Source organism: Lissotriton helveticus, chromosome 4_2, assembly GCF_964261635.1.
Source record: "Lissotriton helveticus chromosome 4_2, aLisHel1.1, whole genome shotgun sequence".
NCBI classification, from domain to species: Eukaryota; Metazoa; Chordata; class Amphibia; order Caudata; family Salamandridae; genus Lissotriton; species Lissotriton helveticus.
In genome coordinates, this window is record NC_136064.1 from 118,597,348 (window position 1) to 118,669,436 (window position 72,089).

The 72,089-nt window shown below is 44.4% G+C and overlaps 1 protein-coding gene across 1 annotated transcript; it reads left to right on the forward strand.

Moving 5' to 3' along the window:
• Window positions 1-12,390: 12,390 nt before the first annotated feature.
• LOC144752075 (nicotinamide N-methyltransferase-like) lies at window positions 12,391-54,014 on the forward strand. Its single transcript, XM_078640025.1, has 3 exons — window positions 12,391-12,587; window positions 25,118-25,325; window positions 52,816-54,014. The coding sequence occupies exons 1-3, from the start codon at window positions 12,440-12,442 to the stop codon at window positions 53,282-53,284; spliced, it is 825 nt and encodes a 274-aa protein (XP_078496151.1). The 5' UTR covers window positions 12,391-12,439; the 3' UTR covers window positions 53,285-54,014.
• The last annotated feature ends 18,075 nt before the right edge of the window (window positions 54,015-72,089 follow it).

The window sequence follows — 72,089 nt, forward strand, 5'->3', positions numbered from 1 at the left end:
CCCTCCCCCAGCATGTTGCTCCAGCCTCCCAGTTGATCGCCCTCCCCAATAATAATAATAATAATAAGTCCATTTGTAAAGCGCAAGGGTTACACTTATACCAGTGTGTCCCCACGTTGCGGTAAGGTCAGCCCGAAATCAAAAGCCCAGAGCCTTCACCCACCTACACTTGGGGAAAAAGGAGCGTTTTTACTTTTTTTCTGAAACAACTCTCCTGAGTCTCCATCCAGAGCTCCGTCGGGAGGGCATTCCATTGTTTGTCCGGCAGTAGTCGGAAGGACCGACCCCCCATCCTAGCTTTTTTAATAGTAGCAACGCACAGCAAGCCTACCCCACCTGACCTCAGCTGATTTGTGGGAGCATACGGGGACAGGAGTTCCGACATATACAAAGGGGACTTTCCCTGCAAGATCCGGTGGCAAACACAAAGAGCCTTAAATGTGATTCTTTCTTTTATTGGGAGCCAGTGTAGTGCAGCCCGAGCAGCCCTAGCCGATGACCTTCTCGGGCGCCTTAAGATGAGGAGGGCTGCAGCATTCTGTACTCCCTGCAGATGGAGCAATCATTTCGTTGATGCGCCTAGATACAGAATGTTAGCATAGTCTAGGCGCGACGTCACCAACGCATGGACCAGAGTCTTCCTGTCCGCCAAGGGCAAAAGGTCCAAGGTTTTTCGCAGGACCTTCAGAATCCCGAAGCAGGCACCTGCCACTCGCCTGGTTTGATAGTCGAAAGAGAGGCTGGGATCCAACCAGACTCCCAGGTTTTTAGCCTGCACACAGGGCGTAGGTGTCACCCCCAAGTCCTAGGGCCACCATGCCGACGACCATACCGTCGGGGCCCGACTCACCACCAGCACCTCCGTTTTGTTGCCATTCAGCTCAGGCAGTTCTTCGCCATCCATGCCGCCAATTCATACATGCATGCCCTGAAGCTGGAGGCAGCCGACTCCGGTGCCTGGGTCAGGGAGACCACCAGCTGCGTGTCGTCAGCATAGGATACGGCCCTGATCCCAAACCCTTCAGCAATCTCCGCCACGGGAGCTACATATATATTAAACAGGGTTGGGCTCAGGGTCGATCCATGCGCCACTCCCTGGTTCAGCCTGATGACCCTGGAGTAGTGTTGGCCATGTCTCACCTGGAAGCACCGCCCGACAGGAAAGATTTTATCCAGTCCAAGGCCCTACCAGACACTCCACCCTTCTTCAGACATTGCACTAGCGTGTGGTGAGCTACAGTGTCAAAGGTGGCACTTAGATCCAACAGGATCAAGGCCGCCCAACCCCTACTTAATACTGAAGGCATGCCAAAGGCAACCCGTATGTGCCCGCAAGTGACCTAACCGCGACCAGCGCCAGGGACTCTGGTCCCCCAACCCCTTGAAGCAGCAATAGCTGCCAGCTCGCAATGCTGAGCCACACCCAAGGCCCGATCTCCTATCAACACTGCTGCGCACCGTCATCCAGCTCTGGACCCCAGCAGCAGCCACCAGCCCACTGGACGCCACCATACTCAAACCACTTAGTTGCATCCTCCTCAATGTAATTACCTGCATAGACATGCCATTGAAATATGGTACCTCCTCATCACTCATATGCCCGGTTTTGCCTTCCTCACAGCGACCTGGACAAATGCCAGCTCTGCGCCTGACATTACAACCGACATCACCGATGGATACAAGATCCTGAGAAACGACCGCCCCAACCACCCAGGAGGAGGCCTCACCATCATCCACAAAAGCTCACTTTGATTGACAACCACCACTCTGACGACGCCTTGCCTCCCATGGAACACATCCAATCCACTTCCAGATCCAGCCAAGCCCCAGAACGATGCTCCTCAGAACATTCGCCTACAGACCATCTGGACCCTGCATGTCTTACAATGCATGTAGAAGTTCAGACATTCCTAACTCATTGTAGCAGTCAGACATTCAAACTTGAGATAATACTTCTCCAGTTCCAAGCACAGACATCGCTATCTATGGCCTACTTACATTCTAACTTTGCAGAGTTGCCAGTATGGTAGGATAGTGGTTAATATAGTTGGGAACATGTATTCAACCTTAAAGTCTCTACTAGTTTGATTAGAGAGACAGATCTCACAGTGTCAGCATCTTTCTAGAGGAATCATTGAGTGTGTCTGTGGCTTCTAGTGGTGGGATGACACAAGTAAAACAGCCTATAGATACTAGAATATTTCTCGTTTATACTGCATGCTGTGTAAATATGTGTAGAAGAAGCTACATGATCACTTTCTGTTTATTATACAGGACTGCCAAGTATGAAGTTGTGTTTTGAAGTGCTTCCATGAGGCCTTCCCAGCTAAGCGATCTGTGCTTTTGGGACTGAAAGGTGAAGTAGGTCTGACAATGTTTGTCTAGGGGTATGATAGACCATATGGCTTTTAAGTTAGGGTCAAGATCCACACTAATACATCTCTAGCTAAGTCCTGGTAGAGTGGCTCAGCACAGTCAGGCTTTGAGGAACATGTGTTAAAAGCATTGCAGAGAACCAACATAGACAATAAGTAACTGACACAGCTCAAAATAAATCCAAACCCAATATATACGAATAAAGCAGATTTTTTAATATGATTTTAGACACCAAAATGAACACAATCAGATTAGGATAACTGAAGTATGGATTTTTAAAGGAAAAATAAACTAGTACAATTTACTATAGCAAAAGTTGAACTTTGCCTTCAATGGGAAAAAGCCCTAGTGACAAAAGGTCACGTGCATGCCGAGTCCCCTGAAACCCACTGGGGGTTCAATGAAGGAATTCCCAGGATCAGTTACCTGGCTCGCATGGCCCAGTTCAACGTTGTCCCGGTTATCTCTGGTGCTAAAGCGTGAGCTGCGGGTGAGCTGATTTTACAACTTAGATGATACTGTTGAGGAACCAGATTCAAAAAGTAAACAACGGGCCATCGAGGTAGGGAGTTGAATATGCTGTGGTGTTCTTTCGAGGCACAGCATCCAACAAAGGTAGTGGTAGCAGCGCTGACCACAAACAAGCCTTGGCAGCAGCAAGCTTAGCTTGGAGTTACTTTGATGTCCTGGAGTCCAGGAAAAAATTGTAGCCACCTGAAACTTGCTGGAGGTCAGAATTACATTTTCCACAATACACTAGATCATTTAATTGTGGGTGATCCCTTGGTGGGCCTGATAGCAATGATTCTTTGGTTTGCAAAACTACAGGGGAGGTGTGCCACTAGTTCAAGGAAGGTCTGGAGTTGCCTTTGGCTCCAAATGTGGTCCGCCTGTCTAGGGGAATTGGTCTTTGATCTGAGACAAGTCGCAGCTGTGCAGTATCAAAGTTGCCAAAGGTGCCGGTTGTCATTCCTTTTCTTTATGAAGGTCCTGAAATCACAGACTCTGGTCTCTTCTTTGTCCTAGTTACAAGTCAAATCAGATCTGATGTTTTGTTGTCAAGGTTGCCCCTAGATTTATGGGAGTTAGGGGTGTAGATGCAAGCAGCCTATGGGCTAAACACAGTGGCATATCTGCCCCTTAAACAACCACATCAGGGAGTGTGTGCCACCTTTGCTACCCAGAAACCTCTATTTTGCAACTTTTGAAAATGACAGAAACATTTCTTGGTTGTACAGTCCAGGTATCACACCCCGGGGATGTGGCTAACCTTCTGACGGTGTACACCTACTGACTCCCTAATGTTTCCACCTGCACTGGTGCAAATGTGCCTGGGTGCAGGGGGATGGCTGTTTCCTCCTTTAGGAGACACCTGGATGCATATCAGAGGCAGTGGAAACACACATAGAAAAAGGAAGTAACAAAGAGAAATAAAGATATTTCCCATTGTTTTGCCTCTCCTGGAAAGGCATAACACACATGGAATGCCACTGTACTGCAGAGTAAGGCAACACAGCGATTTGCCCTACATTGCCTTTCTCAAGATTTATGAAGCCACTCATTACCACGCAAAGTGTCTTTGCATGGCTGGAGTTATCTCCCTTTTCAGTTGTACTATGTATCATGATGCAAACTTAACAAAACTACTAGGGTCATAAAAAGGGTCCTAGTTGTGCTAAAAAGTCAAAACATAATGTATGCCAAAAGCTGTTCCAGAAGGGCCTGCTCAGAAAGGGTATGGTAAAACTGCAAGATGTGCTGAAACACAATTTTTAAGACTGAAACAGATGTGAGAACAGTTTGAACAAATAGATTCTGCAGAAGATGTATCTTGGTATTGATTTAAAACCCAACACAGAAGAGCTCCCATTTTTAGGTTTTGAAATTCTGTTCACGTAAAACTAAACATCTTCAGTGTGACTTGCAGGAATTGACCAGGATGGCTGATCATTTGATTTACTTACAGACAATTTCATGACCCCTGAGTCTTTTACAAGTCTTCAGATCTGCACACTGAGGTCATCCTAAAGACCATCACTTAAAACTCAGCATATAGAAAATCTTGAGTACACCAAGAAGGAACTAACAGGGCGAAAAAGGTTTAGTCATACATCAAAGAGTCATACACTGTTATAACATATTTGTTGTTTAATGAGCACAGGGCTTCACCTTTGAAGTTAAAGATGTTGTACATTTCCCAGGGCCCAATGTATGCTTTTGAGTGTCTAGACTTGCTGTATTTCAATGATGTTTACGAAGTAGGTGATGTAAAACAAACTCACTGTTATTTGAATATTTGTATCACTGCGGTACAATACACGCAGGGATGTGAGGAGCCGCAGTGGATTGTGTTGTTGCCTCAAGCTGCTCTACTCACAAGCCTGCTCGCCCATGTAGTGCCCATTGATATGAAGCTTGCATGCAGTGTGCTCTCATCCTCAGCTGCCAACCCAAATGTCTCAGGTTGTCCTAAGCACACAAGTGAGAGTTCCCAGAAGTTTTTAAAGTAAAAAAGGGACCAGTTAAGTCATCGTTTTCTCAGGCCCCGGTCCTATGGGACTCCCTGCCTAGGGAAATGTGGACACTAACTGGTGAACTGGCATTCAGAAAAAAATCGCAAAACCTGCTTCTTCCCTCATCTTTTATACATCTCTCAGCCCCAGGAAGCCCTTGGGCAGCTATGCGCTCTATAAATCCATAAACATAAACAATATGGAGCATATGTCCATGGAGCCCTTTGGAGGCCAGCCACATTCATTGCGGCCGAGCTCCATCCCCCTTGGTGCCTTATTCTTATTGTCTGGTAAAGTGCTAGCCCTGAGTGAATGTATATATATTCTTCCTTTTGGGACAAAAACACATTCATGTTAGAATTCATCTCAACATTACGTCTTTATGTGGGATTGTCATTGCACAGAGGGTTGTTCACCTGCACCCAGGGCTGGACTGGGAACCACAACCATCCCTGGCAACATGCTCGGCCGCCCCCCCCCACTGAGGGGTGGGGGGGGTGGGGGGTCAGAGGTGCCGCCAAGCAGTTTCCCAGGGCTGGTTTTCGGCAGATTTTGGTACAGGGCCGATTTTGCAGCCAAAACCGTCCCCACCCGTGCGGCGCACCGGGGGATTGCCCGGGGCCCGCTATGGCCACTCTGGCCCTGCCTGCACCTTAGTCACTACTTGTAATGATCTTCCCAAACATACATATACTTTTTATCATTTACATTTGAATTGTGTATCCCTTGTTTTTGGCTTTTTGAAAATTGAAATATTTTTCTTTTTTTCTCCCACCGGACAGCATGGATTTAAGAAGGGCCCTGGATGTTATTATATCAATTTTCCTGGTTCCTCTCAGCCTTTCAGGTGCTCTGGCCTAACTAACATTTCCATATGAACCTGCAATGAAAGTGCCCCATCCCATTCTGGATGAGTTGCTCTCACTGCAGGTCGTTCTGTGAAGAATCAGTTTAAATCTCACCTTAATGGAGGTGGCTGAGGTGCTTTAGGAATTTCAGTCCCAAATATTACGAGATTATCACTTCTTTCTGGTAAATCTCTCTTGAAGTTTTACCTGCCTCAATGTAACAAGTGGCAATTAATTAGGAAACTGAGGCCTTTTCCTGAATGTATGCATTTGTCAAATTCAGTAAATTACAAATATTGAAATAAAAATATCATGTGACATAAATGAACTGTCAAAAATGTAATCACTATGAAATTATCATGGATCTGAGTATCTAAGCTAATAATATTGTTCTTCATGGCATACAATATTCAAAAAAATATTGTATTATCATTTACTTTAAGCTAGTTGTCATAAATATATTTTTTTCAATATTTTAATACATATTAGTCAGAATATTAATTGTATGTGTAATTTATGTTGGTATAATTGTTATTATCTCTTTAAGAAATAGCTAGAATTTTAAATGTGTAATTTGTTTAATTTAACAAGTAATTTACTGATTAGTAGAGGCCTGTTGGGTTTGTTGAAGAATATGGGGGGACGTTGGAACACCCAGACATCCCCAGCAGACACATACAGACACATACAGCCACTCTGACACTAACTTGATCCTCTGAAGGATCCTGTATTGTGCCACTGAGGGGTTAGATATAGGAGATCTAACATCTGGAATATCCAATGAGGATCATGAATTAGACTACTGATTCACAAATTAAAAATTACATTCATGTATATCACTCTCAGCACCATACCATAAGTAGAGGAATATTACTGCTAGTCCGAACCTTCTAAAGAGGTTTACCCAGACCACAATCCTACAGACTAATATTTCTGCTAAGGCAATACAAATTAATACCATTAGCACATGATGCGCATAACTTTCCACATACTGGTCACTCACTGTCATTGATAAGTCTATTGGAAAGCACAATCAACTTATGGAGACAAGTCATGATAACAGATTCTATGGTTTAGTTAAAGGTTAATTTATCAAAGATATTACAAGGGCACTAACGCCTTAATAAACATTTAAGAACTAAAGGGTACAGGACAGTCTAATTAGTTAGGCATTTCATGAAACGGAAAAGGATTTGGAGAGTCCATCAAAGACAATTCCATGACAGCTCCACTGCAGTGTCTCATCAGGAAAGAGTTCAAGTACGGCACACACAGTGTATGCTTCAGCCAGGAGGGAGCAAATAAGATCTACAAAAGTTCCTAAGGAGCAGTGTCCGGGGTCCGTCACGAAGAACAAGACAAAGAAAAGTAGTAATCCATCTATTCATCAACTCAAAGTTTAATATATCCTCCAGTTCCACTGAAATGACATGTAATTATTAGTATTATTATTATTAGTCAGATTTGTATTGCGCGTAGCTGCCCCAGCAACAGGGCATCCCAGCGCCACCAAAGACCAAAGACGAGAGCCAAAGAGGGAAAATAAAATTTAGATAGGAAAAAGCCAGGTCTTTATAGCTTTACGGAAAGCGAGGTGGTTCAGGATCACTCTGATGGAAACAGGGAGAGAATTCCAGAGTTTCGCAGCAAGGCTGCGAAAAGAGTGACTCCCAGCTCTAGCTTTCATGACGCGAGGAATGCTGACCGATGCTTTGTCAGCGGATCTAAGGGCACCTTGGGAGGAAAGAAGCCTAACAAAGGTTTCAAACCTCTCAGGAGCCCAAAGCAGACCCCTGCCACTGCTTTCGACTGAATGTTGAATGTCAGGCCACTGTCAAAGCACACGCCCGGGTTCTTCACATCCTCCTTAGGCAGGGGGGTGGGTTTAAGACAATCCGGCCAACACTGATCGGACCACAGCTCCCGATCCATCCCAAACAGTAGGACCTCAGACTTACTGGCGTTCAACTGCAAGCAATTAGCCGCCATCCGGTCCACAACCACTAAAAGGTCCGCTTTAAACTTGTCCAAATTGGCGCTACATTTATTGGAGAAGGCGATCACCAGTTGGGTGTCGTTGGCATACGACACCAGTGGCAGTCCCCTATCTTTGGCTACGGAAGCCAGGGGTCGGACATAGATGTTTAACAGTATGGGGCTCAGGATTGAGCCCGTGCGGCTCTCCTTGTTGTAGCGCAAACTCCTGTGAGTGAAAGGGTGGCACGGAGACCTGAAACGACCTCCCCTCCAGAAAGGAGCAAAACCACTCCAAGGGCACATCCCTAATGCCGATTTCCTGAAAGCGCTTAAGCAGTATCTTGTGGGAAACGGTATTGAATGCAGAGCTTAAGACCAAAAGGTCTAAGGCCGCAGAGTCACTGACATCCAGACTCCTCCGAATTGCTCCGTCACTGCCAACAAGGCAGACTCGGTACTGTGACGCGCTTGGAAATCGTCCAGGTTGTTATTCTGCTCGAAGAACTCAGAAAGAGTGGAATTCACATGAGATTCCACCAGCTTCGCCAGAAAAGGCAGCTGGGAAATAGGGCCATAATTGCCCAACTTGGCAGGATCCAAGGAAGGTTTCTTCAGCAGTGTAGTAATTTTAGCGTGTTTCCATGTCCTGAGTACGGATGCTAAAGAAAATGAGAGGTTGACCAGATCAATGTTCAAAAGAGAAATAAGATCATGAAATTGTCGGAAAAGGGCTGGTGTCATGTTCACAAGAGGAATAGGATCATGAAATTGTCGGAAAAGGGCTGGTGTCATAGGGTCAACTGGCGAGCCCGATTTGATTTTCACACCAAGGGACTCAAATTCCATGGGGGACAGGGGAGGAAAAGATGACAATATATTCTCCCCCGAGAAACTAATAGCCCCCGGAACAGCCACCTCCGCCGGTGAGGCCATGGTGGGCAAGTCACGGTAGATCTTCTCTACTTTATTCACGAAGTGCCTAACCAGCTCGTTACACTGCTGGTTTGAGGCAATCCGGGAAACCCCAGTAGTGCCCGTGCTCTTCATGCCCTTACCCTTAAGCAAAGAGAAGATCATCTTGCAGCGTTCAAACTAACCAAAATCTTATCTGCCACAAACTCCGCTGGTGCTCTCTGAATACGTTTATGGTATTGCTTGATGGCCGCTCGATATTTACTTTTTGCAGCAACATCGTAAGAGCTTCTCCAGATGCGCTAAAGCTGTTTACAACCCTTCTTGGCTGTGGCTAGCGAGTCGTGGAAGCAGGGATTAGATGGCCCGTGATTCTTTCCCCCGAAATTTGGCTGGGATACAACTGTCCAGACCTAGCGTTAGCCATTCATGGAAGCGCGAGTTAGCCAGCTCCATGTCCAGTGGCCACTGGGACCTGTGGCTGGACAGAAAGGCAGAAAAAAGACCGGTGGCAAGTTTATGCCAGGGACATTTTAGGACTGGGGCAGGACGGCTTGGGTCTGTCTTTCCCTGTTTCTGCAGCAAGAATGAGACCAAAAAATGGTCTGTCCAGGCCTGGGGAACTGGCGGCAACACCTTTAGTGAGCTTAGATTAGAGAATAAGGGGTCCAGTAGGTGACCAGCCTCGTGCGTATGCTCACGGAACCACTGAGCCAGCTGGTAAGCTTCAAGGTCAGCCAAAAAGCTGGTGATCTCAGCCTTCGATAGCCTCAGTCTATCAAAGATGGTAAATCAAATATCAACCTATATTATCCTACATGATATGATTTAATCTATTCTACTGTACCTGCATACTTTTATGATGCAGTAACTAAGTTTGTTTACATTTGTTTCTCATATTTCTTTAACATGTGGTTAGGACACGCTTATTCGTATGTTACTCAAAATGCTTTACTATGGGTTGATGTGTCAGGCAAGGATTTTGACACCATTTCAAATGTGATATGTGTTGTAGGTGAAATGTATTTACACAACTCCAATGTTGCACACATTATTTGAGTTGCACATTAAAAAATTAAATTTGAAGGTAGAAGAGGTAATAAAGACATTAAAAAAAGGATGGTAGTTATATCACCCAAATACAAAACAAGGTACTCTATATTGTGACTCCTCTCCATCACATTACCATTAGCTAAGAAGGATGATGAAAGACAAGAACAGATGGACAAGAACAACTGCATGTCACCAATTGAAGACTTTAGTGGCTTTATAATAGGGTAGGATGATGATAAACACACACAAATAGATTGACCTGAACAAAAGACTCTCACCAATGGTCACAGGGAACATCACCTTTGTACTTTAGGAAAGTGTACTTCTTCATCCTCTGATGGGTACTCGCCATCCTTTACTCATCATCCTTTTATTGTTTTGGGGTGGAGTAGGAGCCTGAGAGGTAAAGGTTGTTGTTTCCATACCTCATTCATCATTTGATGAAGATGTACAGCCCATTTTCCCTACAACGTCAGTGAATGCCAGCAAGGCTGCATGGTTATTTTATTTCAACACAAGGTTGTTGCTGTTGAGGGAGCGAGTTACTGATATGTAGGAGTCCACCTTGTTCCATAGACTGGATTGATAAATTGATGACTCCTGGCTGCTCTTGTACACCAGTAGTGTGAGATGTATATGGATTTTGGTCTTTGTCCTCTATCATCATCACACCAGCAATGGCTGCTAAGAAGGCATCTATTCCATGTAGGAAAGATTGGGTGTCTCTTACAGCCCCTTCTAACCCTTTAATACGGCTGAGACACCTGTGGACTCCTTCAAGTGTGTTCAATATTTTTTCTGTCCCCAACTTCACAGTTTCCACCACACAGTGGTGGACCCCTACCCCTCAGTCTGAGTAGGTTTATTTGGAGACCCAGCAACATCTTCTTTCTTTGTCAAGATTATGGGATGAGTGTGTATAGTATCCTAGAGTTGAAGGTAGGTGTTTTTTATCTATCAGGACAGGGTAGAATCAAGGTCAGGTTGTTCATCATCAACAGGCTGCTGTACATGAGATGATATTTCTTATGCGAGATGATGAGATAAATGTTACCATTCTTCATTTACTGATTGTCATTTTAAAGAACAGGATATTGGGAATGGCCCTCTCTGTGTCACTCCCAAACCTTCTGCCTTCTTCCTGCTTTTTGCTGAATTTATTTTTTAGTCTTAGGACTCTGAGCTCTTTACCTCTGATAAACAGTGATAACGTGCATGTGCTATCTCTTTAAAACAGGGTAGTATTGTCTTACACCTGTTTGGCATATCGAATTAATCTGTAAGTCCCTTGTAGAATAATATACCATATACCCACGGCCTATAAATTAAATGCTACCAGTAAGCCTTCATCACGTATTGTGCCACCCACTGCCACCCGCCTACTTATCCCTCTAAAATGTACCCCAGGCATTGCCATTACTGCCTAAATGCAGTCTCACACTCCCATGTTGACATGGCATTTGAAAGCCCTTGCAATTTGTTAAACTCACCTTTTATTAACTATAAGTCACCCCCTATGTAGGCCCTGGGTAGCCCTAGTCCAAAGTGTTGTATAATTGAAAGAAAGAGCATGTACATTTTAGTTTTAAATGTCAAGGTAGAGAAAACCTCCCAAATTTGTTTTGCCCTACGGTGAGACCTACCCCTCCCATAGGAATATATTGGGGATTCCGTATTACATTTAATAAGCTGTCATTCCTAATTGAGAGGGGGTAGATATTTCATGTTTTTTAACCTATAGAATTGCAATGCTAACCCATCTTTAATGGTGAAGTTCAATTTATCATTATACCCAATCTTGCCTTTCTGGTCAATTTTATTGCACATACGCTTACTTTTATTCTCTCATCATTCTTCCACGCCAGCTCACAGCAGCAGTGATGCTCATGGACCCGTGGATCTGACGCCCCCAACTACAAGTACAAGTGTTAAAAGATACGTTTTCAAACTCGCACTGTCGAAAGCAGCGCTGCATTTGAAAGTGCAGGTACATTGACTACAGACCTCGCTGGTGTCTCTGGATATTTGCATAACTGTAGATTTAAATCAATGCACTAATAACTCAAATATACCCTTTTTGACATGTTGGTACAATAATATTTTGGAATCCTTTAGAAATTTGTGGATTTTGTGTTCATTTGTTTGCATTTGATACGTTTTGAAGAGTGTCACTTATACAGATTAAAACATTTAGGGTTAATTGGTGCAGACAAATCAATTGGTACTCCAGGAGGACTCACACCTGCTCCCCTCTTAAAAGGAGTTTAGAAGAGTGCTTGGCACCCCCATGTGATACCTGCTCCCAATGTTGGGAGAATCCTATCTTCTGATCCACATCCTCCTAGAACACTGGGATTCGATTCAGATACTCAGCAATCTGTATTTATTTTTACATCTTTAAAATTAGGAAAGTATTTTTGGGTGACTAAGCAGAGAGAGCCCAGGAAAAGGAATGGCGTTAGGTTCCACCCAGTCAACTTCGCGGCTCGCCTTCTGAACATTGAAAGGCGGCTTTGAGATATGCAGGCAGGGAAATCACTGTTTGGCTAACCCTCATCAATGTAAGGTTTAACAATCTGTCAACAGAGGCTGTAAGTCATACGACATCTGCAGTGAGTAAGCAAAGACCAGAAAGAAACAGGACGTAGGTCCTGCTCAGAAACATATAAAACACAAGCTCGTCGCGAGGAGTACTGGAGATACTTAACGACTCAACTAGAAGCAGCAGTCCCTGTAACTGCACTTCAGTTTGTGGCAGAAATGGAAGAAGATTTGTCTATTCAAAGTATGCATGAGAAATATTACGACTCAAAGTTTATTCTCGAAACATACTATAATCCCCAGGGTCCATTCCTTGAAGACTTAATCATGCTGCCTCTGAAACAGCTGGAGAAAGCGTTCACCTCCTGTGAGTATGCTGATGTACAAGTGCACTGATTGTCCTTAAGTCAGGCATTGTTATCCTTAAATGCCCTTCTTTCTGTCCCTTTAATGGAACTTTACTGCTTATCTTCCTGCAAAAGAAACATTTTGCTGCATGAAAACGTTCTATGAGGTGCACTGACGGAAAATGCAAAGCTAGCATACATTTGGGAGGATCAAGCTGAATTTCTAAACAGGGTACAAACGCTGGTATTCAGTATGGGTTTTTGATGTTAATGAATAAATTGTTTGTTGGTATTCTTTTCTGGTGGAAGACTTTGCATTATATTTAATCTGGCAAATCAAGCATTGGTGGAATTGGAGACACTTGTTCCAAGGTCAGGATGGCTGATCAAAGGGAAACAGAAGGTCTCGCTGAAGCATCAATGGGTGGCCATTCAGGAGCAAGGGTAAAAAAACCAAGAAAATAAAAAATCATAAGCTCTTATTGAGGCACAGGGTGTGTGCAAAATAAAGGCCATATTTATTACTTTTTCACGCAACACAGCAAACCATCTTGCTGTGCTGCTTCATTGCGTGAAAGGGCAGGAATGCAAAGTATTTAACAATATGCAGCACATTAGTATCCTTTCCTAGCACTGGCGCACTTGTGGCCGCCTAGCGCAGGCACCCTTGCATCATTTGCCATTTGCTTCCTGCGTGTCTGAGAAGAAACAGGTAAGTTTAGGGGCTGGGGAGTGGGGATTTAAACTACAGAGGTATCAAGGGAAAGGAAGGGGTTTTCCTTTCCCTCAATGCTTCTTTTGAAAATTCCTGCTGCACGATTGTGCGATCGTGCAGCAGGAACGGCCACTAGACACCAGGGATTTTTTTTTTTTAATTGACAGTGTTCCGGGAGTGGCCCCTTGGGCAAGGGTCGCTTCCCCTTTTGGGGGAAATTTATTTGGCTTTGTCTGCCCCCCCGGGGGGCAGAATTTTATTAATTTTTAGAAAATCGTCGCACTGGGGCAATGAGCAGGGGAGTGGCCCATTGGGCAAGGGTCAATCTCCCGTTGGGGGCCATTTTGCGTAGCCCTAATGTTTTTGTTTTTGTTTTGGGGAGCAACCCCTTGGACAAGGGTTGCTCCCCTTTTGGGGGCAAGTTGTTAGCCGTTGGCTGCCCCCCGGGGGGGCACATTTTTTTATATTAAATAGGATGTGCTGGGGATTCCCCTTGGGGGCCATTTTGCGTAGCCCTAAAGTTTTTTATTGTTTTGGGGAGTGACCCCTTGGACAAGGGTCGCTCCACTTTTGTGGGCAAGTTGTTAGCCTTTGGCTGCCCCCCGGGGGGCTATATTTTTTTATATTTATTAGGATGTACTGGGGAGTGGCCCCTTTGGCAAGGGTCACTCCCCTTGGGGCCATTTTAGGTTGCCCACAATGTTTTTTGTGTGTACGGGAGCGACCACCTAAGATAAGGGTCACACCCCTCTTGTGGGCAATCAGGAAGGCTTTGTCTTCCCCCCTTGGGGGGGAATTTATTTAAAATGTTAGGATGTGCTGGGGAGTGGCCCCTTGGGCAAGGGTCACTCCCCTTGGGGGCCATTTTAGGAAGCCCACATTTTTTGTTTTTGTTTTGGGTAGCGACTCCTTAGGTAACGGTTGCTCCATTTTGAGGGCCATTTTTCTTATTTTTTACTTGACCCCCTTGGGGGGCAGATTACAATTTTAAAAAATGTATTTGACACACTGTGCCAATTGAGTAAATGTAGTGGGGAGTGGCCCCTTGGGCAATGGGCACTACCCTTTTATGGTGCATATATTTTGCCTTGCCATTTTGGTATGCCCATGATGTTAGGTTTTAGTTGGTGTAGCTCACTCCAGCACCCCAGTTCAGACACGGCCATATGCAAATTAGTCTGACCCTATGCCTCATGGGAACAGTCCAGCCTGAACTGCCAAGACACATCTTCCCTGGCCCAGAAACAACCATAATGGGACCGGTTACTGGCTAATCAGCCGTTATCAGCCAGGTTAGCTTGAGTCCAGTGACAAAGTGAGTAGGGGACCCATGTCTGCCAACTTAGGGCAATCAAAGCGCACAGGGTCAGTCTGATTTGCATATGGCCATGTGTGAACTGGGTTGGTGAAGTGAGCTAAACAATGTTGATGGATAAAACCAAGATCAGTTGACTGGGGGTGAGTGTTAGATTTGCTCAAGTGATCCATTCTTCATCCTTTGGTATCATCTTGAAGGGCAGTTCTGCGTTTTTTTTTTGTAGGGCCACTAGGACACCAGGGTTTAATTTTATGTTGGGGATCCGCCCCTTGGACATGGGCCGTCCCCCTTCATGGGAGGATGCTTATGGCTTTTTCTGTCCTCTTTGAGTGGCAGAGTAGCAGTATGTGTTTAGTCCCATCTGTCCCCAAAGGGGGCAGAAGCCACTAGACACCAGAGTTTTTAAAATTTTTGTTTTGGTGGGGGTAGCCTTAAGGGCACGGGTTGCTCCCCTATTGATTTTATACTGTTAGGCCCACCTACCCCTTAGCTTGGCAGGTGGACTGGTGCATTTTTTGTATATGTGATTCTAATGTTTTGTTCTTCTTTCTAAATCTAGTGTAAAGCTTTTGATTCCTGTTTGAGGTTTCGACAGTGGGTGTTCCGCAGTTTTGTGTAGTTGCATTTTTTAGGTAAGAAAACATTTTTGTTGTATGTACTCCAAAGTTGTAATATTGCAATGTAAGAATTATTATTTTTTAAGTGGTGTCATAGTGGCATTTAGTTTGTGTTTTGAGCATGAAAATCGTTGTGATGTGTTTTGCATTGTCTTATGTGTATTTTTTTCTCTTTCTTTTTTAGTGGGATATTGTTGATCCATACTGTGTCTGTGTAGAGTACGTGGTGGTGAGTTTAGCTGCTTCTGGCAAGTGAGTGGTATTGTTTTGCAGTGTATTGGTATTTTTGATAAAGGTGAATTGTGTTCATTGCTTATTTTACATAGAGCTTGTTGTTGTTGACTTGTGTGACAAGTTACCTTTATTAGTAATCATTATGGCTAGCAGTAGAATGACGGCTCAGCAGGTGGTTGGTATGCTTCTTGAATCTTCCTCTGAGCTGGATTATGAAACTGACAGTGCGTTTGAGGGAGAGATGGGAGGGGAACATTCTGGCAGTGAGTTTTCTCTCCACATGGAATCATCAGATGATGAAGGTTCTCTCAGTGCAGATGAAGGGCCTATTTTAGAGGAGGATACTGCTGGGCCGATGGTGCAAGAGGCATCTGGATTGCAGTCTGAGGCTGCTAGTCTTCCTACTGGAAGTGCTGGACTCTGGGTTGATCCTAACATGGCACAGCCGGTGTTGCCTGCCTTTAGCGGTGAAGCAGGATGTAAAGTGGATTGTGAACATTTTTTGCCTATGAAGTATTTTCAGTTATTTATGGATGATGTATTTTTGGGTGAGATTGTTGAGCAGACTAATGTGTATGCTGAACAGTTTTTGAGGGACAACAGTGACAAACTTATGCCCCACTCTAGAGCTACCCGGTGGACTCCCACAAATCTGGAAGAGCTGAAGATGTTTTTGGGTTTGACTTTATTGATGGGTTTGGTAAGGAAGCCGAACCTGGCTTCATATTGGTCTTCCAGTCCCTTGACGGCAACAGCCATATTTCCAGCTATAATGTGATCTGTATTTACTTTTGCTACGCATGTTGCATTTTGTGGATAATTCTTTGGCGTTGCAACGTAGTCACTCTGACTGTGACCGTCTTTTTAAGATTTGGCCTGTTCTTGATCACTTTGTTGATCGATTTTCAGAGATACATTCCAGGAAAAGAAATATCTATTGATGAGTCTTTGGTTTTGTTCAAGGGTCGTTTGGTTTTTTGGCAGTACATCCCTAGCAAGAGGGTACGCTATGGAATTAAACTGTATATGTTGTCTGAGAGTAGGACAGGATATGTTTTTAATTCCCGTGTGTACACTGGTAGAGATTCCACTATTAACCCCCCTGGTTGTCCGTCCACTTTTTAAGTTTCAGAGAAAATTGTGTGGGATCTTGCTAGAAGACTGTTCAACAGAGGCCACCATTTGTACCTTTATAACTTCTACACTGCTGTGCAATTGTTTAAGGAATTGTTTTAAGTGGACACTTTTGCAGGTGGCACAATCCGCTCTAACCGCAAAGGTTTTCCGAAAGACCTTGTTTGCAAAAAACTTCAGAGGGGTCGGTGCAGTTCCTTGCGTAGTGAAGAACTACTAGCTGTGAAATTTGTGGACAGGAGGGATGTGTACATGCTGACAACGATTCATGATGACAGTACTTCACATGTGCCTGTTTGGCATCAGGTTGCTGATGTTACACAAACCTGTGGGTATTCTGGACTACAATAAGCACATGGGTGGTGTTGACAGAGTGGATCAGAGGTTGGAACCTTACACTGCTATTCGGAAGGCTTATGTTTGGTATAAGAAGTTGGCCATCCATTTTTTCAAATTAGCAACTTTTAATGCTTTTATTGTGTTCAAGGAGTGTTCTCCTGTGTCCAAATTGACATTTCTTCAGTTTCAGCACTCTGTGATATCTAGCCTTGTTGTTGTGGAACAAGTAAGTGTTCCTAGATTTGGAGTGGTGGAGGATGTGGCTCGATTGAAAGATCTGGAGAAAATAGGAGTCAATAACGTTTTTCTGCTTGAATTACTGTTGTTCAGCTTACAGCATAGCTATTTCCGATGGGAAGACGAGTTCTTCCTACAAATTAGCGGTACCAGTATGGGCTTTGGGGGAGCGCCCACATACACCAATATCTTTATGGCAGCATTTAAGGAACAACACATTTTGTCTGACAATGATTGTAATCAACATCTTATCTTATTCCGTCGAGTCATAGACAACATTTTTTTAATTTGGTCAGGCAGTATTCAAATTTTAGAAGACAACATCAAATCCTTGAATTTGAAAAACATGAGGATCAAATTCACGCACCAGACTAGCTTTAAAGAAATTCCGTTCTTGATGTCTTAGTGACCAAAGATCATTCCACCATTCAAACACAGACATACGTGAAACGTACTGACCGCAATAATACGCTATCATATCACAGTTTCTATTCACCACAACTCATCCGCAATTTGCCTTTTTCGCAAAAGCTCTGTGTCAAAAGAATTTCATCCAGAGAAGAAGCACTACAACAAGATATTGACCTTTGAAAAAGACGATTTTCAGACAGAGGTTATCCAGAGGAATGTATCAACAAAGCTGAATCTCGAGTAACCATGATTGAACGAGAAGATCTTCTCAAAGCTAAATTTAAACCAACTAGCACCAATAGTAATGTGTTGCTGTCTAAATTTTCTACAAGATCTTTCAACATTAAGAAAATAATATTGAATAGATGGGAGTTACTGCAAAAAGAAGAAGATTTCAACCACATTTTCAACAAACAACCTATCTTTGCATATACCCGCAGCTCCAATTTAAAAGAAAAATTGTCTAAGACTCAACCTAATTTAACAACACGGCTTGTAGGAATGAGAAAATGCAACAAATGCACTCATTGTCATAACGTCATCCAACAGAATTTCATCAACCATCCGAGAACAGGAGTAAAATCAGTATTACGATTTACAGCAGATTGTAACTCTAGCTTTGTGATTTACAGCATTAAGTGTCCTTGTGGACTCTTGTACATAGGGAAAATAGAACGCAAAGTCAAAGTAAGGATAGGTGAGCACAAAAGCATGACACGGAACAAAAACATCAATTCAAATTTAGTAGTACACTGGTTACAACATAACCACAACATTTCTCAAGCACGATTCGTGGTAATAGAAAAAATTGAAATGAAAGAAGGTAGGGACTCCAGCCAGTACTATTCGCAACGTGAGGTCATGCTCATTAAAAAATACCAAACTATGGAACCCATGGGACTTAATGATAAAATAGACTTGAGTTGTTTCCTGTAACTAGAGCAGATCAGGATCCATCCATTCCTAGAACCACTCACTATCTCATTTTTTTAATCCACATCTCTATTATGTATTGTATCAGATTGTTGTCATTGCACAGATTGTTTCGATTGTTTTGATTGTGTGGATTATTTTAATTGCCCAGTTTTTTATACAAAAATACATTAGGATATTGTTAAGTTAACTACATGCATATACAAGTTGTAAAAGTATTCTTTTTGTAATGCATTCAGTAAGTGTTTCACCAATCAGCAGTGAATTCCATTTAAGTAACAGTGTTTTTTGCATTATCAGCGATCATTGTCATTACAGCATTTATTTGTCATTTAGGAAATGTGCGTCCTATCATCTTTAGTGTCGCAGGGCACCACTTCACGTTAGTATTCTTGACGTTTCCTTTTTATGCTCCGATTTTTCACCTAGACTTCTCTACCAATATGGCAGCGAATATCAGTCCTATCTCTAGATTCATCACTTTCAAGCGATTACATGCGGGGTATTTCCAGCGGCGCGCACTTCAGTATGCGTCCATTCACCTTGCCTGTCGCGGGTACTTGGGCCTCCCACACAAGTGAGCCACCATTTTTGTCGGGAGACCTGGGGGAATGCTGGGTGGTAGGACATTTGTGTGAGCCCAGTGATGCCACGCTTTCCCACACAAAAATGGGTGAAAAAACTGATTTTTTCAGCTAAAAGGCAGGTTTGCAAGGGATTCGGGGTAAAGGAACTTTAGGGGATCCACGCAAGCCATACCTCCTTGGAAGCCCCTGGGTGTCTACTTTTCAGAAATGTGTGGGTTTGGTAGGTTTCCCTAGATGCCTGATGAGCACGGGGCCAAAAACCCAGGTGACCCCCCTTGCAAAGGCAGGTGGTTTTGATATAGGCAATTTTAAAGTCGCCTCACTACGTTTTGGGCCCTTGCCTGTCGCGGGTACTTGGGCCTCCCACACAAGTGAGGCACCATTTTTGTTGGGAGACCTGGGGGAACGCAGGCTGGTAAGACATTTGTGTGAGCCCAGTGATGCCTGCTTTTCCACACAAAAATGGGTGAAAAAACTGATTTTTTCAGCTAAAAGGCAGGTTTGCAAGGGATTTGGGGCAAGGGAACTTTGGGGGATCCACGCAAGCCATACCTCCTTGGAAGCCCCCGGGTGTCTACTTTTCAGAAATGTGTGGGTTTGGTAGGTTTCCCTAGATGGCTGTTGAGCACGGGGCCAGAAACCCAGGCAACCCCCCTTGCAAAAGCAGGTGGTTTTGACATAGGCAATTTTGAAGTCGCCTCACTACGTTTTTGGCCTTTGCCTGTCGCGGGTACTTGGGCCTCCCACTCAAGTGAGGCACCATTTTTGTCGGGAATGCTGGGTGGTAGGAAATTTGTGTGATCCCAGTGATGCCACGCTTTCCCACACAAAAATGTGTAAAAAATAGATTTTTTAAGCTACAATTGAGATTTGCAAGGGATTCTGGTTAAGGGAACGTTGGGGGATCCACGCAAGCCATACCTCCTTCGAAGCCCCCGGGTGTCTACTTTTAAGAAATGTGTGGGTCATTTTTCACTACTATATTGAGGTGTGACCACGTTGTGTTTTGCGTTGTTTCCTGCTGCAGGTACTAGGCCTTCCCACACTAGTGCGGTACCATTTCTCTCTGAAGACTTTGGGGAATGCAGGGTGGAAGGAAATTTGTGGATACACACAGATTCCAGAACATTCCACCACAGAAATGTGGAGAAGATTTTTTTTGTATGTCAATTTTTTAAGTTTGAGAGGGATTCTGGGTAACAGAACCTGGTGGGAGGCAATCAAGTCACCCCATCCTGGATTCCCCTGGGTGTCTAGTGTTCAAAAATGTATAGGTTTGCTAGATTTCCCTAGGTGCCGGCAGAGCTAGGGTTAAAAAACTACAGCTAGGCACTTTGCCAAATAAAGGTCATTTTTCACTGCGAAATTGAGGTGTGACCATATTGAGTTTTGCGCCGTTTCCTGTCGCAGGCACTAGGCCGACCCACACAAGTGGGGTACCATTTTTCTTGAAAGACTTTGGGAAACGCAGGGTGGAAAGAAATTTGTGAATACACACAGATTCCAGAACTTTCCACCACAGAAATGTGGAGAAATTGTGTTTATTTTGTCAATTATTTAGGTTTACAAGGGATTCTGGGTAACAAAACCTTGTGGGAGGCAGTCAAGTCACCACATCCTCGATTGCCCTGCATGTCTAGTTTTTAAAAATGTATAGGTTTCCCTAGGTGCCAGCAGAGCTAAGGTTAAAAAACTACAGCTAGGTACTTTGGCAAAAAATGTTCATTTTTCACTGCGAAATTGAGGTGTGACCACATTGTCTTTTGCGCTGTTTCCTGCTGCAGGTACTAGGCCTACCCACACTAGTGGGGTACCATTTTTCTTGCAAGACTTTGGGGAACGCAGGGTGGAAGGAAATTTGTGGATGCACGCAGATTCCAGAACTTTGCACCACAGAACTGTGGAGAAAATGTTTCTTTTTTGTCAATTCTTTAGGTTTGCAATGGATTATGGTAAACAGAACCTGGTGAGAGGCAGTCAAGTCACCCCATCCTGGATTCACCTGGGTGTCTAGTTTTCAAAAATGTATAGGTTTCCTCGGTTTCCTTAGGTGCCAGCAGAGCTGGGGCACGAAAACTACAGCTAGGCACTTCGGTAAAAAAAGGTCATTTTTCACTGCGAAATTGAGGTGTGACCACGTTGTGTTTTGCGCCATTTCCTGTCGCAGGTACTAGGCCGACCCACACTAGTGGGGTACCATTTCTCTCGGAAGACTTTGTGGAATGCAGGGTCAAAGGAAATTTGTGGATACACGCAGATTCCAGAACTTTCCACCACAGAACTGTGGAGAAAATGTGTTTTTTGTCAATTCTTTAGGTTTGCAAGTAATTATGGGTAACAGAACCTGGTGGGAGGCAGTCAATTCACACCATCCTGGATTCCCCTTGGAGTCTAGTTTTCAAGAATGTAAAGGTTTGCTAGGTTTCCCTAGGTGCCGGCAGAGCTAGGGTTAAAAAACTACAGCTAGGCACTTTCCCCAAAAAAGGTAATTTTTCATTGCGAAATTAAGGTGTAACCACGTTGTGTTTCGCGCCGTTTCCTGTCGCAGGCACTAGGCTGACCCACACAAGTGGGGTACCATTTTTCTTGGAAGACTTTGGGGAATGCAGGGTCAAAGAAAATGTGTGGATACACGCAGATTCCAGAACTTTCCACCACAGAAATGTGGGTAAAATGTGTTTTTTTGGTCAATTTTTTAGGTTTTCCAGGGATTCTGGGTAACATAACCTGGTGGCAGGCAGTCAAATCACCCCATCTTAGATTCCACTGGGTCTCTAGTTTTCAAAAATGTATAGGTTTGCTAGGTTTCCTTAGGTGCTGGCAGAGCTAGGGTTAAAAATCTACAGCTAGGCGCTTTGCCAAAAAAGGGTAATTTTTCACTGCGAAATTGAGATGTGACCACGTTGCGTTTTGCGCCATTTCCTGTCGCTGGCACTAGGCCGACCCACACAAGGGGGGTACTATTTTTCTCTGTTGACTTTGGGGAACACAGGGTGGAAGGAAATTTGTGGATACACGCAGATTCCAGAAATTTCCACCACAGAAATGTGGAGAAAATTAGTTTTTATTTCAATTTTTTAGGTTTGCAAGGGATTCTGGGTAACTGAACCTGGGGGAAAGCAGTCATGTTACCCCATCCTGGATTCCCCTGGGTATATAGGTTTAAAAAATGTATAGGTTTGCTAGGTTTCCCTAGGTGCCGGCAGAGCTAGGGTTCAAAAACTACAGCTATGCACTTTGCCAAAAATGGGTAATTTTTCACTGCGAAATTGAGGTGTGACCACATTGCGTTTTGTGCCGTTTCCTCTCGCAGGCACTAGGCCGACCCACACAAGCTGGGTACCATTTTTCTCAGAAGACCTTTGGGAATGTAGGGTGGAAGGACATTTGTGGATACACGGAGATTCCAAAACTTTGCACCACAGAAATGTGGAGAACATATGTTTTTTTGTCAATTTTTTAGGTTTGCAAGGGATTCTGGGTAACAGAACCTGTTGGAAGGCAGTCAAGTCACCCCATCCCGGATTCCCCTGGGAGTCTAGTTTTTAAAAATGTATAGATTTGCTAGGTTTCCCTAGGTGCCCACAGAGCTAGGGTTCAAAAACTACAGCTAGGCACTTTGCAAAAAGGGGTAATTTTTTACTGCAAATTTGAGGTGTGACTACGTTGCGTTTTGCGCCGTTTCCTGTCGCAGGCACTAGGCCGACCCAGACAAGTGGGGTACCTTTTTTCTCTAAAGACTTTCGGGAACGTGGGGTTGAAGAAATTTGTGGATCCACGCAGATTCCAGAACTTTCCACCACAGAAATGTGGAGAAAATATGTTATTTGTGACAAGTTTGTAAGTTTGCAAGGATTTCTGGGTAACAGAACCTGGTGGGAGGCAGTCAAGTCACCCCATCCTGGATTCCCCTGGGTGCTTAGTTTAAAAAAATGTATAGGTTTGCTAGGTTTCCCTAGGTGCCGGCAGAGCTACGGTTAAAAAACTACAGCTAGGCACTTTCCCAAAAAAAGGCAATTTTTTACTGCGAAATTGAGGTCCGACCATGTTGCGATTTGCTCTGTTTGAGCATGAGTATTCCCAATTTTTAAAATGTTTAAATATATACTGTTTCTAAACTCTATAATTTGTACCCAATTCAGAAATACATAGGTGTCTTTCATACCGATTTTTCCATGTATACATTTTCCCCAAAAAATTGCGCTATACCCAGTACATAATAAAATACCATTGCAAGTTGCTGCTCAGTTTTTGGCTCTGGGTTCATTGGGTTATTGGTTAACCCACAAGTCCTATATATCCCCACAACCAGGAATGTCCAGCAGATGTAACAGTATATTACTTTCATAGAGCTGCCATAAATAGAAGAAGTTACAGGTGAAAACATTGAGACAAAAGGCTGTTTTTTTTCAACTAATTTTCAATTTTTCCAAAATGTAACTGTTAGTTTCTATAAAGAAACCTTCATGGATTTAGACCAATTACCCCTTGCTGAATTCAGAATGTTGTCTACTTTTTTTAAATGTATAGATTTCCAGGATCCATTATTGCTTTCATATTCATATTTACCATTAACTGAAAGGAGGTTGAAAGCACTAAAAATAGCAAAAATAGGCTATGTCCCAGAAAAATGCAGTACCCCAAAGGCCTAGCAGCGAAGGGGTTAAAGTCCTTGATACCAAGAAGAAGAATATAAGAATAGAGCTGCTGGACGTATTAGAAACATCCATGATGTGATCTCTTCAAAGGACTTACAATTGGAGCCCATATTTATCCATCTAAACATAGTGGCACTGCTTTTGAATTACTTTGTGCTTGGGCTGTCTCAGCAATGCAAGCAGTGTTGTTTGATAGTGTATTATATGTAGGCGTCTTAGTCCTTTTGCTTTAACTGATGCCCAATCTACTAGACCTTAAGTTTGCAGGTTTAAGGGAATAACAGATTCTCTCAATGCAGAAAACCATCCATCACTTATTTTTGCCTTCGAGAAACACCCCTAAACTGCTGGCTAACTTCATCCCTCTCAATAGCATTAGGATCATCTCTCACCTCCTTGGTTAGAAGGTTAGTCTAAATTAAGGTAGAAGTGAGGTGTTGTTCCTCAGTAAAGGTTCCTCAAATGCAGGCACAAAGTAGTGAGATTGGATTTAAGAGTTTTGTACCTACCTGTATATACTTATATTCACAATAGTATGGTACTCAACTTTCTGAATATAGGTCCAGATTTACTCTTAAATCATGCAACACAGCGCAGTAAGTGAAGTAACTGTGCTGTGTTGTATGAACAAGAGAGAGCAGAACAGAGACATATGAACAAAGATGTGGCACTGTTCTACTGTTCTACAGTCTCTCTCTGCTTATGTACATTATGCAGCCATGCGACAATGCAAACACCCTTGCACCATGGTGTTTCTGTTGTGATCAGCATAGTTTTTGGTCCAGCGAGGGGTCCCTTCCCAAACAGAAACTATAATGAAAGGCAATTTCTATTTTTTTGGGAAGCATGCAAGCACAGAGGAAAACATGAGGAAAAACCTTTCTCATCCTTCTGCTAGCCTCAGGAATGCACAGGAGTTTGGTGCAAATCCATGTATCCAAGTCTATGTAGATACGGATTTGCATCACAATTCATGGACGAATGCACAAAAACATCCAAGCAATACCCATGGACAGCATCCTTGAAACAAAAAAAAATGCAAGGCAACACATTGTAGTGCTTTGTGTTGCTTTAGTCCTACCATTCAACTTAAATCGTGATTTGCATCGGATTGTACATACCAACACAACACTTTGCGTTGGGTCTGTGTTAAAAAAAAGTAAAACAAACTTAATGCAAAGTGTTTGGAAATCTAGGCCTTAATGTTTGACAAGACATATCTTAAAACTTGATATGGTAATAGAAACACCACCTATGCTGACTGTATTGTTATTTCTGGATTCATGAAATGTTAAATTGTATGTGATGCTTGAGGAACATCTATGGTTGGGGCACAATAACTATCCTCCTTAAATGTTGTAATTCAGGTGATGTGAAGGGAGATCTTCTGATTGGACTGTCCTTACCTCCCATTATTTACCAATACCTGCCAGCTTGTGAATCATTCCGCGAGGTCATTGTTGCCCAGTACACTGAAAATAGCCTTCAGGAAATCAAGAAATGGTGGAAAAAAGAACCTGGAGCATTTGATTGGGCACAACTTCTAAAGCTTACATACGAGGCCGAGGATGACAGGTATTGTACAAATACACATGTTGCATCTGTTGGTATTGCATCACTTACTCTTGGTTTTAAGTGGTCCATTTACTAGCTTTCTAAGTAACTAAATATCATATAAATGTATAGAAATTCTTCTGTTCGCTGTGATTTTTGTGATACGGTGCCCATTTGACATAATGAGGGCATTTTTTTGTGAGACCAGAATATTATTGGGCCTGGTCAAATTTTAGGTATGACGGAGTAATCTGAATACATTTGCACTACTATTATAACATGAAATTACTGAAAATTAATCAATTTTATCCACTATGGACTGCATGAACCATAGCAAAGAGAGGATTCTCACATCAGTCTTTTAATCCACCATTATACAATCTGTATGAAGGGTTGCATCATCTTGTGGCAAGTACAGTTCTAGAGGCATTTATTTCAACATCACCCTATATGAAACTTATACATCTTACACCCAAAGTTTATTTGGAATGGATTGCCAAGCCTTTACAGCCATTTAGGAATTCACCTGAGAGGGAACATTTGCTGATGCAATAAAAATGCTAGCAAAGGATTCTGAAAACTTAAAGAATACGGTGAACAAAATGCCAATTAATGTATGACTCCTTCAGTCATCATGCATTCATATTGTTGCTTGTTTTGAGAGCCATTATTGCAATACTAATGAATCTATTGGATAAAAACAGCAATGGTCTTTTATTCTTATACTAAGAGCCTAGCAAGTGCCAGGCCCATCTCTCAACCTACCTCTGAATGGCCTCCAGGCCAACTCCAGGATCTGGGTTCTCCTGCTTATCCTTCAGACCTTTTCCCTTCTGCTGCATTCTTCTTCGATTTCAATTTATGCCTCGTATTTTATTACAGTTCTCCTATTATTGTTTTTTACTTTCTCTTCTCCCACTTTGCCTCTTGTTGGTTGCCCCTCTTTCTCTCCCTTTTCCCTTTATGCTCTCCTTTCCCATCCTTTCCTACTGTTTCGTCCAATTGTACTTTCCTTTTCACACTTTCTGCCTCTTTCATCATTCTCACCTTTCCTTTTGGGTTTGGCACTCTTATGTTCAAGCTCTGCTCTCTTCAGCCTCCTTTCATCTTATCCCTCTTTCTCATTGAGATCAGTCTGATGAGGGGTGATACCCAAAACTGATCCCAGGATGCTTACTTTCTGGTCCAGGAAGTACCTGGCCACGCATTTCGGACTGGACTGTTCCCATGGGGAGTAGGGTCCAGACTGATTTGCATATGGCTGGGTCCGAAGTGGAATTGAGCTGTGAGAAAAACAAATTGGATTGAACCCAGATCTGTGACTGGGGTGAATGTTTAAATTACTCAACATTACATCCATCATCTTTTGTTTTTGCATTCTGAAAACATGCCACCGAGGACTGGGATCTAATCCATACTCTCACTCGATTTGAGTCTCTTCTCGTTCAAAGACTACAGACCATCCAGAATGCTGAAGGACGACTCGTACTTGAGCTCTCTCATCGCATCGCTATCAGCTACCACTTGAGAGAACCCCTCTGGCTCCTGTAACCAGGAGATGCCAGTTCATGCTTCTCACCTACCTGCACAAGGTCCTGCACGACTCTGTACTCGCCTACATCAACCATCACCTGAGAATTCACAAACCCTCCAGATACCACCGCTCTGCCTTCATGGTGCTTACTCACAACCCCTGCATATATATAAATTGCCCATTGATTCCCCATACAGATCGAAATCTTATAAAATAATAACCTTGTATTTTTATTGATTTATTTATTTTTCATTTTGGCGGTTTTGTATAGCGCGAACAAGACCCTTGCGGGTATCAGAGCGCTTTACAGTTGTGGGAGAGGTGTGGCGCCGCGGCCAGGGCGACTGACGCTGGAATCTGTGGACCACGGTTCGATCCCCGGCTCCGGCGGCAGGGTAGCCCAGCACCATGTGACTCTGGGCAATAGCTCGCTTAATCTTCCCGACGGCCCCCAGCGCCTAGAGACCCTTACGGGTGATTGTGCGCTTTACAAATGTGGACTTTACAAATGTGGACTTTACAGATCAAATATAGGTAATGGCATATAAAACACATGTAAATAAAAATACAGTGGCATATATGAATACAGTAAGTACTGGGAACAAATAAGGATTAGCACATAGCTGCCGTGGTGTATAGGACAAGTTCAAGTGAATTTGGCCTTGAGTATTGATTTCACTTCTTTTTTGAAATAGGCTGTACAAGGGTTAAGTTTCGTTTCTGGGGGAAGAGCGTTCCATATCCTAGGTGCCATTCCTGAGAAGGTACGATGTATGTTTTTTTCTTGGTGAAACGTTGTGGTTTCAGAAGAAGATTGTTAGAGCTCCTGGTAGACCTGTTGCCGCCTGAGAGTACTAGTTTCTCAGCTAGGTATCCCGAGGTTTTGTGATGAAGTGCCTTATGTGTCATACAGGCGATTTTTAGCTGGATTCTGGCCTCAAAGGGTAGCCAGTTGAGGGCCCGAAGGTCCGGGGAAATGTGGCTGTTTCGTTTGGTGCCTGTAACGAGTATAGCGGCTGTATTGAAAGAAGCGCTGAGAGGAGCGGTTGTTGATTTGGGTAGACCACAGAGTGCGACACTCCCATAATCAATTCAGGGAATTACTAGCGATTGAACTGCCTGTTTGAAGTCATTTGTGGAAACTGTGGTATATAAATAAATAATACCGGATCTATTTTTGAATGAATGAATGAATAACAGATAGCTCAATAAAATAAGAGTCAAGATTCGAGGTAGTGGGAGTTTCTGCAGGTTTATTACAGCATAAGGACAGGATCAGGACAACCTGCATAGGAACAGAGGTGACAGGGCCCAGCAGGACAACTGGGGCCCAGCAGCTGCCGGGGCTTGATCTGGGATGAGCGCGCTAACTTTTAATAACAATACATCAACTTATATACATAGCGCAAACACATAGCATTACATTGCAGTAGGCGTAGCAGTGGGTGGAGCAGAAGGCGTGACGCGTAGCAGTCGCGAGAGATAACAGTAAAAGTAGGTGTAACTGGGAGTATACTTAGGCATGTGATGAAAACGTAACAGAATATGTCATGAATGGGCGGAAACATAGGAGGGGGCTACCTAAGGAGCCGGGACCTCTAATCTAATGGTGCGCGTAAACTGGCAATGACGTGTTACTAGGAGAAGCTGGGGGCTACGAACTCTGTGCTAGGAGCAGAGACTTGAGTCTGGAGGGTCGGAGCGACATGTACCTAAACCCTATCTGGTATCTGATGTTTAGGGAACATGTTGATATAAACTAGAAGTCATGAGGGGAAAAGCTAACTTGACTCTTAAGACTGGACCATGCATTATTCTACATGTAGTGCGTGATGAAGAATATTAAATGACCATTAATACAGTATTTCTCTAACGTGGAGCCGAATAGGCTAGACAATGACGGAAACTATTGATGCAGTTCAGTAGCTTAGGAATGCAGAGAAGAAGGACTGAACTGATAGCTGGAATCATAACATACTCTTGGCAGACTCAGAGGCAGAGCCAGGCTGCACCGGGCACTGCGAGGCAGGAAGTAAGTGAAAGGTCGAGGATACAGGTGGGGGCTGTATCGCTCCTCAGCGAGGCTTTCAGGAGACAGGAGCTGAATCTGATGTCCGGGCCCTTTTGAGGCCTGGAAACGGGGACTTTATAATGGAATAACGTGCACACTGAGGAACGTGGCAACATAACTTTACCTAGGCCTAATATTCGTAGTATTCACGAGGACTGGAAAATAGCATACTAGAGGTGGACACAACTATAATTGCGTCTTTATCAGACATGGGGAATAACAGATGCATATTGGTCATGCACACATAACATATGATGGATGAGGCGTAGGGACACAGAACATGGCAAAATTTACTTTTCCACAAAACGGAGGGTTTCAGTTTTCTTAGTGTGTTAATTTGAAAATGTGCACCCTTTGTTGCAGCGCTGATATGTTTCCACATGTTTAGTTTATCATCTAGGGTTATTCCCAGAGATTTAGCGGAATCAATGATGAGAGGTTGACCATCTAGTGCCGTTAGGTGTTCCATCCATTCGCGGATGATCGTTGTTTGGTTGGGATGGGCGATTACGAGGAATTTGGTTTTTAGTGGGATTAGTTTTATATGGTTCTTAGCTAGCCAGATCTGTGTATCTTGGAGCGTTGAGTTAAGGGACTTGATGTCTTCAAGAGATTTGACCTTAATATAGAGTTGTGTATCGTCTGCGTACATGTGCTATTGGATATTTGCGGAGTTGAGAAGCTATGTGAGTGATTGGTTGATCTTGAATCTTTGTGTTCTGTTTTGGAGGAAAGAGGTGAACCAGTTAAATACTGTTTCAGATAGCCCCATTCTATGCTTCAGGAGGTTCAGTAGGTTGTCGTGTTTGACTGTATCGAAGGCTGAGGAGAGGTCAAGGAGGATTACCAGGCAGGCTTTGTTTTGATCCAGTATTTGTAGTGCATCATCAATTATGTGGGTCATAGCTGATTCAGTGCTGTGTCCTGAACCAAAACCTGATTGGAATTGGTCTAGAAGGTTGAAGCGGTCTATGTGGATGCTAAGCTGCATGTGGATACACTTTTCAAACAGTTTGGCAAGGGTTGAGATGTTAGATATTGGGCAATAGTTATTTAAGTCAGATGGGTCCGCTGATACTTTCTTAAGGATGGGTGATACCTAACCAGCTTTGAGGATGTCAGGGATGGTTGCTTGCATGAAGGAAGAATTTATGACCCTCGTCCATAGGGGCACTAGGAGTGGCATGAAGGACTTTAGGTGTGATGCTGGGAGGGGGTCAGTGAAATGGTTAGAAGGATTCAGAGAACTGAGTGTGTTGAGGATAGTTTCTTCATTGTAGAGGTTAAAGGTGGACCAGGAGGCATTGTTTTTGAGGTCGGGTGTTGTGACGCTGTTGTACGGGGACCCCCACTGTGGTCCGAGAGGAGATTGTGGGTGTAACGGGAAGTGATGCTAGATCGTTAAGTAGGTCTGCCTTTAGTTTTTCAGCCTTTGTTGTGAAAAAGGAGGTAAAATCCTCACATTTGGGGAGTGTATCCGGGTTGGTTTGGGAGGAATAGTGGACACCCTTAGACTGGGCTTTGATTATTTCGAAGAGTGTTTTGGGGCGATTCTTAGCTTGGTCTAGTTGAGTGCGTATGTAATCTGCTTTAGATCGTCTAATCCTTCTGTAGTAGGCATTTCTGGTGTTCTTTAGTAATTTCAGGTGGGCAGTGGATGGGGCGGCTCTCCATTGTCTTTCAATAGCTCTCAATGATCTCCTCTCTTCATTTAGTCTACCATCATACCAGGGGTTTGAGTTCTTTGTGTTCACTATTTTTAGTTGTAGGGGGGCTATGGTGTCAAGAATCTTGCTCATCTAGTGGAAGTAGTGATTTGTCAAAGCCTGAACATCGTTGGATCCATCAGGTGGAGGCGCGAGGGTGTGACTAGCTGATGAAAAAGCGACCGGATTGATGGTTTCTAGGTTCCTCTTCCAGGTTTGTGTTCTCGTGGGTTGGACAGATAGTAATTTGACTGCTACCTTGATATGAAAAGTGATAATGTGATGGTCGGACCAGTCGCACGGGAGGATCGATTCCAGTTGGGTAGAGTTTGATTTGGAAGATATTAGATCAAGGATTTATCCTTTTTCGTGCGTGGGGCTGTCACAAATTTGGATCAGATTGAGGTCGGATAGGAAAGCTTTGAGGCTATTGACCTCTGGGCCGTCAAGATCGTTCCAGTGGAGATTGAGGTCCCCCAGGAAGATCTGTGTATTTTGTTGCCCTACGTTTGTCGCTAAAATATCCATCAAATGTTCGATGAAGGTGAGGTTGTTGCCAGGAGCATTGTAGAAAGAGTGTAGTGTGCATATTGGCTTGCTATTGCTAGTAATGAATAGGCAAAGGTATTCACAGGAGGAGAACATTGGGGTGTTAGAGCGGTTCACGGAGATGTTGTTCTTGTGAATGTAGGCAAAACCACCGCCAATCTTGCCGGGTCTGTCTAGTCTTGTGATGTAGTAGTTTGGGGGAACTAATATGTCTAGAATGGGGGTGGATGACTCAGTTAGCCAGGTTTCCGTTAAAATTATAAGGTTGGGTTCATTGGTTATAATAAGGTCAGCTATGTCCGAGGTATGACGTGCAGCCGATCTACAATTTAATAAAATGCATTTTCACTGGGCTTTGGTCGAGGTAGTGTTTTGGTCATGGGAGATGGGTACTCTTGTGAGGTTGCTTTCAACAATACCTCTGGGAGTGTGTCTTGTCCGTCTAGAGGCCTTGGGAAGGATGGGTTGGATTAAGGACCTTTTCTGTGTCATCTCTAAGTGAACGCGCCCACCCGGTAGGGTTGGAGGTTCGTAGGAGTTCAGTAGGGAAATAAGGTCCTTAGGTGATAGTGTTCTCATTTCCCTTGTTGGCCTGGATGAAGCATTGGGGTTTGGCACTGTTTTCCATTTGGGGGGCTCCTGAAGCGAGGGATTAGAGAGAGGCTGCTGAGTGGGTTTCACTTTGGGCTTGGGTTGTTGCCTTATCAGATTGTGTAGAGTTTGGATGTCTTCTTTTATTTGTCGTAAGGATAGTATTATCTCTTCTAGTTTGGGATCAGGTGTTAAGGTTGTCATATTGCTGGCCTGGACTGTGGTTAAGATGGGCGGAGTTGCGGTTTGTGTGGTGTCCTGGGGTGAGACTTGTGTTGGATCGACGGGTGGTGGGTTTGCAGTGCCCCGTCCCATGGCGACAGGAGGGGAGGAGAGTGCTTTAAGAGTGTCTGAATTTTTGTGTGGTATTGTGGGAGGGGAGACACTAGGTAGGGGGAGAGTGAAGCGTGGAAGTGCAGGTGTGATGTTGTCGTGTGCTGTGGGGGGACTGATGTTGAGATTTAGATTGCAGGGGACAAGGGGGGCTGCGGCCATAACGTGATTGGCTGTGTAGGGAGAGATTGGGGTAGAAACTGGAATAGAGTTGATGGGAGGGGTGAGGGTGGGGGGTGAGGTGGAGATGAAATGGGTGAGGAGATGGGGAGTGGTAGTGAGGGGCGAGGGAGTGTGTGGGAAGGCCACGGGTGAAGTGATACTAGTGTGAGGTGAAATGGAAGTAGTAGGAATATTGGTGTTATTTGGGGGGAGCATATATACTGTGGATGAGTATTATTCATAGGGGTGACAGTTGGACTTGTGGTGGATGTATTTGTGCTATGGGATAGCGAGGGAGAGTGTCTGGAGAGGGGATTAGATAGAGAGACCCTCCGAGGATTAGGAGAGGTGGGATGGGGTCTTGTAGCCTTAGCTTTGATGATTGGGAAGATATTATCAAGTAGATTAAGGTTATGGTCTGATGCCTGCATGAGGATGATCCCATTGTGATAAATGGTAATTGTGGCCGTTGCGTCATAGAACGGGGAGGGGATGATGGATAGTGTAATGTTTCAAAGGTGTAAAGTATGTGGATGATGGAACATACTATCAGCACCCATTAGTTGAATAGTCTTTCCAGTCCATTATATGTTTAATGAAATAAGTCAAATCATTTTATAAATGCAATGCCTGAGGCCTTGCTGGGTAGACAAAAATATGGGCCACCGACACAGTAAATGTTCATCAAGTCTAAATGTGTGTTTAAATGCTTGTAAACCAGTAGTATGATTTTTTCAAATACCTTCGCCATATAAGAGCAGATTTTGGCTATTCTGTGCCATCCCTCTTTAACCTGTTTTTTTTTTTAAATAGCCTTGCAAATTATTTTTTTATTTCAATGTAAAGTTTAAATATGGAAAGTCATCCTGTGTTTTGCCAACCACTTCAATGAAATAAGGTCACAACGTAGAAAGTTATGCATGTGATGTCAACACATACATGTTTGATGTCTACGGTGTGCAGCGGGACTGGCAAGATGATGACATACCTCTGCTGTGTCACCTAGCACTTTTCATAAAAGCAGAGAACACTTCCTTTTTGGGAATTGGCCATGTCTTGCACTCCCTCTTACAGTGCTCATTGTAAAAACAAAGCAAAGTGGCTGTGTCTTGCTCTGACTGCCATCTTTTGAAAACAGGGAAGAACAGCACTTTACATATTGACCTTTTCCTCGCCCTGCTTCCCCTTAAAGGATCTTGCACGTTCTTCTCAATAATGAATACTCTGCCCTGTAGAGAAGCAGAGAAATAACCAAGTGTCTGTGGACCTTTTCACCATTCACAAGATCCAAGATGCTACAAGCTGGTGCAGCAATGATGACACACAGAGAAAGAAGTTGCTGGTTCTTCAACAGGAAAAAGTCAGTTGTCCAGGACTGTCAAACACTTGTGGCTGTGCTATGCTTGTCTTGATGAACATATGAATACGTTAATTTCCTATTTGACGAAAATGAGAATTGGGTTTACCCATGAGTAAAGTATTCCTGAAGTTGAGCATGAATATGATTTGAGATTAAACCAATGTTTTAATGTCAAATCCACGTATCTGGCCTTAAACTCCTCAAATAAATGTAAGTTAGTACTGGGAGACCTTTGTGTGAGATTTGTATGTCTTTGCATCCAGGTATGTGTGTTTGCATATGTGTGTTTTGTTTTTAACTTGTGAGAAGAAGATACTCCATAATATGAGGTTTGCAGTCCCGTACTCTGAGCGAGTCTAGTCAAGCTTGAAGTGGGATCAAATAAACCATTTGTATACAAAATAGATTAAATACATGATGATGAGATGTTTTATTTCATATGGGAAAAGTCATCCTGGATTCAATGTCTTTAAGAGTCTGCTCTAGTAGTGATATACCTTTTGTGGACAATGCTGTTCGGAGTAGTTGTGTCTCATCTCCATATCGATTATAATTTATTTTAAAGTGATTAAGAAGCATGGTAAAAGATGTTAGTACAGATTAAAGAGTGCATTAACAGAAAGGGCTTCATAGAACCACCAGACCTAGAGCCGAATGGCTGAAGCTTTATTGCTCTATTTCAATTGTTCAGATCAGTATTCAATTAATGTAGATAATGCATCATTCATGCCCATTCTATTGTTGAGTGTATTAAGTCTTTTAGTGGCTCTACCTAGATCCTGCTCGATGGCGCATGTGCTTCCCAAGCTTCACTGGTTGCCCATCGATAAGCGCATTCAATTTAAGATATTGTGCATTACTTATAAAATCTTGATGCACCAAGCCCCTGATGGGCTATCTTGTCTACTGATGCCCTATGTGCCCAGGTGCGCATTGAGATCCGCTGTTCGTGCACTTGTCTGTGTCCCTCGAGTTTAGAGAGCGAGGGCAGGAGGCCGTTCGTTCGGCCTTCGAGCGGCGAAACTTTGGAACTCCCTCCGAGCGAATATTAGAGGTATTTCTAATCTCTTGATGTTTCGAAAAACCATAAAAACCTGGCTGTTCCCACTCTATGATGTTTAGGTGCTAGGTAGTCCCTGCTTTTGTCTCTGGTTTCTGGTTGCGCTGGGACGCCTCGTTGCTGAGGCAGCCATGCACACTACAAATCCTTAATAAATAAATAAACAAATTAGTAGGGTGCTATGGTTTAGCATTCAAACAGTGATGGTTTAAGAAGGATGGGCATGCTGAAGCCACTTTTTATCAAGTAAATGTAGTGTATCAACAATTTTCCAAATGGCTTCTTCAGTGCTACATCCAACTTCACAAGCCAGTGGCTTGCATGGTGGGAATATTTGCCACTCTATAATCTATATACTTCATATTGTTAGCATTATCAATAAAATAAATTGAGTCTCCAGTTAACTCCCCTTTCATTTAAGACTAATAGTATCTTCTGTCCCCAGAAAGATTTCTTAGAGTGTGTAGAGTGTCATGAATCAGATAACATATGATCTAAATGATTCTAAATCTATTCCTAAGAGACAGAGGGCTATGGTTAAGACACTAAACGATAAACAGAAATAGACGATCTATGTCACACACTGTTTTCAGTAAGAAGAAGACAAAATGCTAACTTTAATATCTTAGTATATTTTAGAGAGAAGGTACGATCTCTAGTGAGAGAGATCAGATAATCACTGATAGATTACATATTTTTGGAGCATTTTGTCCCCTTAGTCCAGTGGTTGATATCTCTTAAAACAATTTGCGGTGAATAATAGGACAGTTTTAGTGTTTATTATTTATATTTATTTATTTAACATAATTCTACAGTTGTCTCCTAGCCACAAAGCAGCAGAGCCGTCTACCAATAATGGAATGGTCATTATTCATTGAATAGGGAAGGGAATGAAAGAGGGGTTGGTCAGTGAAGTATTTCCAGATGAAGTCTGTGTTTAATTCTTTCTGGAAAGCAACAAGGTCTGGCTTTCAACAGGTGTAATCTATAAAAGAGTTCAATAATCTTGTAACTAGGCAGGACAATGTGTTGCTGTGTTCATTTTTTTATATTGAGAGTTTATTACATTAGGCCAATTTATGATACTGGTAATTTGCTGCCCACCAATGAATTGCAGTTTGTTCTTCATATAGGGGTGTAATGTTATTATGGAAAAAATCAATGCTAATATGGAAAATTATACATTTATTTATGAGAATGAAAACACAGGATCAACAGAAACCTTTATCACCTACGATGAACTGTATAAAAGAAGGCCACAGGCCAATTGTAAATTGAGCCTTCTTCAAACGCAGTGCCTGTAACTGTTCTCCCAACCTCTGTATTAAATAAATAAACTGCTCCTGTTTTGCAAAACTCCTCTTGTCTCTTGTTTTTTGAAAGGTATTTTGTGTGCAAGTAACATTTTGGCATGCCATCCAGGAGCTGATTGGTACTTTGAACCCGACTTCACCTAAATGAAGGACACCCTGCCCGGATGGACTCGCATTTGTGCAACAGTTCAGGAAGTTCTGCTGAATCCACAGGAAGGAGGTCCGTCATAAAGAAGCCGTCACAGAGGATAAGAGACTACATCAGAAAATAATTTAAAGCATTTTATGTATGGTAAACTCGGAGAGAAAAAAGATAACCTGAGCACCCTGCCACTGACAGAATCCGGTATATTGCCTATTGTGCATGTCCTAGCTGAGAAGTCATAAGGCGCCTTCAAATGCAATTCAGCGGAATTCTTCGATAGTCAGCATGCTTCGAAAGGCAAACATTTATTGTATAGTCCTTGATTACTCCTAGGATGCTATTTTTGTGATAAAGTTACCCTGATTGAGAAGAGTTGGCACCTCAATCTCATAGATGTTTAGTCAAAAAGGTTTTCTCAGTGCTATTGGTTTATTGGCACTGTTGGTATCTGAAAGGAGAGAAAGGTGTTGGTTGCTTAGATCACTGGGTGTGACACAGACGGTACACTTGGACCACTGGGCATGAGAAATATTGTATGCCTGACGCCTATGTGTGACACAGGGTGTGAGTCAGACTTCAGAGAAAAATATGTGGACCTGGGAAACTAGGTATAATGTGCCCAGCCAAAAGTGGCCAGTAGTTCTCGAGTTATTCCTTTTTCTGCATCTTTTATTTATACCTTTGTAACAGAGATGATGTTGGCAGACAATCAACCCAGTTAGTACTGTGTACCAAGCATAGCTTCCCCTGTTTACAGGATGGCATAGTTTAGGAGTGGGCTAACAAATCTTTGACAAAGAAATTCAATTTTTCCTCTGTCAAACTTTGTTGATATGTACTCAGCATCGTCTCTTATGTGGACGACACCCAGCTGATCCTCTCCCTCACCAATGAACCCACAGCAGCCAGAATCAACTTCCACAGCGGGATGAAGGCCATTGCAATCTGGATGAAAGACAGCTGCCTCAAACTCAACTCGTAAAAAGCTAAAGTACTCATCATGGGACCCATCACCTCAGATTACAATGATTCCTTTTGGCCTGCCACACTGGGAACACCCCCCACCACCACGGACCACACACGTAACCTCGGCATCATACTGTACTCCTCGCTCACAGTGAACCACCATATCAACACAGTATCCCCATCATGCTTCCACACACTCCGCCTGCTTCGACAGACATTCAGATGGATCCCCACTGAATCTGAAAAATATGGTAATCCACGCACTGGTCAGAAGCAGACTCGCCTATGGCAACACACTCCACACCGGCTTCACCCAGAAACTCCTCAGGAAACTACAGAAACACACATGCATCAAGCAAAATCGGTCACAAATGGGCAGATTCTCAGAAACCCTTTGCGACCGGTATTTTTGCATTTGGGATGCATCATCCCAAATGCAAAAATCACAATTTAAGTAATCTTTAAATTGCGATTATTTAAATTGCGATTGCATTTAAGGAATCTCAAATTGAGATTCCTTAAATGCAATGCATTAAGTTTAAAAAATAGCACATTTGCTAATAGGGGGAGCAAATTAACCTGAAGTTGAACTTCATGGTAATTTGCAAAAACTTTGAAAAATGCACTAAAGTGCATTTTTCAAAGTTCCATTTTACACGCCATTGGGGCATGTGTGTGTGCAAGATGTACTCATATGCAGGGTGCAACAGAGTGTTCTTTTGACACTCTGGCACCCTAGAAATTGCATTCTCAATTTGCGATTCTGTAATGTCTTCCCTTTCATTCCTAGGGGCCTCTAGGCATATAATAATGAATGGGGAGGTATTTGTTAATTGCGACTCGCAACTTGCAAGTCACAATTAAGGAATGTTTCGAAATCGCTATATTTTAAGCGATTTCTAAATGCATAGCCTTTTGCTATTCCTTATTAGCGAATCCTTATTTTTCACTAATAAGGAATCGCAAATGGCATGCATGTGCCAGCTAATGTTTAAAACACCCCAACCTGCCTGGCCCTCACAATCCCCCACTGCAGCCACATCACCGAACACCTTTGAGAACTACACTGCGTCCCAATCAACAAATGAATCACTTTCAAACTCCTCACACATGCCTACAAAGCCCTCTCATTCCAAAATACCTGCCAGACACCTACACTCCACCTAACTGGCCTTGGCCGCCATCCCAAGGATCCACTAAAGGAAGATCCTTCTCATACCTCACCACCAAGTCCTGGAATACCTCTTCACCTAAGGCATTACCTCCTTATCCATCTTCCTCACCACAGTAATAACCATTGAGCATTCAGAAACTCCAAGTAACATTTGCATACTAGTCTCCCTAGCCCTCCAATATGGCCCCCAGTGGCAACAACCAAACATATAAAAGGATACTGAAGTCGGAGCACAACCTGTTTTTGCTTTGCTTCTGCACTGGTCCGAGTGCTGTTCAGGTTCATGATGAGCAGGTAAATTGGGTCAGATGTCCTGCTCTAGCGGACTCATGGGCCCCATTAAGGGGAATTTGTCACCGCCTTTATTTTGGCACTTTTGGCATTCTTCCTCGGTCCTGCACTAGTTGACACTCAGAGGTGCCGTGCCTGGAACTGCCTTCATTTGCTCCTCCAAGTCCTGCTATAGTGGACTTAGCAGGTCTAGTGTGAGGCTATGTTAACGCTCACTTCCTGTGGGGTTAGGAAGGAGGACTCAGTTTCCGCATGGCTCCCTCCTCCCCCGTATCTTACCGGCTTCCGCGGGACAGCGGCTGGGTCTTCTGTACTGGTCGTTGGCCTATCAATCAATCAATCAATCAATCAATCAATCAATGAACTTGTAAAGCGTACTACTTACCCCTGAGGGTCTCAAGGCGCTGAGGGGGCGTGCTGCTACTGCTCGAAGAGCCAGGTCTTGAGGAGCCTTCTGAAGTTGAGCAGGTCTTGGGTCTGCCGCAGATTAGAGGGGAGGGAGTTCCAGGTCTTGGCGGCGATGAAGGAGAAGGATATGCCGCCGGAGGATGTTTGTTAGATGCGTGGGACAGCGGCAAGTGCAAGGCTGGTGGAGCGGAGCTGGCGGGTGGGGGTGTAGAAGTTGAGTCTGGTGTTCCGGTAGGCTGGTCCAGTATTGTGGAGTGCTTTGTGTGCGTGGGTGAGGAGCTTGAAGGTGATCCTCTTGTTGACGGGGAGTCAGTGCAGATCTATGAGGTGGGGGTGATACGGGTGCGGTGGGGGACGATGAGGGTCAGTTGGGCAGAGGCGGTTAGGATGCGTTGAAATCGTTGCAGGTGTTTTGCCTGGATTCCTGTGTAGAGTGCGTTGCCGTAGTCCAGCCTGCTGCTGACGATGGCTTGAGTCACCGTTCTTCTGGTTTCGGTCAGGATCCACTTGTAGATCCTGCATAGCATGCGTAGGGTGTTGTAGCAGGAGGAGGAGATGGCGTTGACCTGCTTTGTCATGGAGAGTGAGGAGTCGAGGATGAAACCTAGGTCCCGTGTGTGGTCCGTGGGTGTCAGTGCTGTTCTCAGTGTGGTCGGCCACCAGGAGTCATCCCATGCAGAGGGGTTAGGGCCGAGGATGAGGACCTCCTTATTGTCCAAGTTCAGCTTCAGGTGGCTGCTCCTCATCCAGTCAGCGACGGCCTTCATTCCCTCGTGTTGTTGGTGGTGTGAGGGTCCTTGGTGAGGGAGAGGATGAGTTGGGTGTTGTTGGCGTAAGAGATGATGTTCAGGTCGTGCTGGCGGGCCACTTCTGCGAGGAGTGCCATATAGACGTTGAAAAGGGTCGGGCTGAGGGGTGAGCCCTCGGGTACGCCGCAGATGATGTTGGTGGCTTCGGATCTGAAGGGTGGGAGGCGAACTCGCTGGGTTCTGCAGGAGAGGAATGACGTGGTCCAGTCCAGGGCTTTCTCCTGTATTACGACTTCTTGGAGGTGTGTTCTTAGTGTGTGGTGGCAGACCGTGTCGAAGGCAGCCGACAGATCCAGGAGGGTGAGAGCTGACGTTTCGCGGCTGTCCAGTTGGGGACTGATGTCGTCTGTGGTGGCGATGAGGGATGTCTGGGTGCTGTGGTTCTGTCTGAATCCGGATTGGGATGGGTCTAGGATGTTGTTGTACTCAAGGTGGCGGGTCAGCTGTGAGTTGGCGATTTTTTCAATGACCTTCGCCGGGAAGGGGAGGAGGGAGATGGGCTGGAAGTTCTTGAGGTCTTTGGGGTCGCCTTGGGCTTGTTCAGGAGGTCGTTGATTTGGGCGCACTTCCAGCTTTCCGGGAATGTTGCTGTGTCGAAAGAGATGTTGATGACCTTCCGTAGTTGGGGTGCGATGGTTGCGTCTGCTTTGTTGAAAATGTGGTGTTGGCAGGTGTCTGACTGTGATCCTGAGTGGAGGGAGTTCATGACCTTGCGTGTCTCGTCATCGTTTACGTTGGACCAGGAGGTCAGCTGGGTGGGGCAGGTGGTGTTCAGGGCAGGGTCTGTAGCGGTCGGGGTGGATGGGGTGTTGAAGCTGTCATGAATGTCGGAGATCTTGCGATGGAAGAAGGTGGCTAGTGAGTGGAATAGATTTTGTGCGGGCGGGACGTCGTTGGTGTTGGCGCTAGGGTTGGACAGTTCCTTCATTATGATGAAAAGTTATTTTCTGTTGTGTGAGTTGTAGTCCAGGCGGGCATTGAAGGAGGATCTCTTGGTTGTTCTGATGAGGTGGTGATGTCTGCTGATGGTGTCCTTGTGGGCTATGTGGCTGTCTGGTGTGCGGTCGTGGAGCCATTTCTTCTCCAACTTCTGGCACGCACGTTTGGAGGTCTGGAGTTCTTCGGTGAACCAGGCGGCTTTCTTGCTGGAGTAGTTGGTGGATGTTTCTTGAGCCGGGCGAGGGTGTTGGCGCAGTCGTCGATCCACTGTCCGAAGTTTCGGGCTGTAGCATCTGTGTCAGTGGGGTCCGTGGGCGGGTTCTCGGCGAAGGTGGAGGTCAGCTGGTCTTTGGTGACTTTGCTCCAGGAGCGGCGGGCGAGCTGTTGGGTGCGGTGGTGCGTGGTTGGTTTCTTGAAGGTGAAGTGGATGCAGCGGTGGTCGGTCCAGTGGAGTTCGGTGATGTGGTTGAAGGCGATGTTGGTGCTTGTGGAGAACACGGGGTCGAGCGTGTGGCCAGTGGCATGGGTGGGTTCGGTGACGAGTTGTCAGAGGCCGAGGTTGGCGAGGTTGTCGATCAGGGTGGCGGAGTTGGTGTCATTGTTGTTCTCGAGGTAGAAGTTCAGGTCTCCGAGGAGGATGTAATCCTTAGAGGCGAGTGTGTCGGTGCTGGCGAGGTCGGCGATGGAGTTGCTGAAGGGGGCCCTGAGGTCTGGGGGGTTTGGAAGTGAAGGTGTTCGGTGGTGTAGAGGCAGTCTGCAAGAGTGTGGACCTGGAGGGTGCTGCCGAACCCACGCTCGACCCCCTGGTGGGTGGACTTGTGGACAATGGATATTCCTTCTCCCATTCCGTTGGTGCGGTCTCTGCGTGAGATCTTGTAGCTGTCCAGGATGGCTATGGCAATGTCAGGTGCCGAGGAGTTGTTCCACCAGTTCTCGGTCAGGAAGGCCATGTCTGGGGCGGACTCGGGAGGTGTTGAGTAGGTCAGAGAGCTCGACGGCATATTTGCGTGTGGAGCGGGTGTTGAGGAGTATGCAGCGGAGGTTGTTGGGTCCGGTCCTTGGAGATTTGGAGGTTCTGTCGCAGGTGAAGTTGCAGGTGTGGCAGGAGAAGGGTCCTTGGGTGCGTTTCGGGGTGGCCTTGAAGCAGGGGTGATCTCGGCCTGTGTTGAGGGCAAGGAGGGTGTTGGCATCGTATCGGAGTCTGGTGTATTGGCTTGCACGGGGTACAGGGGCTCTGACGCTGGGCGCGGTCCAGGCGCGGAAGGGCGCAGACAGGCTTGCCTTTGGCATGCCCACTGCGTGTGTCCGCTGCTCGTCTAGGCGGCGGCCGCCATTTGAGGTGGGGAGGGAGGGAGGAGCATCTGGGAGGCTGGAGCGGGATGGCGAGGGGGCATGGCCTCAGGGGGCTGCAGCAGGAACTGCTAGCAGAAGACAAGAAAAGGGGGTAGGGGAGCGGACTGGGCAACAGTGAATACATTGCTAGTGGACAAACTAAATTGCAACAGCAGAAAATGAAACAGGTTTAAAAGCGATCCAAAATGCACAACGGCAGACCGGGGTACAAAGGAGATGAGCATGTGCAAGGAGCGGCAGCTGTGGAGCGAGCAGGCACAGGTGGTGCTGCTCGGCAGTTGGGAGGCTACCTGGCCTTAGCAGGCTCATGGGTCATCCTATGGGGCGTGGCTTCATGCCGGCTCCTAGCTGGTCGCCGCGTTTGTTACAGAGCCTTATACATGGGAAAATGAATGTGCCCACAATTTACACATTACCCAAAGTGCACAAGAATCCACTGAAATCACCAAGACGCCCTATCATATCGGGATGCAGGTCTCTCTTGGAACCCATGTGTAAATATGTGGATATTTTCCTGAAACCACTAGCCGAGACTAAGGCAACGTATGTGAGAGATACGATGCAAGTGATCAACTTGGTGGACAAAAAGGCTTTCGACAAGGACAAGCAAATACTGGTAACGATGGATATCGTCTCGCACTATTCGAGCATTCCACAGTCACCTGCACTTGAATCGATGAAAAGAGCTTTGCAAAGGAGACCTCAACCCGCTGCCTTGCCTACGGAATTCATAATAGAACTGCTAGAAGTAGCTATGACAAAGAACTTTTTTGTTTTCCAAAAGGATTTCTTCATTCAAAGTAAGGGTGTGGCTATGGGGGCAGCTTTTGCCCCAGATCTGGCTATTTTGTTTATGGATGATTATGAACAGAGCTGCATTCTATCACCCCTTTACCCATACAGGAATAACATCACCGAATGGCAAAGGTATATCGATAACGTGCTAATGATATGGACAGGAGACAAACAAGACCTCGCATCTTTCCTTCACTGGCTGAATTCTCAATCAGAAAATATCAAGTTCACCATGCACTCGAATTGAGAAACCATAGACTTTCTGGACATCAGCATAAAAGTCAATGAGGACCATTTATACAATACACTGTGTAGAAAGCCGGCGGAAAGGAACACGTTACTGAGATATACCAGCCACCACACGAGAGAAGACTTCTTTAAGGCAGCTGATGAACTCCTTTCCCGCCTTTTGGTGAGAGGATATCCTAAAAGACTAGTTAAAAGCGCCAGAAAGAGGGCCTGGTATAACGATAGAGAGAATCTGCTGACACCTAAGAACGCACCTCTGGACAGGATGGAATGATATGTGTAACTACACATTGTACAAAAAGTAATGATATAAAAAGGACAATCAACAAGTATTGGGGCCTGATTGCTGACACCAATGAGATGGCCGAACCTCCGATGCACGCATTTGAAAAAAGTGAAGAACATCAGGGACCATGTAGTTCGCTGATTGCTGGAAACACCACCTGCCCCAACGATTCAGACACTATGGAACCTACCTGAGGTAGTGGGACACTACAGATGTACAAGATGCAAAGCCTGCTCAATATGTCTAGAAATAAAACCTCTGAACTACAGGAACCACGTTATGAATTTGAAGTCACATACCAATTGCAACACCAGTGAAGTGATATATGCCATTCTCTGCCCATGTGACCTCATGTACGTGGGCAAAACTAAACAAAGGGTAAAAAAACGAATCCTGCAACACTGCAGTCGGATCAGATGCCAGACAGCAGGAGCACCCCTGGTCGAGCATTTCTGCGCCAAAAATCACACCCCAGAATCAATGAAATGGCTGGTGCTTGAAAAAATAACTTTAGGTCCAAGGGAAGGCGAACTGAGCCCAATCATGAACATCAGGGAATGCAAGAGGATGCACCTATTGGACACAGTGGACAATGGTCTCAACGAACTGGATGCCACCTATGCCCAAATGGCGGGCCTAGAACAAGAATAGGCCCATTCAGGTTACTACACTACACCTAATTAGTCGCACAAGACCAGATGAACGCCTAAGACACACAACCATGACCCTAGAATCTTTGCTGTTGAAAAAGACCAGGTCTCATTAGGCCACATTATGAGGAGAGAAAAGCCCAAGGTCTTACAGATTTAATGGGGATTTTGTGGAATATGATGCCTGTTGGTTGCACATGTCATGTATTGTACTAATATATTTTTGTCACTATTAATATATTTTTGTCACTATTTCAATTATACAAACGTGTGGCTATTGACTTTGACTCCATGTTATTAACTAAATGCTTTATCCATGCAAAAAGTCCTTTTCAGTAAGTCTCCTTCCTGCTTTTCAATATTCCTTCCTATAGGACATTAAATGTCCCTATATGTAATATAATTATTGCATATTTCATTCGGAGCGGTTTGCTGCCCATCTGGGAACTATGACCTAAATTAGGCTGTAAAGGTTCAACTGTACATACATGAAACTGTGCCTATGTCACACCACCTTTACCCAGTCCCTCACCTACCTAATCACCCCCATTTCCCTCATAAACTTCCTTTTCTCTAGTTCACTGAGAGCACTGTAAATATTACATGCAATAGAAATATATTAAAAGTAGTTTCATGGATCGACATTAATGCTTTGATTCACAAGAGCATTGAATGAATGTTGTTACTTTTTCAAAATAAATCTGTTTTTCTGATGAACTTACGAAAAAAAACTTTTCTGGTGAATTGTTGATGGTAATATAAAGTTATAGGGACTACCTTGACCCTTTTCTAAACGTACTGCTATTATGACCCAGATCGGGTAGTTTTATGGGGTCACCCCATTAAAACTTAACAGAATGCGATACGGGCGTCCCGGTGACCGGTCTGAGTTATTTTCCTGGTTTCTATGGCAATAGTACACTTTTTAATCATTCTAGCTTGCTGTCATGGTTTAGTCTGACATTTTTGGTCGTGTCATGATGGAGGAAGGTGCTGAGTTGCTTTCTGCTCACTCTGGGGAGTCTTCTGGGTTTATGGACGTGGTCTCTTCCCTGGCTATGATCCAACAATTGAAAGAGTCAGTGCCGCTCAACTCCTCTGTCTTGAACATTTTGGAAACTGAATGGAGGGATGTGGATAAGAATAACTTTCCCAGGCTTTTGGCCAAACGATATCCGTTACAGAACTTTGTGGTAAAATATCCGGCCTCAGTGAAGGTGGATTCTTTGATGGCTGGCATGTCTTCTCAGGGTACTGTTACTTCTGAGGATTCTTGCCCAGCAGATCCTGTTGATAAAAAGGTGGATGTGGCAGTGAAACACAATTTTTCTGCTGCCAATTTTTCCATTAGGGCTGCTACCTATACATCCTATGTCATGCAGACTTTGGCTGCCTTGTTGGACCAGGGCGAGGACGTTTCTCCTACTCTGGCACTGATGGAATAACAGGTGCGGCTGCTTTCTGAGATTTTCTTGGATTCTTTGGGTGCGGCGGCTTTTACAGCTGGGTCTTCTGTGGCAGCTCATCGCCCGTTGTGGTTACATTCTTGGAAAGCTGATGCTGCGTAGAAGTGTTTACTCATGAAAATCTCGTTTTCTGGAGTTAAACTGTTTGGTGCTCCCTTGGAGGATCTGGTAAAGAAGTCTGCTGAACATCGTAAACTGTTGGCTCAAGAGAGAGCAGGGCTTTCATGCTTTTTTGGGAGTTGTACGGCCTTTGGTCCTACTCGTCATACTCGTCAAGGATGGGCTCCTCAGTCCTTTCGCCAATGGTAACTTGGCCGGAGTGCTCCTTCCTTTGACAAATCCAGGTTCTTTTCCAATTCTTCTTCCTCTTCTGCTCCCACCAAGTCCTGACTGGGATGCTCCAGGAGTGGATCCTGTGGGGGTCGACTGTCTCTCTTTTTGTACAACAGGCGGTGAACTGTGTCGGATCAATGGGTTCTTTAGGTGGTGTTGAAATGTCACTCCTTGCCCAAGGAACTATCTAAAGAAGGTGGCTCTGTTGGACGGCATCCATTGTCTTGTGGAAAAGAGCACTGCTGTTCCGGTGCCCGTGGATCATCAGGGGCTGGGAGTGTACTTTATTCTCTACCTGGTTGAGAAACATACCAGGGACCCTCACACCTGTGTTGGATCTGAAGTGGTTGAATTGGTTCATTCCTCCCATAACATTCAAGATGGTGTCCTTACAGGTGATCCTCCCTCTGATCACTAAGGGGAATTTTCTGCCTTCCATTGACCTGCAGAATGCTTAACTCCATGTACCGGTCCATCTGAACTCTCAGAAGTTTCTCAGTTTCTATGTCATGGGCAAGATTTTTCAGTTCAAGGTATTGCCCTTTGGCCTGTGTTCCTCCCCCCGGGTCCTTACTAAAGTTCCGGCCCCTCTGATGGGTCATTTACATGGGAGGGGTATTAAGATCTTTCCTTCCATGGATGATTTGTTGATGTCTGCTTCTTCTTTTTCTAAGGCGGAGCTCCATGTCCAGGAAATTTGCCAGGTCCTGGAGGGTCAAGGATTTCTGGTGAATCGGAAGAAGTCCTGCCGGGTTCCTTCTCAGGATCTGACGTACATTGGGGCTCACTTCAGGACACAGTTGGTGTTGGTGTTCCTGCCTCCTGCATGAAAATTGACTGTCGGAGATTCAGTCCCTGTTGTCCGGGACTTGCCCTCTTGTGAGAATGTGGTTGAGGGTCCAGGGTCTGATGTCCTCCTCATTGTTGGTGGTTCTGTAGGCTCATCTCCATTTGTATAATGTAGTGAACCTTGTTTTGTCTCATTGGTGCCCCTGTGGTCAAGATTTCAATCAGGGGGTTCCTGTGTCAGGCAGGTGAGGGACGATCTGGGTTGGTGGTTGAACAACAATCATCTGTCCAGGGGTTGTCCGTTTCTAATTGTTTCCTCTTGAGTGGTCACTACAGATGCCAGCTTGTTTCTCTGGGGGGGCTACACTGAACGATGCTTCAGTACAGAGTGAGTGGTTGGAGGCTCTGATGTCTTGTTCCTCCAAATACAGTGAGTTGAAGGTGATTCAGTTTGGTCTGTTAGCGTTCACTGCTTTGCTGGAGGATCACCATGTTCAGGCCCTGATGGACAACCAGGTGATTTATGTCGTACATCAATCATCAAGGGGGTTGCAGGGTTCATTCCCTCAGTTGCCTGAGTCGCCTGAATTGTTCCTGGGTGAAATCGAAATTGGCGTCCCTGTCAGCAATTTATCTCCCGGGACGGGAGAATATAGTGGCAGATTGTCGGAGCAGGGTCTTTCCCTCCACGGGTCTTTGTCTCCGACCCAGTTGATGTTTCAGAAGTTGCAGAGACAGTTTGGGTGTCCGGTGGTGGACTTGTTTGCGTCTCCGGACAATGCCAAGATCCATTGTTTCTGCACAATTATGTCTTGTCCAGATGCTCGGAGAGTGGATGCGATGTCCTTCCTGTGGCCGAGGGGCATGTTGTATGCTTTTCTGCCAGTTCCCCTGATTCCGGCAGTGTTGCAGAAGATGAAGACGGATGGGGCATTGCTGCTTATGGTGGTCCCGGGTTTGTGTTTCCGCCTGTGGTTTCCAATATTGTTGGGGTTGGCGTTACTGTTCCAGCCCTATCCCTTGAGGGGCCCTCTGGTTCCTCTTCCAGTGTTCCGGTCCATGGGTCTGCAGGCTTGGTTCTTGAATGGTGTTCTCTGATCTTTCTGTGGAGGTTGCAAGTCTTACCCAGCAGTCCAGGTGCCCCTCGACTTTGAAGTCTTATGCTAAGCATTGGGGGAACTTTGCTAGTTGGTGTCCTTGTCATGGTTGGTCTGTTGAGGATTTGGATCCTGCTCGGGTCCTGGATTTTTTGAAGGAAGGTTTTGATTTGGGCTTGGCCCTTTCTACCCTCCATGTCCAGTGGGCTGCCATTTGTGCTTTTCATGGACTCCCTTTTATGTCTGTGGAGCCCTTGGATGCTCGTCTCTTCCAATCTCTGGCTTTTCAACACCCTTGTCTGGTGTTGTCTCCTCCCCTTTGGGACCTTCCATTGGTGTTGCAGGCCTTGAAAGGGGTTCCCTTTGAGCCTTTGTAGTCAGTGGACTTGAAGTTTTTGACACTTAGGGGCTCATTAGGATGGCGGACGGACTTGCGTCCGTCCGCCCCCCTTGAGGAGGAGGGAACGTCCGCAGGGGCTGCGGCGTTCCCTCCGTGCTGATTAGGATGTGACCGCCAAGGTGGCGGTCACATCCTCTATTTTTAACATTGCGGCGGGTGCAGCTTCAAGCTGCACCCGCCGCAATGTTAAAAATGCATGTGTTGCATTTACATGCACAAAGCGGCAGGCACCGCACGGTGCCTGCTGCTTTGTGTACGCAAATGCAGGGGGGTACCATAGGTACCCCCCATGTGCACCCCCCACCCCCCATTCACCCAGGGGGCCCGCAACGGGCCCCCAAAGTGAATGCCCGTATGCTTTTCCATGGCGGAAAAGCCGCCGTGGAAAAGCATATTTACACCAACATCATAATATGGCGGACGGTGTCTCATAGACACCGCCTGCCATGTTATAGCTTTTCCGCCGCGGTCGGAAGCCGACCGCGGCGGAAAAGCGGCGGACGGAATTCCAGACCCACCAGCCATCCTAATTTGGCGGTGGGTCTTTGGAGTCTCCGCCGCGGTTTTTCCGCATCCTCCAGGCCGGCGGACACTTCCGCCGGCCCGGAGGATGCGGAAAAACCGCCATCCTAATGAGGCCCTTAAGGTGGTGTTTTTGGTGGCTATTGCCTCTGCCAGACGTGTTGGGGAGTTGGGGTTCACTCCTTTTTTGGGGATTTTGGAGTATAGGCTTATACTTTTTTTGCCCCTAAGGTGGACTCATTTTTTCATAATTCTGCGGAAGTGGTGCTCCTAGTCTTCTTTCCTGTTCCTTCATCGGCCGAGGAGTCTCTATTGCACCTTTTGGATATTAAGCATGGTTTGATGATTTATTTGTCTTGCACAGCTTCCTTTTGTGAGGTGGACAATTTCTTTGTCACTTTTGGTCTGGCTCAGTGCTGCCTCAAGCTGCCTCTTTCCACTCTCCGTAGATGGATAAAGGAGACTATTCTTTTGGCGTATGATACACAATCTGTGGTTCCCTCTCATCCTATTCTGGGGTGTCCTACTCGATCTGTTGCTCATTCTTGGGCCGCCTTTAAAGGTGTTTCCAGTGAGGATTTTTGGAGGGTGGCCACTTGGCCTTCTCCTCATACCTTCATATCTCATTACCGGCTTGAGATTGGGGGTGGGGCTTCTGTTGACTTTGCCTCTTCGATCCTGGACTCTGTGGTTTCTTCAGATGTGTGTCTCTCTCCATTGTTATCAATACATTTAGTTTTGTACTGCCCTCCATATGTGGGCTATGTTTCTATCCATGAAGCTGATAAAGCTTTGGTATCTGCTCAATGGTTATTACTGTGGCAAGGAAGGCGGGCGAAGCGATAGTGCCCGGTTACTGACTGGTAATCTTCATTGCTCCTAGTCTTAGTCTTCCTCGCCACAGTGTAGTTTCCCTTCTATCCCGGCCCTTCATTGTGGCTTCATGTCAATGGCTTTGTTTACAGGTTGTGCTCTGACTTTTGTGTCCTTTTATATGATTGGTTGTTGCCACGGAGGGGCATATTGGAGAGATACGGTGACTAGTATGTAAGTTTTACTTGGAGTTTCTGTGGGAGCGGACTGCTCACTGGTCATTACTGTGGCGAGGAAGACTAAGACTTGGAGTAATGAAGCACATTTTCTCCATATTATGTCTATGGGGATTTTTCATTTTTTTAACTCGACTACAGCTCGAACCGCTGAACAGAATTACATAAACTTTGGATGAAAGCTAGATGTTGGTCCAGAAAGTGGGCTTTTTGTGATTTAGTGTAAATATATTCCGCAGTTTCAGAGATATCTAAGTTTAATAATATTGATATCTGGGAGCCCAAAATCCTACTGAAACCCTATTGAAATTTGACTGGCTGCCAACACTTCAACAAGGAAGTGTTGACAGCCATGTTGGGACTCAATTGAACCAAGTCCCTGTCCCCAAAAATATTTAAAAAGAAAAGGGGCAGGGTAGATACACCCTGACCCCTAGGCCTCCTAGTTTTTTACATTTTCTTCAGAATCTGTGGATCCAACCGAAAACCTTAGAAAAAAGTGTGGGATCCTGCGGTTCATTCATTATTGGTACTCAGTTGAGCCAGGTCCCGGGGACATTATGCAGATAAAGGAGGTGATGCACATGGACCCCCCTCTGGAGCTTACTAATGCCCTAGGGACCTCCCCAAGGGTTCACATTTTAAAACTGTGGGGTCTCCTAGACCCCCAAGCCCTGAGTATCACCACCTACTTAGAGTTTTACTTGAAAATAATGTAGGGGGTCATACAGACCCCCACATCCCCAGGGGCTGCCACCTTCCTGGCTCTTTAATTAGACATAATAGGAGTGGCCTTGTGGCCCCCCTGCAAGTCCAGGGCTGCCATCTCCCCTGGGCTTTGATTTGACATAATGCAGGGGTGGTATGGACCCACTTGCAGCCTCAGAGGCTGTCACCTCCCTGGGGCATTAATTAGAAATAATACAGGGGGTGCTCAGACTCCATTCACTACTGAGATCCACCACATCCCCAGGGCCAATAGAAAGAAAGGACGGGGGCTGCACAGTCTCCCCACCTGGAGCCAACATGGCCCTGGGGACTTCCACCCCCCAGGGCCAGCTACTGCATTGTCCAGGTGTTCCCACCCTGGGACAAAGCAGTTTGCTATGGCTTGGCGGAGCCAAATTGCTTGTAGACAGCATGTTCATCAGCTCACTCTGTTCAAAATCAATGCCAGCTTTCGCAGGAGGTGGGGAGATGACAGGGACTTCAGGGGTATTCAGTCTCCCCCAAGGTTCTTCAGGCTCCCCCATCGGACCCAATAAAGTACCTTGTTGCCCTGGCTAGAGACTGCTATCAATGGAATTACACTGAATGGGACAGGTGTTTTTTTTTACATTGCAAAATGAGCAGCCACTTGAAAAATTGTGTGTTCTGGGAGTGTTTTCTCCTAAGGGAGGTGTCTACAATGGAGTACTGGTTCACACAACTAAGTACATCCACGGAAGGGCAGATAAAGGGAACAGAGGTTTGTCGGGTGCCCCTTCAATAGTGACTTTATTTTCCTTACAGGGCGGGGTCTCCTATACCTGAGTGAGGTGAGCAAAATAACAATGGATTAAACCCTGATCTGTGACTGAGGGTGAATGTTTTGCCATGAGGCACAGGGTCAAGACTAATTTGCATTTGGTCATGTCTGAACTGGGTTGGCGTGGTGAGCAAAATAACGATGGATTAAACCCAGATCTGTGACTGGAGGTGAATGTTTTGCCAATGTGCAACATTCCGTCCATCATGTGTTTTGCTGGTCACCCTATGTGGGAAGGGTATGCCCAGACGTGGGTCCCGTGCTCACTGCGCCACTGGAGTCAAGCTATCTTGGCTAAAGATGGCTGATAGCCAGAAATCGGTCCTAGAATGCTTGATTCCGGTCCAGGGAAAACATGGCTTGGCAGTTCCGTCTGGACTGTTCCCATGGGGCACAGGGTCAAGACTGATTTGCATATGGTCATGTCTGAACTGGGGTGGCGTGGTGAGCAAAATAATGATGGATCAAACCCAGATCTGTAACTGGGGGTGAATGTTTTGCCAATGTGCAACATTCCGTCCATCACCTTGTGTGTTTTGATGTCATCAGTAATGCCATCAATTATTTTATTTGAGATGTCACCAGTAATGTCACTAATAATGAATGAATGGATGAATATTGGAGTCATAGAGCACACACGTAGCCCCAAGGTGTCAAGGTGATGCAGGAGAGACAATTTTACAGAATTAATATAATATACTCAGACTGATATCTGTATAAAGAGCCAGGTCTTCAGAGCCCAGCATAAGAGGGAATGGGACACTTGTCCCAACAGATCATCTGGGAGGGAGTTCCACAGCCTAGCAGCGGCAATGGAAAAGGCCCTGCCTCCCCATCTAGCCTTCTTGAACCTTGAAACTAGCAGCAGATTTTTACTTGCTGACCTACGCTCCTTGTTAGTCACATAGCTTTGATAGAGTCAGGGCCTAGGCCATAGAAGGCATTGTGCATAATATGGTAGAGCATGTCACAAGTGATGTATTATGTGAGGTTCCTTGCTCACTGTGCCACTGGATTCAATCCTGCCTGTCTGATGAGTGGTGATACCCCAAAACCGATCCCAGGATGGTTGTTTCCGGTCCAGGGAGGGCCTGCCATTGTGGGATGGACTGTTCCCTTGGGGAACCGGGTCAAGACTGATATGCATATAGCCGGGCCTAAACTGGAGTGCTGTAGTGAGCAAAATAACAATAGGTGAACCCCAGATCTGTGTCTGGGGGGGAGCGTTTGAAGTTTCAACACTCTGTCCATCATTTTATTTTGGGATGCTAAAATGTGAGGTAATAAGCAGTGCATAGGGGTACATAATAGATAGCTATGCTAACTATGACTGGGGAATGTATATGACTTTTTAGATAAAAATATTAATGTTGTCACTGACATATTGACCTAACTGTAAACTTAATTGAACCTTTATTTTGTTTCAAAGGATTTCTAATATTTTTTTTTTTACCTTTGATGTTTTCTGTGAATATATATTACAATGCTGGTATACACAGGCCTTCTAATAATAAAATGTTCCTTTAAAAACTGAAAGCACTGTGAAAATTCACCAGCTATTTACTTTGTTATTTTTTTTGTAGGAAAAAGTGGGTTGAAAAAGAAGAGATGCTGAAAAAAACGATCAAATGTCTTCTAAAATTTGATGTGGTTCAAAGTAATCCATTAGCTCCAGGTGTGTTTCCGGAAGCAGATTGTATTCTTGCTTTACAATGTTTGGAATTTCTTTGCCTCAGCAAGGAAAACTATTGTTGTGCTCTGAAAAATATTGCATCACTCTTGAAAACAGAAGGGTTCCTTGTAATGTTTGGGCTACTTGGATGCACTTTTCGTATGACTGGAACACGCAAGCTTCCAGTTCTATGCATGGATGAAGAATTTTTGCGATGTGCTATTAGAGATGCTGGTTATGTAATTAAATCTTTGGAAGTTAATGAACGTGTTGAAAAAAATCTATTTTCAGTGTCAGATGCAAATGCACTTTTTCTGCTTATTGCGTGTAAAAGAAATGATATTCATTTGTCTCCTGGAGTAAACGAAGTATCAACATAACATAACTAGGACAATGCCTAAAAAGGAAGAGGGTTCCTATGACATACCATGTTTCTAATCCTTTACTTTCTCTTTCTAGTCATATTATTGTAGTGAAGGCAGGGCCTTGCTTGCGCACATTGCTATGTTAGCATAGGTTTATTAGTTTAAACGCCATTTTACCTTTTTGCTGCTTTTGCACATAACACTACATGTAACTGTTGTAAGTTAGGCTCCATGAATTTCTTAAGATGAGAATGGCTTGTTTTCAACGTCCCTAGACTTACATTTCGACCTTAGTCTGCACAATGAGTGCTGAAGCCTCCAATGTTAGGTGTTGTTTGGGCTGATTGGCTCGTGCTCTAGACACAACATGCACACAGCTGCAGCTAGCTAAAATTCTAGCGCCTTTAATATTGCACTGTATGCATGATTGTAAACACTTGGAGAAAATCTGTTTCCAGAGGGAGAGAGCTTTTGCAGATCCTTATGTGATTCACCTCTGCTGATCTTGACGGTATTGGCCTAAGAGACCTTCTAATATTATATAAAACATAGTTCCTAACTAGGGAGGGTGGCATACAAGGCACTATGGGACCTGTTTCCACTATCATTATAATATGATTTCTCCTTTCGTGTTTTATGGAATTGTAACAATGCTGATTGTATTATTTTTAATCATATGCCTGCTAATGTTAGCAAAAATACTGCATCTTACAGCATGTTGTTAAAATAAACATTTTAAACGTTACTTTGTATCTTTTTACCCACACTGTGGACTGGTATGAGAATAAAACGAAAGAGTGTTCTTGATTTCCACCATTCCTGAGTGTATCCTAAGTTGCTTGTTCTGGGTTGTCTTCTCATTGGTACCTTTGCTATAGGACGAAGAGCTAATGAGACACTGATGATAGTCGGTTAGGGGTCCTAGGTACTGAGGTGAGTTTTTGGTCCACCACAATTCACTGAGGTCCTGGGTCTCTGTGCACAGTTCTTTGTATGAGCAGAATCCCTGCCAAATTGTACACGTACCAAAATATTACCTCCATGTTTATATGGTTAGTTTCCATACATTAGTACTGTGCCTTAGTTGCTGCTTTTTCTGATCAACAAAAAATATATACTTGCAATCAGCAATGAATAATGTCATTCATCAACTTTATATTTTATTTAATCTATTATAACAGAGATTAATAGCTAGTAGCGGGTTTTCTGCAGCAGCATTACATATTGAAGAGAAGTTGATAATTATTACTTTGCTGCATTAATCTGTTGATCAGTTAGTCATTTCTAATAAGAAAAGTAACATGATCATCACGGGTTTCTACTTCAAAACCTGCCATGCCCAGGTGCTTGTAGCTTTGTTTGCATTCTATAAGGTGACCTATTACAGGGAATAATATTACTGCTGTGCAGTCATGCCTCTGTAGTGATACTTAATACCCCTTTCCAATTTTCAACAGTTTATACTACACTAGGAAAACATGTTTTAGTTCACTTTCTTTGAAGCGGACACATTCTCATATTTGTTTTCTTTTATGTGCTCCGAAGTGCTCCTTTAATTTTTTTTTGTTTCACTTGGGTGGATGGCACAACACAAAGGCCATGTTGAACCTCAAGCTTACATGACCCTGCCAGCTTCCAGACCAGTCGACACATCCTTTATTCCTCAGCATGGGAGATAGATTTCCAGTGTTCTGCTCTCTGCCCTCCTCCGGACATGGGTAATGGGATGCTCAGGCGACAGGTGCATGACTGACTGTATAAGTGAGTGAGTAAACTTGTCTTACCGAATGCATGGATTAGTGACTAAACTGTATGAATGTCTGTATCAGTCTGTAAGCAGCTGCATGGGTTGGTGAGTACCTACATGAGCGTCTATATGGGTTATTGATTGATTGTCTGAGTATCTGTATTGGTTGCCTGAGTGTCTGTGTGAGTGGGAGGGGTGTGTGTGACTGTGCTTAGATGTGTGAGTGGGTGATTCACTGGGTGTATGGGTTCAAGAGTGCATCGGTGAAGGGCTGTATGCATGGGTGAGTGTATGTATGGATGAGTATGTGCTTGTGTCAGTCGTTGTATAAGAGAGTAAGTATGTGTTAGTATCTGTAAGAATAAGTGAGGTGGTGCATGAATAATTGTGTATGTGAGTAAACGTGAGTGTGATTGATTCTTTGCATGACTGACTATGTGTGTAAGTAACTCTATGAGTAAGTGGCAGTGTGTGAGTGTCTTTATAGGTGTATGAGTGCATATGATAGTGCTGAGTGACTACATGTATGAGTGATTGTATGGGTGAATGAGTAGATGTGTATAGACCTAGGAATCAATGAGTGGGTATGTAGTAACTGGAATTTGTGTGCCTTTGGTTTTGAAATGGCAGTCTGTAGTTTAGAGTGTGCGTATTAAAAGTTATATTAGGGTGTGAGGAGGTGCATCAGATTATCACATGGATGATGTCATCAGTGATGTCTTAAGTGATGTGTCATCAGTGATTTCACAGACCATGGCATGAGTGATCTAAAATGTGACGTCATCAGCAGTGCATTGTGGGGTTCCAATATCTCCGGTTTTCTACAACTGAAATGTACAACTAACTATAACATCCCTGAAGCCTGTGTTTTCTTCAGTGAATTTCTACTGTTTTTTAAATGCTAATTTCTAACTAAAACGTCCATGAAAATTATGTTTTCTTTTCTGCGAATTTCAAAGGTTTGTAAAATGCGAATTTCTAACTATGCCCACATAGGTAGGACATATGGAGAAAGAGGAAGAAAGGCGCAGACAGCAGTAAGAGAAATGCAGAAAGAGGTAACAGAAGTCTAGAAAGACGAAGAAAAGGTGCAGAAGGAAGCAATAGATATACAAAAAGAACTAACAGAGGTGCACAAAGAGGCCTTGTTGCAAAGTCATCCTGTGCTCCTGTTACTGCTGTAATTTCATGGTAATTTCTGAATACAAAACCTCATCTACCTCTAATTTACCGCTGAAATGGTATTGGACCCTTGACACCATGTATTACCTTCAAGAGACTTTACATAAACATGTCAAAAATTCAATTATTATTTAAGCCGATGAAGAGAGTTGTTGAGTATTTTAAAGGGTTTTATTTTCTAGTAAAAAAAATACGTTTTTCTGTAACCCTTTATTCATTAGTCAAATAACAATCAGGTTACAGAATTTTGAAAACAGGAAAAATAGCATTAATCCAGAACATATTACAGTCTGCATATAAGCATCACACGTAGCAAAGGAAATGTGGCGCAAATGTCAGTCAAAACTCTTAAAGAGTTTCTTAAAATAGAGTAGGTCTTGCAAGGCTAATTAATAAATAATAGCCGGCAGAAATCTCCCATAAAGAAAAATAAATGCATAAGACAAATACATCTTTTCAAAACTAATTAATTAGTCAAAGCATAAACCTGGAATGTTTGCATCTAAACCTGTTATAATCAGCTGAACTCTCTGCTCTGGTGATGCTCAATCTGTCTCTCTACCTCTCCATCATCTGACAGAAAGGCTGCTCCATGAAAATGCCCCTCCTTCACAAGTCCTCAGTGGAATGTGATCTGCCTAACCAGTAATATGACATGCAAGGACTTCTCTGAAAAAATATGAGCAAAGGCACCCCCACCTCTCTGTGTCTCTCCTCGGACGTAATCTCCACCCAGGCTGCACCTGCGACGATCACGTGCCTAACCCACATGATGTCTGATCTCATCTGCTGCCTCTCCTCTCTCCTCCCTCTCTGACAGAGGCCCCCTGGCTTAAAGAGAAAAGCCCACACGCCCCCTAAGAGGTCATTATACTCTAATTCTTGGCAGACTACACAAAAATGTTTCATATTCAAAAAAGCTTGTACCTGATTGGTTAGCTAAGATGGCATGAGGGTCTCACTATTCTGATCTCACTGCAAATACTAAACCATCCCGGTTTCAACAAAAGAAGCGTTAATGATTAATACATTTATATGTTTTAGCAATATTTATCAGGAAAAATGTTTCATTCTGTTTTCCTCCTTCCTGTCACATCACAAGCAGGAATGATACTTTAACTAACACTGGTACAATGGCCCAATAACAAGAATGTACAGTTCACAGTGGCCTTGACTCCTTTTGTACTTGAGGCAAGCTGGTATATGCTGCGCACGCTCTCTTCTTTTTAATGCAAGTCACAGCCTTGCTGGATTCACAGGCAGCCAATTTATCTTAGGTCTAAAAACAAAACAAACACAGAAGAATATTTACTTTATGTAAATAAACACATTATGTTTTTCCACCCCACACTAATACCCTTCATAAATGATTATTTTTTTTTAAGAGTTTTATGTAGCGCAAACTTGACCCGAATCGGGTATCAGAGCGCTTTACATAGCACCAGTTACAAAACATGAGGAAAACATATTCATTTTTGTTAGGCACGGAGAGATTAAGTGATTTGCCCAGAATCACAGGACGTTTTCGGCGTCGTTACCGATACTCGAACCCAGATGCCCAGGTCCGAGGTCGAGCGCCCTAGCCGGTAGGCCAACTCCTCTCCTTACCTTGCAAAGCTATTAGTTTAATGCAGCTTTTCTTATTGTTTGTGCAAAACATGCAAACAAATTAATACTTACTCATAGCAACATGCTTTAATATTTTAGATAGCTTTTCAAGGAGAAAGCATTTTGCCCCACGTGTAGTGTTTAGTGCATTGTTAATTAACACACATTATAAAAAATAGGTGTTATAAACTGAACATGTTTATCCAAATATGCAACAAAGCCAAAATCTCTTAAGAAAGGAATAGTTAATGTAGATTGCAACGGAAATGAGCTGGAAAGAGACAACACATTCTATTAGTATCTTCAAAGCTAAAAAAAGCCACTTAAATCACAAGTTTTTCCCTGCACTGCAAAAACACATATTAATTCAGCACAAGCATTTCAGAATGACTAGGCCTCATTTCATATTTTCACGTGCCATGTGTTTTCAATTGCACCGAAATGTGTGTGTCAATTTATGCAGTCTGTCTGAAGCACCCCTAACTTTTTGACTCTGCCTGGCCAGGCCTTGAGCCAGTGCTATGTGCTAAAAAACACTAAGAATACAGTGAAAATACCTACATATACTTGGATAAACTCTGGGCTGGGGTGCCCCGGTGATTGTCATGACCTCCCCTGTTAGGCCCTAGTACAAAACAGGGAGAAAACTACCTCTAAGTCAGAGGTGCAGAAAGAAGCAAGAGCAGTGCAGAAAGAACCAACAAAGGTGCAGAAAAAGCCAAGAGAGATACAGAAAGAGGCAAAGAAATACAAAAAGAAGCAAAAGAGGTACAGAAAGAGGCAAGAGACGTGTAGGAAGTGGCTGGAGAGGTGCACAAAGAGGCAAAAGTGGTACAGAAAGAGGGGGTCAGAAAATAGCCAGAAAAGTGCAGAAAGAAGCAATAGTAGTACAGAAAGAAGCAACAGAGGTGCCAAAAGAGGCACATGAGGTGCAGGAATAGGCAAGAAAGGTACAGAAAGAGGGAACAGCGGTGCCAAAAGAGATAAGAGGGATACAGAAATTTGCAAAAGAGGTGCAAAAAGAAGCAAGAGAAGTGCAGATAGAAGCAGGACAAGTACCAAAAGAAGCAAGAGAGGTAGAGAAATAGGGAAGAGGGGTGCAGAAAGAGGCATGAGGGATGCATACATTTTCAAAAGAGGAGCAGAAGGAGCAAGAGTTGTTCAAAAAGAACTAACAGAGGTGCAAAAAGAAGCTAGAAGGTGCAGAAAGAGGTAGGAGAGATGCACACATTGGCCAGAGAGGTACAGAAGGAGCCAAGAGGGGTGCAGAAAGAAGGAGTAGTAGTGCAGAAAGAAGCAACAGAGGTGCTGAAGATGCACACAGGGTGCGGAAAGAGGCAAGAGGAGTGCAGAACGTAGCAACAGAGGTTAAGAAAGAAGAAATAGAGGTACATAAACAGACAGGAAAGGTGCAGAAAGAGGGAACAGGGTACAAAAAGAAGCAAGAGAGGTATAGAAAGAGGGAAGAGGGGTACAAAAAGAGGCAAGAGGGATGCAGAAAGAAGAAAGTGAGGTACTGAAAGATGCAACAGAGGTACAGAAAGACAAAAGAGAGGTGCAGAAACAAGCAAGAGAAGTTCAGAAAGAGGAAAGAGAATTGCTGAAAGAAGCAACAGGGGTGTGGAAAGAAACAACAGAAGTGCAGACAGAGGCAAATAAGGTGCAGAAAGAGGCAAGAGAGGTGCAGAAAATGGCAGCAGAACAGCAGAAAGAGGCAAGAGGGATGCAGAAAAGGGACGCAGGTAGCAGAACGAAGAAAGAGAGGTGCAGAAAGAAGCAAGAGAAATGCTGAATGAAGCGAGAGCGGTGCAGAAAGACTGAAGACAGGTGCAGAATGAGACAACAGGGTTCAGAAAGAGACATCAGGGGTACAGAAAGAAACAAGAGAGGTGCAGCAAGAGGCAATTGAAGTACAGAAAGAGGCAAGTGAGGTGCAGAAGGAGGCAAGAGAACTGTAGAAAGAGGCAAGAGAGGTGCATAAACAGGCAACAGGGGTGCGGAAAGAGGCAACAGGTGTGCAAAAAGAAGCAACAGAGGTAGAAAAAGAGGTAAGAGGGGTATATAAAGTAGAGCTACAAGTGCATAAAAAAGCAAAAGAGGTGAAAAGAGAGGCAAGAGCAGTGCAGAAAAAGGAGGAAGGGAGCAGAAAGAAGCAAGAGAAGTGCAGAAAGAGGCAAGTGAGGTACAGAAGGAGGCAAGAGAACTGCAGAAAGAGGCAAGAGAGTAACAAAAACAGGCAAAAGGGGTACAGAAAGATCAAACAGGTGTGCAGACAGAGGCAAGAGAGGTGCAGAAAAAAGAAAGAGGGTTCAGAAAGAAGCAAGAGTGAACCAGACATTTGCAACATAGATGCAGAAATAAGCAAGAGCAATGCAGAAAGAACCAACAGAGGTGCAGAAAGAGGCAAGAGGGATACGGAAAGAGGCAAGAAAAGTGCATAAAGAAGCAAAAGAGGTGCATAAATAGGCAAGAGAACTGCAGAAAAAGGTGAGAGAGGTGCTGAAGGTGGCAGGAGAGGTGCGCAAAGATTCAAGAGGGGTACACAGATAACAGACAGAGGTGCAAGAGGCAAAAGAAGTGCTGAAAGAAGCAACAAAGGTGCCAAAAGAGTCAAGAGAGGTGCAACAACAGGCTGTAAACGTGCAGAGAGAGGGAACATGGTGCAGAAATGTATAAGAGAGGTACATAAAGAAGCAAGAGCATTGCAAAAGAACCATCAGAAGTACAGAAAGATGCAAGAGGGGTGCAGAAAGAAGCCATAGAAGTACAGAAAGAGGCACGTGAGGTGCAGAAGGAGGCAAGACAACTACAGAATGAGGCAAGAGAGTATCAGAAACAGACAAAAGAGATGCAGAAAGAGTGAAGAGCTGTGCAGACAGAGGAAAGGGAAATAGAGGTGCAGGAAGAGGCAAAAGAAGCGCAGAAAGAAGCAACTGAGGTGCAATAGGAGGCAAGAGTTGTACAGAAAGAAGAGATAGAAGTGCAGAAAAAAGCAAAAGAGGTGCAGAAAGAGGCAGGAAGTGGGCAGAAAGAGGCGAAGCAGTGCAGAAACAACCAAGAGATGTGCTGAAAGAGACAAGAGAGATATAGAAAGAGGCAATGTATAGTATATGTAGGAAAGAGAAGAAGGGTGCAGAAAGAAGCAAGAGAAGTGCAGAAAGAGGCAAGATAGTTGCAGAAACAGGCAAAAGGGGTGCTGAACGAGGGAACAGGTATGTAGGCAGAGGCAAGAGAGATAAGGAAAGAGGGAAAAGGGGTATGGCTAGAGACAATAGTGAAGCAGAAATTAGCAACAGATGTGCAGAAAGAAGGAAGAGCAGTGCATTAAGAACATGCAGAGGTGCAGAAAGAGGCAAGAGGGGTATAGAAAGATGCAAGAAAAGTACAGAAAGAAGCAAAAGAGGTGCCGTAAGAGTCAAGAGAGGTGCAGAAACAGGCAAGAAAGGTGCAGAAATGTACAAGAGAGCTACAGAAAGAAGAAAGCGCAGTGCAAAAGAACCAACAGAATCACAGACAGAGGCAAGTGGGGTGCAGAAAGAAGCAAGAGAAGTACAGAAATATGCAAGTGAGGTGCAGAATGAGGCAAGTGAGGTACAGAAGGAGGCAAGAAAACTGCAGAAAGAAGCAATAGAGTTGCATAAATAGGCAAGAGGGATGCAGAAAGAGGGAACAGGTGTGCATACAGAAGCAATAGATGTGCAGAAAGAGGCAAACAAAGGGCAGAAAGAAGCAACAGAGGTGCAGAAAGAGGCAAGAGGTGTGCCGAAAGAAGAGATAGAAGTGCAGAAAAAAGTAAAAGAGGGAGAAAGGCAAGAAGGTTACAGAAAGAAGCAGGAGCAGTGCAGAAAGAACCAAGAGATATGCAGAAAGAGGCACAAGAGATGTAGAATGAGGCAAGTGATGTGCAGAAAATGGAAGAAGAGTACAGAAAAAGCAAGAGAAGTGCAGAAAGAGGCATGTGAGGTACAGAAGGAGGCAAGAGAACTGCAGAAAGAGGCAAGAGAGTTGCAGAAACAGGCAAAGCGGGTACAGAAAGAGGGAACATTTGTGCAGACAGAGGTGAGAGAGGTGCAGAAAGATCAAGAGGGGTACACATTGAGGCTATAGTGAAGCAGAAATTTGCAACAGAGGTGCAGAAAGAAGCAAGAGCAGTACCGAAAGAACCAACACAGGTGCAGAAAGAGGCAAGAGGGGTACAGAAAGATACAAGAAAAGTACAGAAAGAAGCAACAATGCTGCCGCAAGAGTCAAGAGAGGTTTAGAAACAGGCATGAAAGGTGCAGAGAGAGGGAACAGAGGTACAACAATTTACAAGAGAAGTACAAAAAGGAGCAAGAGCAGTGCAAAAGAACAAACAGAAGTGCAGAAATATGCAAGAGGGGTGCAGAATGAAGCAAGAGAAGTGCACAAAGAAGGAACAGAGGTGCAGAATGAGGCAAGAGGGGTGCAGAAAGAGGCAACAGAGATGCAGAAAGAAGCAAGAGAACTATAGAAAGAAGCAACATAAGTAAAGGACGAGGTAAGAGGGTGCAGAAACAGGCAGGAAATGTGCAGAAAGAAGGAACTGGGGTACAGAAACAGGCAAAAGAGGTGCAGAAAGAGGGACAAAGGGTGCAGAAAGAGGCAGGAAATGTGCATAAAGAAGGATCAGGGGTACAGAAAGAGGCAAAAGAGGTGCAGAAAGAGAGAAGAAGGGTGCAGAAAGAGGCAAGAGGGGTACAGAAAGATGCAGGTGAGGTGCAGAAAGAGGCACAAGAGGTACAGAAAAAGGCAGGAAATGTGCAGAAAGAAGGAACAGGGTTATAGAAAGAAGCAAAAGAGGTGCAGAAAGAGGGAGGAAGGGTGCAGAAAGAGGCAAGAGGGGTACAGAAAGATGCAGGTGGGGTGCAGAAAGAGGAAACAGAAGTACAAAAAGAGGCAAGAGAGGTACAGAAAGAGGCAAGAAAGGTGCAGAAAGTGGAAGAGTGGTTTGTTTTGTACACCATTAGTACCAATTTAATTCCCACATTTAGCAATAAGTAACAGGTGATATTTCTAGGTTTCAAAGAGCCTTCCACCATGCTATAACATTTGAGCCATTTGAGCTAGAAACAAGGTTTGTTTTGTTCAAATCTGCAGATTATTTAGCAGATGATAGATTAAGTGGAAAATGCGGAAAATGTATAATTGTGCAAAAGTCGGTATAGGCAAACAGTCGCACAAATCCAGTGGCCGTGTTCATACCTCTTACTAGGTCCAGAAGTGCTCCTCAGTGGTTCCTTCTTTTTTTGTTTCATTGAGTTTGTAGTGTGGCTTCTATGCAAATGAGGAAGACTAAACCTGAGGATACCACTCCACAACACAGACTACCATACCACATAATTACTCTTCACAACACATAATCCCACTGTACATAATTCCTATACACAAAATACCACATACTTTCTATCACATCAAAGTCAACGTCTATCCACATAATTTCATTCCACATCATACCACATAATTTCACTACGCACAACCTACATCCACTCCTCTCAGATAAACATTAGTAAAACACTTTTACATTTACAACTCCAATAGCTCTAACTCTCGCGAATGTGAAACCTATTACATTGTAAGTACTTCGTTAACTAGTAGTCATGTTTGCATAATGGTGGGGAAAGCGGGCTTGGCCTCTCACCAGCACTTAGAAATTCCACTCTGTACAGCTTTTAGGAGGTACCAGGATGGCTTCTTGGCCCCCAAAGTCCCTCAGGAGTAAATTGGACTGCATCCCCATCCTGTAGTCTGCCAGGAAGCCTGTTTTCAGAATGGTGGAGAAAGGCGGGCATGACCTCCGAAGACGTCTTATCAATCCCACTGTTTGGGACTTACTGGAGGTAACAAGAGGGGTAGTTGGCCCCCAAGGACATCCTTGGGGGCCAACTACCCCTCCTATTATCTCCAGTAAGTCCCACGCAGCAGGAATGCTAAGTTCTCATTGGAGGCCACTCCCCCTTTGCCCACCACTCTACAAAAGAGCTCCCTGGTATGTTCTTGGATGGTGCTTGGAGTCCGCTTCACTGCTGGGGGTCCTTAGGGGCCAACTAGCCTACCTCTTACCTCCAGTAGTCCCCACACAGTGGGATTGCTGAGAGGTAGACACGCTACGCCCCCTTTCTCCACCACCCTTCAAACGCACCTTCTGGTGCCCTCTTGGTTGGGGATGAAGTCCCTTTTCCTCCTGAGGGACCCTGAGGGCCAACTAGCCCTCCTGTTACCTCCATACAGCTAGATTGCTGAGAGTGCTCAGAGGTCATGCTTCTTTTTACACCACTCTGCAAACGTGACTCCTTGTGCACTGGTGCTCCGGGGATGAAGTCCACTTTAGTCCTGAGGTCCTCAGGAAACAAGAAGACCTCATCACCCCACCAGCAATGCGCCAAGAGGTACATTTGCAAAGTGGTGTAAAAAGGAGCATGGCCTCAGACCACTCTCAGCAATCCCACTGAGTGGGGCTTACTGGAGGTACCTGGTGGGCTAGTTAGCCCTTAAGGACCCATAAGCTTCTAAGGACTTCCTCACCAACCCAAAACACACCAGGAGGCATGTTTGCAGTGTGGTGCAGGGAGGGGGCGGGACCTCCGGCAAAATGCTGGCATCCGTTTTTTTTTTTGCTAGAAGGGGGGCTGTGTGGCCCCCTTTTCTTAAACTTTGTTGGGCCCTGGGGACCCCAGAACCTCAGCATTTTATTATTAACAAAAATGGGTTGGGGGCCTTGTGGTCCTCCTTCCCTGGGCCACTATTAGAAGAGGTGTTCCCCGGGGCTTGGGGGGCCTGTGAGGCACCCCACATTTATTAACTCAGTGCCCTGGGGAGGGTGGCAGTCCCAGGACTTGGGGGCCTGCAAGGACCTCCCGCCCTTAACCATGAATACCCCCGGGGATGTATCGGCCCCCGGCTCTGCCAGAGGGGGTAGGAGCCCCCTACACTTTAAAAGAAAAATAATAATAATGAAGTCCCGGGGAGGTTGTGGACCCCAAGGCTGCAGGGGCCCCCATGGGCCCCTGTGTGCCCTTGTTAATTAATATGAACTTGCCCTGGGACCTGGACAAAATGATAGTAGGGCTTTGCATGGGGCTGTATGTCAAGTGCACATCTTTAATGGTCTCTTATTGAATTATTTGCTGTGACAAATGTAGCTAGATTTTGTCTGAATCACTTTCTACACAGAAGTGATTTATTGCTATCAAATGTAATGCAATTATGTTATTTATTATTTTTATCCTCTAACTTAGAGCACACATGCTTTGCTGTCCAATATGATTGAGTTCACCTTTTTTTTAACCCTTTCGATGCTTGTGACGGAACGGTTCCGTCACGAGCGCCGGTTGGGCTGTGCTTATGACGGAACCGTTCCGTCACGGCCACGTTTTCTTAGAACCTTCAGCACAGCACGAAAATTCGCGCCGCGCTGAAAGTGTTAAAAATGTGTCTTACTATAATATTGCTTTATTTAAACTCCTTGATACCAAGAAGAAGAATATAGAATAGAGCTGCTGGACGTATTAGAAACATCCATGATGTGATCTCTTCAAAGGACTTATAATTGGAGGCTAAATGTATTCATCTAAATGTAGTGGCACAGCCTTTGAATTACTTTGTGCATGTGCGGTCTCAGCAATCCAAGCAGTGTTGTTTGATAGTGTATTATATGTAGGCATCTACGTCTTTTTGCTTTGCCATCACTTATTTTTGCCTTTGAGAACTACCCCAAAACTGCAGGCTAACGTAATCCCTCTCAATAGCATTAGAATCATCTCTCACCTCCTTGGTTAGAAGGTTAGTCTTTATTAAGGTAGAAATCATGCAACACAGTAACTGTGCTGTGTTATATGAACATGATAGAGCAGAACAGAGGCATATCAACAAAAAGGTGGCACTGTTCTACTGCCTCTCTGTGCTTATGTACGTTATGCTGCTGTTGGACTTGGCCCTTTTTTGCAGGGTCATCCCTGAAACTTTTTTCCTTCCTCCTAGCCTTTTTTCTGACATGGTGTTGGTGGTTTTAGGACTCTGGGCACTTTAACGCAGCTGTCCAGAATAAAGTGTTAGTGCTCTCTTTGATAAATATGGTACGATTGGTCTACACCTGTTTAGATTATTTAATTTACCTGTCAGTCCCTTGTAAAGTGATATCTCATGTACCCGGGGCTGGTGAATGAAATGCTACTGGTGGGCTTGCAGCGCTGATTGCACCAGCCACCAAAGTAGCCTTTCAAACCTGTCTCAGGCCTGTGCCTTGGCAGGGCCTGAACACGCAGTTTTACCCCCACTGTGGCATGGCGCCTAAAGTGTGTGCCATGTCGGTGATCCCCCTTTTACTGCATGTCAGTCACCCATAAGGTAGGCCCTAGCTAGCCCTGTTATGTTATGTTATGTTAAATTAAATTTATTAAGCGCACGTACGCCCATAGGCTTCATGGCGCTGTGGAAGACTGGCAAAACATAACATGTGACAGAAAGAAAAATTAACTAAGGGTAAGCTTGCTTAAAGAGCCAAGTTTTAAGAGCCTGTCTAAAGGCTAACAGATCTTCGTGGAGTCTTAGTGGCAGTGGCAAAGAGTTCCACAGGGAGGAAGCTAGGAAGTGGAAAGATCCTCCTCCCTGGCGTTGTTTCCTAATCCGGGGCACAACTAACAAGTTCTTTTGGCCAGAGCGGAGGGCACGGGAGGGAGTGTAACTGACAAGCAGGCTGCTGATAAATCCAGGGCCCTTACCTTGTAGAGCCCTGAAGATAATGCATCCCGCTTTAAATGCTGCTCTCTGCGCAACAGGCAGCCAGTGGAGACTGGCCATTCCAGATCTGATAGACTGCCACTTAGGAATTTTGCAAATCAACCTGGCCGCTTGGTTCTGGACCAGTTGAAGTCTCTTGAGCTGCCCCGCTGGTAGACCCAAATATAAACTATTGGAGTAATCCAAACGGGACAGCACAAGAGCAATAATGACCTGAGTCAGAGCAGGGTGAGTTAAAAGGTAGGCAATCTTCTTAATCTTGCGAAGTTGGAAGAAACTTGCAGATACCACAGTCCCTACCTGGCTTTTGAGTGAGAGGTCTTCGTTGAAAGTGATTCCTAAGCTCTTAACTGTTTGGGATTTAGCTGGAGGAACTCCCATTTCTGGAGGCCAGAAATGTGGTCCCCAATATAGTTCACTCTTTCCAGGCAAAATCAATTCAGTTTTCCCTACGGGCAGGGTGCATTGTAGGTAAAAGGTGGGACATGTACCTTAAGTGTTTAACATGTCCTGGTAGTGACAAACAGCCATTTTGGTTTCTAACTACTTTGAGGCTGCCCTCCCATAGAAATGCATTAGGGATTCCCTGAATAGTGTTTCAGTTGTAATTCCTTATATGAGAGGAGCAGCGTGGTCAAGTTTTGTATATTTGTAATAGTGATAATAAATGCTACGCAATGGTGTGCACTGATTTATTATTCCTATTTTAGAAATGCCAATTTTAGAAGTTGGAATTTCACTGTGCTATGTGTCTGCCTGCCTGATGTGGATTGCATGTCTGGCTTTGGAGTGACTGGGGCTGGTGAGGTGTGTGTGGCTCCAGGGAGGGCAGGGTGAGTCAGAGCTAGGCTGAATAGGGAATCTGCATTTGGAGTAGTCCCCTGACCCTGAATAGGGCTGTGCCTGCTAGGTAATAAAGCAGCTTGGCTGCTGGTTCTGCCCACCTGTGGCGTGTTTGATGACTGAACCCCCATCTGACAATAGGGGAGGGGAGCATTGTCTACAAAGTGCTCCAAAACCCCCGAGGAACCAGTTCAGGCTGGTTCCTCCAATCCCTGTGCCTTGGCAGACAAAGAACATATTGGTATAAATATCGGGGCTGTGACCCCGTGAGTGGTGCTTTTTAGTGCTACCTGGTGTCCTATTGCTGCTGGGCCCTAGTTGAAATTGCAACAAGGGACTGCCTCCCTGCTGGAGGGCCCTGTGAGCTGGCTTGCCAGGGCCCAGCCAATGACCTGGACATTTTTGGGGCATAGGACTTCGTGAGCACTATGTCTTTAAATCCAGTAGGGAATCCTGGTGCTCTGCAGTGCTGTACTCATTCTGAGGGAACCCCAGCTTGGGATTCCCCCGAGTTGCTGGAGGAAGCGGGAGCCTACCCCGCATGGTGGGTGCATCTGCAGCAGAGCGGGAGCCCATCTGCACTGCTGCTGCTGAGTATAGAGGGTGCCTACCAAACACTTGTTTTTTATTTGGCTAGTGGGTGCCCACCCTGCATGTGTGTAAATCCAAAGTGGGAGCCCATCTTGCATCTGCCCGGAGAAAGGAGCCGCCGTAAGGCACCGCTGCAACCCGGAAGTCAGGCAAGCTGCCTGGTTGTAGGTGGTGCCGCAAGAGAGAGACACCGTTGACCTTCCGGTATGAGCCAACCCCGCATTCTAGTGGCCAGAAGAAGTGACTGGTGCAGGCAAGAAGTCAGGCGACATGTACCTATGAGTAGGTGGGGCTCCTATGTGCCGGTGAGAGCCCCGCGAGTCATGCCCATCAAGAAGAGACTCTGCCAAAGCCTCCACAGCTAGGGAGAAGTCCAGAAGGGGACCAGAGCCTCGCAAGCTCCATTCCAAAGTCCCAAAGGAGGCCACCATGAGCAGCAACGGAGACCTCGGGTAAGTGGGGTTCCCAGTGAGCAGTGTTGGTGCTAGGGCCAATTCCTTTGCAGGTAACCCACCCACTGTAGGGCAGCCTCAACCAAGGGGGCATCTCTTTTTGGCACCAGGAGGAGCCTGGGGATCATTGATCCCCAGCCAAGGTTAGTGTCGAAGACATATTTTCACAGCTGCCCTGCCGGACAGTGGGCAACTGCGATGTTGGGGGGCATTTTATTGTAGAGGCCCAGTTGGGACCCATGAGGTACAGTGGTGCCAGGCCTAATTTCCAGCTGCACAACAAGAGAAAGCATTTTGTTTTCCTAGTGAGTTGCACCCCACGCCCTCAGCGCATTGTGCACTGCGATTTTGCTGCATTGGCAGCTACACCCTGACTTTCCGGAGCTAGGGCATTGGAGCCCCAGTTAAAGGGCAGTTGGCCTGGGGTCATTGCAGTGTTTAGGCCAAAGGTCCTACTGTGTTTTAGGCTAATGTGATTTATGCCCTGGATATTTAGGCTTCTGTTGTTTAGGATAGTGTGTATGCTGGTGATTTATTCCATAATATTTTTATGCTGGTCATTCATTTCATAAGGTGGTTTATTCCTAATATGTTTTATGTCTAAGGTGATGCAGACATATGTGTTTATGTCGCCCATGCTAATGCTGAGTACAGTATTCTACCAGTAGTTACTAGTTGTGTTTTATGTGTGCTACTCGTGCTTTCTAAAGGTTGTGACAGTGGCCCAATTTGCCCTGTCAGGTGTATATAGTCCCCTGTAAATACTGTCTGGTGCCAGTTGGCACAGTGTATATTGTGTGATTATGATCTAATGTGTTTTGGATAATACAAAGGCAATTTTTTAGAACTTTGTGTGGACTTTCTTCTGTAGTGTGCCTAGTGTGTTGCTGCTGTATGTGTGTGTTGCGCAAATGCTTTGCACATTGCCTCTGAGATAAGCCTGACAGCTCGTGCCAAGCTGCCAAGGGAATGACCTGGGGTTATCTTCAGTGTGTAACTCCCTTGCTGTGACTAGAATGGTGGTTTCTGCCTGGCTTAGGCGCACATCCTAACCAACCAGCAATGCCATTTCTAACAGCTGCCATGCACTAATGCAAACACCCCTGCACCTTGGTGTTTCTGTTGGGATCAGTTTTTGTGCTGCCAGGGGTCACTTCCCAAACAGAAACTATACTCAAAGGCAATTACCTCTTTGTAGGTGATTTCCTCTTTGTGCAGCATGCAAGCACAGAGGAAAACATGAGGAAAATAAAACTATTTCTCATCCTTCTGCAAACAATAACAATAACCAAGACCAATTCGAAGAAAAAAAACCTCAGATGCAAAGTACAGCTTTGTCAACAGTTATTCTTCCTCACTAGAAAGAGAAAACGGCTTCAAGGCACACATGAAGGTTGCAGAGGGCAGCCTCAAAATCATAAAATTGCACTATATCACGCTACTTAAAACCATGATTCTTCTAATAGTCTGCTGTGACCTTGGTATCAGTTTGTAGATCATTTATTATTGTTTTGTTCAACAGGTTGTCCCCTGATGAAGGGACAGGGAGTCCTGAAATGCATTTGGCTTCTCAATAATGATGTTGTAATATAATGTACATAACTACATGACCACTGAAAGAATTGTTGAAATGTTATATGTTCATGTTACATGTGGCAATGCAAAATTAAAATGTAATTGATTTTTTAAAAAACAAATGCAATCAAATGTGTATGAAAATCAATACAGGTTTGGATACAAAGAGTTTGGATATCAATAAATTATACATGAAGTATTAATCCCCCAACGCTGTGCACGTATGAGTCCAAGTAGCCACATGATAATTGGCCCCTCACACATACTATAACACATGTCAGGCAGACATCAGTCATACGTAGCATGCAAATCAGTTAAAAAATATTGCAAATTAGGTTTAATACAGGAGTACCCAATCTACCACAATTAACTTTCTAAAAAGTTACAACTGAAAGTTACAACTTACTAGATATAATAATTAAACCGAATGCTATCCTTTTGGAGAGGTAGGTCTTGCCATAGTGAAAAACTAATTTTAAAGCTTTTTACTGGTATGACATATAAAACTTAAAAGAACATATCCAACTTTTAAAATACAATGCACCCCGCTCTATGGATGTTTAGAACGTAACCTAGGGGTGACTTATATGTATTAAAAAGGAAATATTAGGTCTGGCAAAAAGGTTTATTGTGCCAGGTCACACATGCTGTTTAACATGTGCAAAGGGCTGCAATAGCAGGCCTGAGACATATTTAAAGTGTTACTTAAGAGGGTGGTACAATATGTGCTGCAGGCCCACTAGTAGCATTTAATTTACAGGTTGCGGGTACATGTAGTACCACTTTACAGTGCCATTCGGTTGTTCCCCAATTTTCCAAAGTTAAAAGAGAGAGAACAAGCAAATTAGCACTGGTTAGCAGTGGTGAAAAGCACAAGAAACGGGAGGGTGAAGGGAAAACATTTGTGGATGACCCTGCAGAGAGGACCGAAGTCAAACAGGAAAGTTTAGGGTCCTATATTTGTGTTTATCGAGAAGCATACACACCAGCAACATCATATCCAGGCAATGTCTCTTCAACTGCCTAAAAAGTACACCCAATAGATTTAGAAGCATATTACGTCCAGGATCCCTAGCTACAGTGTAGCAGCATCACAATATTAGACATGCCAAAAATCCATAACACTGTTCCCTCCCCTAAACTATTAAACTTGAAAGTGTTAAAAAAATATTATCACAAATAAAATGCAGGAGACAAAGTAACAATAACTAACCTTAACAGGCAAGAAATTGCATATTAAATCTTGTACAGATGCAACAAGAGAAGGATTATCCCATTACAAACTAATTTTGTCAATTAGTCTGCTGTTGGTTCCTTCTCTTCAGATTTTAAATAAATCAGTATTACTTCTCAAAATAGAGCTGCCATTCTTTGTTAAGGTTCCATAAACAAGTTTCTCTGAACATCATTAAACTTCACTAACCTGGACATACTCCAAACATCATCATAGTCCACAACAACTACATTTTCTTTACCTTGCTTCTGCCAAGGGTGCCATGAATCTGGATAGCCCTTTCTTTATTAGCCAAGTTGTTTTCAACAGAGCCACATCTACAACCTTCCACAGCTCTCTCACCACTGAATTATTTTCATCATGCCTAGACTTATATTGTTTTTGATATTCTTTTACATCTTCATAACTCATTCTTTCTAACTTCAATCATGCAAGACTACATTTAAGGGTTTGGCCTTTAGAGAGAAACATTGAGATTCTAAGAAAACACTGTTAGGTCTGTTATTGTGTACCCAACAGGTTTCTAGAAAAACACATTTAGTGGAATTCTGCTGCCAATTAACCTTTCGGTACAACTCTTTACAAGTCTATTCAAATGTTATGCTAGAACATTTTCTTGTGACTAATATAGTCCTGTTTTCAAATTTGCTATTGACACACTTCGCCAAACTCACATATTCTTTGCAAAACAATTACTGCCCATTGCCTGTGACAGTGTAACTTGGACTATGTGTTTGAGAAAATGTCAATTTGAGGAACTCAATCACAGGTCTTGTGTTCACTGGGTGAAACACTTAGTTACCACCCACTTGGATGTTAATCAACCCAAAA

Coding starts and splice junctions, on each gene's coding strand:
- LOC144752075 (XM_078640025.1), top strand. CDS start 12,440: ATGGAAGAAGATTTGTCTATTCAAAGTATGCATGAGAAATATTACGAC. Junction 12,588..25,117: donor GGAGAAAGCGTTCACCTCCT/GTGAGTATGCTG, acceptor GTTGTAATTCAG/GTGATGTGAAGGGAGATCTT. Junction 25,326..52,815: donor TACGAGGCCGAGGATGACAG/GTATTGTACAAA, acceptor TTTTTTTTGTAG/GAAAAAGTGGGTTGAAAAAG.